The sequence below is a fragment of the Artemia sp. Qi Xiang Cuo genome, chromosome 15 (assembly GCF_049724085.1).
Source record: "Artemia sp. Qi Xiang Cuo chromosome 15, ASM4972408v1, whole genome shotgun sequence".
Taxonomy (NCBI): domain Eukaryota; kingdom Metazoa; phylum Arthropoda; class Branchiopoda; order Anostraca; family Artemiidae; genus Artemia; species Artemia sp. Qi Xiang Cuo.
Genome location: NC_142808.1, coordinates 17,440,230 through 17,503,194, shown reverse-complemented (window position 1 = coordinate 17,503,194; position 62,965 = coordinate 17,440,230). Strand labels below are relative to the sequence as shown.

Here is a 62,965-nt window from a genome sequence, read left to right as displayed (position 1 = left end):
ATCCGTATGTGGACTCCCTCTTGCCCCCACCCCCAATAAAAATGCCGGAGCAACGCTCCTGGTGTTTACTAAACTGGGTTTGCTGTCTAGTTGGAAGATTTTCAAAATAGTAAATATTAATTTTTTTAAAGCTAGAAATTATAGATAACAACTGCAGTGTTTATATTTTTTCTAAATTAAGATTTAAATCTATTTATTATTTTGATTTCAAGATGGTTATTTATAAATTTTGAAGCCAACAGAAAATTGGGCGTTATGGTTAGAACTGCCTCCCAGAAAGTTTCACTATAGAATTTTAATTTGCTGAAGTGGTTTAAAACTGAAATGATATATTTTCATTTGTAATCAGTGCATCACCAACCGGAGACATATTTTTCTTCACCTTAAGGATATTGGAAACAAAATAAAATGTTGACACTGTATTTGTCTTAGCCTAATATGGCAAACCAGGAATCCAAAATACAAAAACAGACCAAAAAAAGTTGCAAACCATTCCTCGACACAAATGTGTTCTGTGCAATTGTTGAATCTCATTTCTTTTCCTTAATTGTGTTGATATTTGTTTCAATTGTTTTATACTTAATAAGCATTGTTTCTTACAATTATTTAGTAAAAATTAAGTTTCTAACACCTTAAACCGTTTTGAAAGATATATCTCATTAAATAGTTCAAGTTTTACTTTATAATCTCATTGAATATAGTTAGTACAACAGAGCTATCCGTTGTTGAGCCAGAAGCGTCTCCTAATGTGTACCCTAATGCTAAAGTTGACAACCCCTCGAAACTTTATATTGTGGTTTGCATTAACTAATTTGTGTAAGAAAAGAAAACTCGATCTGTTATACTTTGATCAGCTCATCAAGAATTATTGATCAGCATTTACAAGAATTTATTGGTCTTGGATTAAAGGAAAATTCTCAGATGTAATAAATATATATTATATGCAACCATCGATTTAGTTTTATTGTGAATTAATTAAAAAAAAACTTACCGAAATAGAAGTTTTTCACAGAAAAGTAATTGTCATTTTAAACTTAAGATCAGCAGATAAAAATACCTTTTAAAATTTAACCTCAACATGACAAGAAATTACTATTAAAGAAGAAATGAAACCCAAAACGAATAGAAATTAAATCAACAATCATAGCAAAAAAACATACAACAAGTAATAATATAAATGAATAAATAAATATTAAAGCGAGTAATGCTTCAATTGAATATGCCAATCAAGCTTAAAACGAAAAAAAATATTTTGCTATATGAAACCCAAACGAACAGAAATTAAATAAACAGTCAATGCAAACAAATATACAATAGATAATAATATAAATGAATCTTAAAAAGAGTGAAACTTAAATTGAATATCCAAATCAAGATTGAAACGAACAAAAATCACTACAAACAAGAGTTCGAGTATCGCCTCCTTCTCTTACAGTAAAAGTCTAAAACTTAATGCGTCATTGGTGCTTTACTGAAAACTATATGCGTCTTGAACAGTATTGGAAAATATAAACAAAATCAAATTTAATATTTGATGTATAATTATATTAATTGTTGGAAGATCTATCAATTCAAGATTTCATTTCAATGAAATTTTCATTTTCAATGATGTAATAACTTGGAAAAAAAGTCTTGGTAATATAATTTGTTTTCTGTGAAGCACCAATGACGCAGTAGGTTTTAGGTCTTTATAGTTAATTAAGGGGGCAGTATCCACACTGTTGTTTGTTGTGAAACCATATTCATCTCTTTAACAATCTTAGAAAGAACTAATAAATTAAACTGAATATTTGATATATAATGATATTAATTGCTGAAAGCACATCAGTTCAAAATTTTACTGTAATTGTAATGTTTATTTTCAATATTAAGTAAAAAAGACAATATTTGTAATATAATTAATTTTCGTATGTAATAGAAGGAGTCAAAGGGGGCTTATTCGTTGGGACATTGAGAGTTCTAGTGCGCTTTTTAAGAGTCAAAAGTGATCGGAGGGTCACTAGCCCCCCCCCCCCAAGCTCTTTTTTCCCCTAAAACATCTGATAGAAATTTTTAGGAAGCCATTTTGTTAAAATTAATTCAAAGATCATATAACAAAACTCCGGGGTCGACACAACGCCCCAGGGCCCGGGGGCAGGAGTTGTAAGTTATGCCTTGGGGGCATAAATGGTTCTTATAGAAGGACTGCTCGTATAAACTTCAGAGAGGCTCATTTGATTGGAAATTAGACTTCGACTCCATACATATGAAGTGCCTCTGGAAAAAAATTGATAAAACATTGGAGCCGTATGGCTCCTTTGCTATGCTATAGCGTTGCCTCTGATCTGAAGACTCCGAATGTCGGTCATTTATTTGGGTTAGTTAATTTGTCATATGAATAAGGGTCATATGACTTTCAATAGCAGTATATTCCTCGTATTTGATTGTTTTAGATATCTTTTAATTTGTATTTTGTTGCAGAAGTTGAAGGTACCTTGACAAGTGAAACCGGTTCATCCAATTTGGAATTAACGCTGGAACATCAACTACCTCTTGGAATTTCGCAAGGTTTTTCTGCATCCCCCTCTGACTCCCAGGAAAGGGATAGCCGTAATGAAGGTACGTTTTGAATATACAGTTATAATTTGGTTTACAAAATAGGCTGTTTCATATTATAATTTTCAAGTCTCTTTCACAGGAAAGTAAAAAGAAATATGAATATGAATCGCAGTAAAGAAATTCTCTTAAGTGGAATAGGAGCAAATCCTCAGACATGTCAATGTGGGTCTAACATTTCCCTTTTTTAGTCGCACCGTCAACAGAATAATAATAATAATAAGGGAATAATAGAATAATAAGGGAATGCAAGTTTTTTATATCTTCTTGCTTCCACAAACAGAAGAAACTAATTTAAAAGATTTTTTTAATGTCACAAATACAACTGAATGAAATATTACAATTATCATTACAGCCTACCGCTTTTGCTATGATCTTTATAAGATAATTTGAAAAAAACTACGTTTTCTAAAGAGTTAAAGAGGCTGAGTTACAAGGTCGAACCTTAAAACGTACAGGGATTAGGAGGCACAGTTGGGGGGCTGCCGCCCCCAAACCCCCATTTTCGCAGCCTTTAAATAAAAAAAAAGTTTTTCAAACTGAAAGTAAGGAGCGACATTAAATCTTAAAACGAACAGAAATTATTCCGTATATGAAAGAGGCTGTGCCCTCCTCAACGCCTCGCTCTTTACGCTAAAGTTTGACTTTCTCACAACTCTTTTTTTTAAACAATAAAAACTTTAGCGTAAAGAGCGAGGCTGATCGTACTTTAGCGTAGCTGATCGTGTCAGGAGTTATTTAAAAAAGAAACTGAGTTTCTATTTCAAAATTTTTAATTCAGTATATAAAAAATTTCCTCTGACGGTGAATCGAACCCGGGTTTTCCGCCTGACAGTCAGGAGTCTTGACCGCTGGACTAAAGAGACACAATTGTAATTGTTTTTTAGTAAGGGTAATCTATTTTGCGGGCTCTTATAGGAACACGAATCTATATTGGTCCGAGCTATCCCAATTATAGCAGGCTCTTAGAGTAACGCGATTTGTGCCATAAATGAACAGTCTGGGGATAATTTTTTCAGTCTGACAGTAAGAAAACACCCTCTAATGTCAATTTTTGCTTTGACTGAGTCATCTTTCACCCGGATCAGTTTCCAACTGTGGCCTGTAGGCGTGGATAAGAAAAAAAAAAGAAGTGATGAATTTTAAGTGGCTATATTTGGTTTTTTGAAAACAGGGAAGGAGTGATCGGATTGAGCTGAAATTTAGAGGATAAGCTCCCGGGCCCTAGGAAAGCTGAACCTCTAAATCTCAGCCCAATCGGACAACGTTAAAGGGGGCTGTGGTGGGAGGGTCGAAACTTCCGGCCCAGTTTACCCCATGAAGATAAAGTCGGAGGAGGATGAAATTTTGCACGTTTCTTAGTTTGAGCTTGGGCTACAAAATGCGATTACCGCCGTCTCTCTGCGACCTCTAGGACCTGAAATCGCTTAACATTGTGGTGGGTCGCCTCTTTATAGAGGCACAAGTGTGCCTCCTTGATATTGGTTTCCTAAACCAGAAGTATCTCAAAGATAATAAAATTGCCAAATTAAGGCAAAGTCATGTATCGTCTTACTGACTGCATTTCAAGCAACTAGCTGAACTAAAAATGTGGTTTAGCCCTGCTTTCCAGGGCAATAGTGAATGAAAGCTTGAGATTGCTAGAACAGGTTTTGTGAATGAAGGATGACAGGCTGCCAACGGCTGGCTTTGTCAGTCTGCTGTGTAGGGCCAAAACGAAAAGTAATCCCATTTTTCCTCGAATGGGGAGGTTGTAAGAAAATATTTAAAGGAATTTGGAACTTCCTGGGAAGTTGTTAAGAGGAAAGTTGTGAATACATTGGGATTGAGCAGGGGCGTTCTTAGCTGTATTTGCCTCAGGTGGCTTGTTACTGTAGTGAGTTGTTAGTAGTAGAAATTGAATGGAAGTATCCTAAAACGATCTTGAACTAAAATGAATCATCGAGTCAAAGCTGAAACTAATAAAAATTACCACAAATAGAATGATTTCTTTCAAGTAGTGGAGATCTTCCCTATCTACTATCCTGATTTTTTTTTTATTCAGAAGTGATGGTGTTTGCCCGTGGTGTCTTTGAGGGGGGGGGGCAGTCGATCACTTCCCCCCACAATAATTTGGACAAAAGATCGTTGAGTAACATAAAAACTGTTGCTCGCTTTAAGCTTCAACTACGTTCTTTACTTTGAGCAGATTATTTTTTTTATTTAATGCATCCTTGTTCCTTATATAAAAATGTAAAAAAAACAACAAAAAACAGGGATTACACTTCCTATTGTCTTCTACTTTAATATTTATTAAAATATACCGCCGTAAAAACCTTATCATCAAGGAAATTGGATAGCCTATTTAATGGCAAAGTTAAAATAATGTACTATACTTTCTGTTTCGCCACGTTTACTCAAATTGATTCCCCAGATAGGAAAGGTTCTTTTACTTCCTAAACTCTTTGATTTAAATATAATATTTCCTTGTTTTACAGTATTAAAAAATGGATATGAGTAAACACTTTACATCTGCAAATATGACAGAAATGGGATCACTTTCAAACAAGAAACCATTGGTAACTAGAATTTTATTCATTGTAAACATAAAAAAAATCTTCAACAAAGAAAATAAGACTTTGAGCTTTTTACAATAATAAATGTACTGTTGCTAGATTGGTCAAATCGGTTGTAGCTTAGTCATAGAAGTTAGTAGGGATGATTGGTCAGCTCGAGAAATCCTTTAATTTTTTACTTCCAATATTTAAATCAAAACTTCAAATTCTTTTATTTGCAATTGAAACGCCTAGTGACAACTGATTACGTCCTATTCCTTGCGTTTTGGATTCATATACTAACCCATAAATGTAAAACTTTCTCTTTTTACAAGGCCATATTAACTTCTTACTATTTTTGCTTTTATAGATATTTATTTTAATCGGCTCCAAAAAAAAAATTGACATTAATGTATTGACGAGTATTATTATTATTTATTGTATTACACGCAATACCTGCGCCATTTGTAGCTTACTGATGCAGCTTAATGACGGAATGGTATTGTGCGTTGGAATAGGACGTAGTTTAAATACGAAATTTTATCTGCTTGGAAATTTTAAACTCGCAAAATTTCTGGGCTTGATAGAGTCTGGTTTGAGTGTAAATTATTGTACCTTAATTTGGGCTTTAAAGGGGCGTATGAAGAATTCAATTTTTCAATATACTGTGGAAAGTTCATCAACGCGCAGTCCCCGGTGGAAAGGGACCAGGGTGAGATAGATACACGGAGCTCAACGAAGACTCATCATCCATATCCAAATATTTCAGTCACACTTACATTTCCAGATTGCGAAATTTCTGAACAGCATTTTATGACCAGCTGTTCATAAGAAATAAGATTTGTCAAATTTGATAAAACCAACAAAACCGTTCAGTGTTTTCGTCTGTCTCCTAGTTTCTGAGGTAGGTTGAGTGATGATTTTTTATGCTTTTGGGAGCATGGATTGGATTCCTTAAATTTGTTCCTTGACCATTGAAACAGGTTTGACAAAAATATTAAATTTACTCTAGAGTTAGAAAAACAAGATAGGCTCCCCTCTTTAGATATTTTATTAATAAAGAGTGATAATGGTTTACTTTTTTCAATTTATAGAAAACCAACTCATAATGACATGTATTTAAATTATCGTTCATCTCACCCAATTTCAGTAAAAAAAAAGGAACAGTCATATCACTGGTTGATAGAGTTTATAGAATTTGTTTCCCGGAGTATATTAATGGCGAAATATTGTATCCGAGATATATTTTATTTTATAATGGATATCCTTTAAAATCTTCAAATGAAATAATACAGGAAAGGCAGATTAATCTTGAAAAAGGTAGTTACAGCGACAGTTCTTAAATTTTGGATAATACATCCGACTGTAGGTATTTTCAAATGCGTTACAATTCGATTCCCTATCAAAAAATCAAACGAACTTTACTCAAACATAATATTTCAACTTGTCTCGAATGAACCAGACGATTAATTAGTTATCTAAATTCTAACAAACATCTAAAACGGACTATTTGATCAAGTGGAATTTACGGCATCGCTTGCTCTTGTGGGAAATTTTTCATTGACCAAACAAACCAGTAACTTACAGAACGATTGATTGAGCACTGGAATTGAATAGATCGTGCTCTAAAATTTACAAGACCTCTGGACAGTTTCACTTCAGCTTTAGCAGAACATACATTTTTTTTATTCGGACCATTTTGTGCAGTTCGAGGAGCCAACAGCCATTTCCAATGGGTTTCACGCAATGGGCTCTTGAAGCATTAGAAATTAAAAAATATATTTTTGCAGGTTTATCAATTAATAGTGATGCTGGGAATATAAATATTGGTCCTATTTATGATAGTATTTAAAAAAAAGGAACTCATATTTAAAAATAAAAATAAAGTCTTGCAAATTGTCCTAGGGGTTTGTTCAAATAATAAACCTAAGTGAACAGCAGCTTCAAAAGCTTTGCATAAAATTATGTCGCAATAATTTACTCCTTGTTAATTTGGTATTTTAAAGGATTTAATCCAGTTACTTTTGTGTGGTAGTTTTACGAAGGTAGCTCCAAATTGTAAATTTTAAGCAATTGTATATTATAATTTTAGATGATTCTATTTTAGTTTTTTGTACATTTTTTTGTTTTTTTTTTGTTTTTTTTTCTACGCTGAAGACGCCTTGTTTGATACGGGCTAAATATTCGTTTTTGTTTTCTTCTTCGTTTTCATTTACTGGCCATAGACCCGTTTGTCGTATTTATATATATTTTTTTTAAACCAGTCCACTGCATATTTGTAGCCCAGGACTACATACTAGCTTTTGGAGTGATGGGGCAAGTTGCAATATGAATTTAAGCTGGAAGTGATTCCGAAAATCATTAAGAGTCAAATGTATGAAAAGAAATTATGTTGATTTAACGAATTAATAATTTTATTATCGAATATAATTTTAATACAGTATTATTTTAGAGGGGAATATAAATTTCAGTCTCATTCACGTATTGGCTCATTCTCAATATATTTCTCTTTTTTTTATAACTTTTAGTAGTATTTTACAATTTTGTTTATTTAAAAATGAGAAAATTGTAGATTTTTTCTTTTCATTTTAGCTTTTACAGGGTCATAATGTCAATATGTAATTGCTATTGAAAACATAACAAAATACTGCCTATGTACTATTTGTTTAAATAATTAATATTCTAATTTTATGAACTGAAGCTAGTTAGAAGCATTTCCCTCCTTCTAATTTAGTTTAGGATCGAACTTGATCCGCATTATATCTGATAGCTTAAAAACTTAAAAAGATTGGGGAGACAATCTAGACTCTAAACATGCATTACTTCTGAAACGCTCACTTTTTATTTATAATTGTTATGCTAGCCTTAATTTATTTGTCTCTTACTTTAGAGATAATGAGTTCTACTCTGAACAATTCTGATGGTATAATTCAGCCGGAACTCTTAGGCCCAAAACTAATCGTTGTCGTGAAAAGGCTGAGAGAGAAGACTATAGAAGAATTAACTGCTGGGATCTGGCGTTGTGACTCCTGTGGGAAAATAGAGAAATCATTTTTGATTCTAGATCTTCATTTTGACACTGGCTGTGAAAAACTTTTCCCGATAGAGTGCGATGTCTGCCCTGCAGTAGTTCGTGACTATAGAGAGTTTGTTCCACATTTTATGGAACACCAAATGGGAGAAACAGGACGATGCCCCATTTGCTTGTGTGAATGTATTGGTGATATGAGACAACATCTACTTATGAAAGGTCATTTTTCACCAAACCTGTCTAAACTAGACCTGCAGGAAAATGCATTGCTAGTGGTTTCACAGGTTCCTTCCACTAGCGGTTTCTCAAGTTCATATGAATCAGAAGCGAAAAGCTTAGACAATCAGGAAATGTTTTCTAATAGTCACTTGCACAGTAAAAACCGCAGAAAATTAGAAAGACATCCAAGAACAAATACGAGGAAAAAACTAAATAAGTGTGATGTAGGCCAGAAGCGCTTTTCTCATTCAAGCAATTTGATTGGGCATCAGAGAGCGCATACTGGTGAAAAACCGTTTAAATGTGACGTATGTAACAAATATTTTTCTGATTACAACAATTTGATCCAACACCAGAGAACGCATACAGGTGAAAAACGATTCAAATGTAACGTATGTAATAAAGACTTTTCTGAAACCAGTCATTTGATCACACATCAGAGAACACATACAGGTGAAAAACCGTACAAATCTGATGTATGTAACAAATGTTTTTCTGAATAAAGCAATTTGATCAAACACCAGAGAACACACACAGGTGAAAAACCGTTCAAATGTGATGTGTGTAACAAATGTTTTTCTGAATACTGCAATTTGATTACACACCAGATAACACATACGGGTGAAAAAACCGTTTAAATGTGCCGTGTGCAACAAATGCTTTTCTAATTCAAACAGTTTGAATGTGCACGCAAGATTGCATACCGGTTACAAACTGTTTAAATGTAACGTATGTAACAAGTGTTTTTCTCGATCCCACCATTTGAACGGGCATCAAAGAGTGCATACGGGTGAAAGACCGTATAAATGTGTTGTATGTAACAAAGGCTTTTCTACTTCAAGCGGTTTGTATATACACAAGGGAATACACTCTGGTAACAAACCGTTTAAATGTAACGTATGTAACAAATGCTTTTCTGAAAAGGGCAGTTTGATTGTGCACCAAAGAGTTCATACGGGTGAAAGACCGTTTAAATGTGAGGTGTGTATGAAATTCTTTTCTCGATCTCACCGTTTGAACGAGCATAAAAAACTACATACAAGGTAAAAACCGTTTAAATGTATGCATGTAACAAGTTTTTTATTGTTTTAAAAAGTTTAGTTGAGAAAAAGAGTCAAACTATAGAGTAAAGAGCGAGGCGTTGAGGAGGTGACAGAACCTTTCATATACAGAATAATTTCTGTTTTTTTTTTAAGTTTTAATGTTGCTCCTTAATTTCAGTTAAAAAACTTCTTTTTTTATTTAATTTCTTAACGTTTTTCAACTAATGAAGGTTAGATTTTGCTCACTGCACATGAAAAATTAAAACATTGAAACTGTGTTTCAATTTTAGTAAACATTCAAACTCTTTCGTAAGAGAGTAAGGTATTGAGGAGGGGGCAATCCTTCATATATGGCATAATTTCTGTTCGTTTTTCAAATAGTACCGGTAATTCTCACTCGCCCTATCTTAAATATACCCCTCCCCCTACCTGCCAATACCTCCTTGCACATGTTCATCCACATTCAAGTGTACCACCGTCCCACCCACCCTGTCCGGCCGCGCTAAGAATCCCCCCCTCTCTTGAAAAGTGGTTGTGAACACGTAACCCCCAAAATTCTCCTTAGCATTTTTTGATTGGACTAAGACTAATTACTCATTGATTTATAGATGACTACAGAATTACCCCGGTCCATGGACATTTTTTTCAAGACAACAAACCGCGCGGGAAAAAGCCCCTGGAACATCTCCATATAAAAAAATTTGGCAATGAGAATGTAAGACAATTAAAAAGCAATTCTGTCAATAGCCCTCAGTGTAACATTTCCCCTAGAATATTCACTCCCCAGAAATTTTCCTCTCCAGGGAAAAATATTCCCTTAGAAATCCCCCCAAGCATAACCGCACCCCCCCCCCCTACCCCGCAAAAAAATGGCTGTATACTTCCCAATAAAACAATGGGCATTCACTCCTCAGAAATTTCTCTCCCCACGGAAAATTATCTCCTTAGACAGCCCCCCAAGCAAAACCGCACCCCCCCTCCCCTTCCAAAACAGGACTATACTTTCTACTAGAAATTAGTGTATCTAAACAATGGGAGATGTTCACAAATTGCAACCCTCGCATAATGGGAGGGCAACTTGCAGTTGCCCTCCAAGTATTTTGGTCTCATAAAAAGGGCACTAGAACTTTTTATTTTCGTTCGGATGACCCCTTTCGCGATATTCTAGAATCACTGGGTCGATACGATCACCCCTGAGAAGAAAAAATTAATAAATTAACACGCATCCGTGATCTTTCTTCTGGTAAAAAACACAAAATATTACATTTTTACATATAGAAGCTTAAAACCTCTACTGTATGATTATCTGATACGTTGAATCTGATGGTGTGCTTTTCATTAAGATTCTATAGCTTTTGGGGGGCGTTTCCCCCTTTTCAAAAATAAAACAAATATTTTCAGGCTCATAACTTTTAATGTGTTACACTAAACTTGATGAAACTTATATATTTTAAATACACATTAAAATTCGATTCTTTTGATGTATCTATTGTTATCCAAATTCCGTTTTTTAGAGTTTCGGTTACTATTGAGCCGGGTCCCTCCTTACTTACAGTTCATTACCACCGACTGTTTTAAATGAAAGTCTTTAATAGATTCCAACATTATTATGATTAAGCTGGTGTAAGGAAAACCGGCTAGTTAAAATAACAAATAGTCATCTCAATCCATTGTGTTTTTTGGCAGAAGTTTTTGTTTTGGACCAAAAAAAAGTAATTGTACATATAATTGATTTTTTTTTTTTTTTTAGTTAGCCATTTTTTTTTGGTTGGTAACACTAAGTAATATTTACTATTGAAATCAAAAAGAATAAAATTAATGTCAATATTGGTTGAATTTAGGTTCTGTATGTTATATTATAGTTATCAGCAAATGACTGAAAGTTTTGAGTTACTGTTGATCTTTTATTTTCAGTTGAAAATCCTTCTCTATTATGCACGGTATTTGGTTTTGGATATTTTAAAGTGAAGAATCTCATAAAAATCATTGTTGCCTACTTCCATAATGGTATCATTGAGCTACACAGCCTACAGAGGTGGATAAAGTCAGCCACGATAATTTACTTCTGTTTAGGCTATAAAACTAAATCCCTTACGGTTGTGCCAGGTGGCATTGGCTGGTGTTTTCTCAATCGGATTTTTAGTTTCAGTTTATTAGTTTCCCCTACTTGGTAGATTATGCCCATAGCCGTAATTTTGTGAGATGTGCTAGAACACAGGTAGGATCAGTAGAAGGTCGTACAAAGGGTACCATCAAAACTGTAATACCTGTGAGAGCATTTTTTAATTAATCTGAAATTTATTTGGATCCAAAATAAAATATTCTTTTAGAAGGTTGGCTCTTTGCTTTGAAACTATTTTAGATTGATTGCAACATAACTTGACATGGGTTATATGCAGAACGTTTAATCACTTACTTAATTCATTCTGTTTTTTTTTTTTTTTTTTTTGGCAGAAGGTTTTTTATTGGACGAAAGTAAAGGAACTGTAAATATAATTTATAATTTTTTTGGTCTCATAGTTTGCCATTTTTTTTCGATAGGTAACACGAAGTAATGTTTACAATGTAATGTAAATGGGAGTAGAGAAAATAAATGTTATTGAGAGATGTATTTAGGTTTTATATTTCTTTTTTATAATTACCATCCCATATCAACAGCTTTTGAATAAGTTTTAGTGTTTCATCGTCACTTGAAAATCCTTATCTATTATGCACAGTATTCAGTTTTGAGTTTTCAAAATGAAAAATCTCACAGAAATAATTGTTTCAAACGTCTATTGGGTTTCATGGGGCTAGAAAACCTGGGGATGGGTTTTTTTTTATTCTGCCATTTTCTACTAAAAATTATTTTCCAGTAATCGTTTTAAATATTTTTTTTTAAACCTCCCATTATTAGATATTTACTTACCTTTCTGGGAGATGTTTTATTTACAATTGATTAGTCAATCATTGATTACTAATTTTTAGTGTTTTAATTTGTTTTGGTAATTTTTAGAAATTATCATAATACTTTTATTTGATATATATAGTTTTCAGGTTAGCTCTTACATAAGGACAGTAAGCAATAAAACTCTATTTGAAAAAGTTTTTTTTGTGTGTGTTTTAACTAATTTTAAGGTACATAAAAGCAAGTTTGAAATAAAGAAATCTTATCAAAAATAATTGAAGGTCGAACTTTTCATACAAAAAACCTCAACTTAAATAAAGGGCTAAGTGCTGCAAAAAAATTCAATTAAAATATAACTAAATATAGTTAATGTTATAAGCAGAAGGATGGACATTTATTATTTTTAAAATTATTAGTTAAAAATCTTTTATTAATTTCTGATATATTCTGGTTCGAGTAAACACGTTCTATGCATTATGTTCGAAAAAAAAGTAAAAAAAAAAAATGCATTTAAAATAATTTAGAATCCCAAACGAGGCTTTTTTCTAACTTTAGAAAAGAAACAACGAAGGGAAATGTGAAAAGAAATTTTTATTTTTTTATAAATTTTTCTTAAAAGTTTAGTTTTGTTTTAAGTATACTTTTTTTCAAATATCTATCTTGGATTTTGTTTCTTCTTTTCGACTGGTTGAAAACCAGCCTCGCTTTGGCTTTTAAAATATTTTAATTGTTTGCTTTTTTTTATTTCAAATTGACAATAAGAACCAAGGACAGTTAAAATGAACTTTTATTATTTAAGTTGGTGAGTGGAAACTTCATAACCCATTTATGAATTCAATTTTTAATGGGAAAAACCTCACGTTAGAATATAACGTTTAGATAAAGCAAAATAATATATGAACCTAGGGTGGCGAAATCAGCAGAAAATAAGTAAAAACATATTGTCTTGGGCTCCTTAAAACAAACAAAAATGGGATATTTTCCTGCAAATATTATTATTCTGAATAAAAGAAAAATCTTCCTTTCATTTTCGGAAACTGCTGAAAAAGCTGTTTTCAGGAATACATGGACTGAAGATATGTCCTTTGCACAGCTTTCTTATTTGGGTTGCAGCTACTGCAAGCAAAAAAATTAAGAGAAAACAACGTAAATTTAAAATAAAAACATATCGGTATTTTTTTTTTTCTCATTCTTAATTTTATATTAACTAATTTCCCTAAAAAAAGCTTAACCGTGTCAAAGACAAAATCTTCTTAAGGTGGCTCGATATCTCTGAATCTTGTTTTGAAACGTTGGTAAATATTGATAAACCTTTGACCGCTCATAATTGTAAAAACTGTCAGAATCTTCAAAGTAATACCTCGGGGAAAAGGGATGTTGGGAAACTTATGAACCAACGGGAAAATGTGCTTGGTTATGTGTTATGCACAATTTCACCTTTGTTTGCTATCCAGGGTATATTCTCAAAAAGAAGCATTTTCGAATTTGTTGTATCATTAAGATATTTTTTTTTTACTTCAGGTTTGAAATAGTAGTCTAGATCATTCTTATAATCAAATCTCCAGCAGAGGTTGTCATGTTTTCAAAATTTTGAAAATAGTACAGTACTTTTTTTCATTACCAATGTCAAACATAGTTGCTGAACGCCCTTTTAACGTTTAAAAGCAAATTGAAACTGTCAGTTAAAAGTGATTTAATTCAATAACTCTTTCGTCGCCATTAAAAGATAAAGATATCCTTGAACGTTAATAAGCAGATCTGAAACCGAAAACAAAGTTACTCTCGCTAATATGGTCCAACCAAAGCCCAAAAATTCTTTCTCTACCAATTTGAATAGAGGTGTCGCATATTTGGATCGACTAAAAAATCTTTATAAATATAGTTTGCCATGAGACTTAACCATCCTAACACATGAAAATCTATTGTAGGTAGACCAGCTATCAAAATGACGTATCTCTAATATGCTGGTAGCCGTCTAAGGCATGGCTTCCTAAACTTTTTTTATTCACGACCCCATTTATCATTGCAAGTTTCTTGGAAACCCCATATAAATATAAAAGACAAATAAATACTTTTTGATGATTCATTTATTAGGTAACAATATACATATACGCATGAAAATGTATAGTTTTAGAATTCGTCTATTTTTCATCAAAATTGCATTTTTTGCAACACATAAATAAAACAGAATTCTGACCGGCTTAGTTCAGTGCAAAATGCAAACAGCAAAATGCATTGTACTATTTTTTTTTTTACTAAAAGTATTATACTTAAATTGGCCGGATTAATGCAGCATATATCTAATATAAAAACTAAGATTTTTGGGACCAAGGGTACACTAAACGACTCGCCGGGAAAACCCCTGTCCGTTTTATTTTAGAAATACCTTGGAATATTGCTGGAATATCGTAAGTGTTCAAGTATTTTATTGTATTGTTCTTTATCATAGATTACCTAGAAATTTTGTCTATCTAGAACCCTTAGTCCCCATGACGAAATGAATGTCCACTGTCCATGTCGTAGTAAGTGGCGAAGAAGTAGAATCGGTGACCAAGTTCGTGTACTTAGGTAGCCTAACATCATCAGACAACAACTGATCCAACGCAATGAAACAAAGACTTACCCTAGGGAGTACACCCTTCAACAGGCTACTCCCCCTCTTTAAAAATAAACACCTATCTATGCAACTGAAACTTCGACTTTTCGACTCTCTAATCATACCTGTTGCCATGTACGCCTGCGAAACACGGACACTGAAAGTCGAAGATGAACGCAGAATTTCGGCTTTCGAGACAAAATACCTCCGACGCATTGCCGGAATCACATACTGAGACGGAGTCTCGAACGAAGACCTTCGGAAGCAGCTGAAGCGGGAAATTATTAGTCTCTAAAAAGTGCGCCTGCAGCAACTTAAGTGGCTGAGCCACATACAGCGAATGGAAAACTCGCGCCTGCCAAAAGTTGTCTTCGAAGGAAGGGTCCACGGTAGCCGCCCACCTGGAAGACCTAGGAAGAGATGGCGTGACAACTTTGGAGATGACCTCTTATGCCTTCTGAGACAAGCTGATGACCGGGCTTTGTACAGGAAACTGATCCAGGAACGTGTGAAGGAGATGGCCCCAACGCGACCCTTGAGGACGTCCGGGACATAAGTAAGTAAGCAAGACTCCAGGACATTATTTTTGAACGAGAGCCATGCGTCCTCACAACTTTCAAATGGCAGGAGTGCGTCGAAGCGGTTCGAGACATCAATGGCATACTTCGACAGTATCTTCTGATCGCAGAGGCGAGAGACATCGATCTTGACTGGTCTTGGTTCTGAGCGCTGGGCTTTGAACCTTAGTTGCATGTTAGCGGTGACGAGGCGATGGTCAGTGTTGCCAATCTCAGCTGCCCTACACGTCCTGCAGTCACTGATCGAAGACCTCCATCTCTCTGACACGAGGATGTAGTCGAACATTCTTTTGGTATGGCCATCGTTACTGTACCGTGTCCCTCCTTGCAAACATAGTATTCGTAATCATAAGGTTGTGCATGCTGCAGAGTTGTAGAAGCCTTAGACCATTGTCATTTAGGGGATTTATAACTGGTCCAAGACTTGTCGCCATAAGTTGTGGTTGTCGCTCACAGTTGCATTGAGGTCACCCAGGAATGACACTATCATGCGGGGATATCTTAGACAATTCATTCGTCAGGACAGAGCAGAAAGTGTCCTTTGTTTTTGTGTCGGCTTCGTCTGTCGGGGCAAAAACTGGTATATATACGCACTTTTTTCTAATTATACCGCATACAGAAATTATTCCGTGAAATAACTTTGATCAGCGTATATATACCGCAAAATGACTTTGATCAGCGTATTTATACTGCGATATGACTTATCACTGAATTAATACTAAGTAGTGTTACCGTACGGGAAAAGGGACAAATATTTGCACTCTACTTCTAATGATATATGGATGGATAGGTCACTGCGGAACTCACGAGAATTCGAACTAGTAATTAACGTGCTTCCAAGAGGAACTTAATACTGTATTCAAATATTGGCTAACACTCATTTCCTTTAGAACATACATTCCAAAATTTAGAAAATTAACTGTTGTTTAATTTTTTAACTGATTTCTTATTGCATATTACTCATTCAAATCAAATGTGAATGCAAAGTTGAAGAGGTGCTGTCTAGAGGAAGCAAGTTATAAGCCACTTATTCCTTCATGTAGCCTAGGCTGTTTCATGGTTCAGTTGGGCAGCCAATCTGTAACCTTTATTGTCACGGGTTAATCAAAATACATGAATTGCTTCATCTTCTCCGACTCTGCCAGTTGTTCACCACTTTTTTCAAAAACGAAAAGGTGACTACTATTTAAACAAGGCTTTTCTCATTTCTAGTTGAACATGATGTACCCAATTCGATCACTGGCAACTTACTGAAGTTCGTGAAAAGTATGCCATGGCCAGATTTACTGAGCCATGCTAGTCTGATTAGAATAAAAGCAAAAAACATTGCTCAACAGGCTCTGGCATTTCATTTTCATGAAAAGCTTCATGTCAACGTAAAAACTAGCCTTTTCTCAATGAATTATTTGAAAAAAACTACGTTTTCTAAAGAGTTAAAGAGGCTGAGTTACAAGGTCGAACCTTAAAACGTACAGGGATTAGGAGGCACAGTTGGGGGGCTGCCGCCCCCAAACCCCCACTTTCGCAGCCTTTAAATAAAAAAAGTTTTTTAAACTGAAAGTAAGGAGCGACATTACATCTTAAAATGAACAGAAATTATTCCGTATATGAAAGGGGCTGTGCCCTCCTCAACGCCTCGCTCTTTACGCTAAAGTTTGACTTTCTCACAACTCTTTTTTTTAAACAGTAAAAACTTTAGCGTAAAGAGCGAGGCGTTGAGGAGGGCACAGCCCCTTTCATATACGGAATAATTTCTGTTCGTTATAAGATTTAATGTCGCTCCTTACTTTCAGTTTAAAAATTTTTTTTTTATTTAAAGGCTGCGAAACCGGGGGGTTGGGGGCAGCAGCCCCCCAACTGTGCCTCCTAATCCCTGTAAGTTTTAAGGTTCGACCTTGTAACTCAGCCTCTTTAACTCTTTAGAAAACATAGTTTTTTCAAACAATTTCTGCACGTTTTTGTACAGTTTATTACTTATTATTGCTTGACTAACTGTTAGATGATTGTGTATTATTCCTTTCTTTCTCGACAGGGTGTTTTAAGGGTCGACCTTATAACTCAGCCTCTTTAACTCTTTAGAAAACTTAAATTTTTTCAAATAATACAAAAAATAAGATTTGTTTTTTTTTTAAAATTTAAATTAAGTATATAAAAAATCTTTTCGAATTATGAATCGAACTCGTACGGTGCGCGCAACAGTTATGAGTCCTGGACGCTGGACTCATCAGACGCAACTATATTTGTTTTTTGGTAAGTGGAATCTATTTTTGACGCAGCAAAACTTGATATTTGGTTTTCGGGAAACAAAGAAGGAGTAATCAGATTGAGCTGAAATTTCGAGGGTAAGCTCCCAGGCCCCAGGAAAGCTTATCCTCTTAATTTCAGCCCGATCAGACAACGTTAAAGGGGGGTTGTGGTGGGAAAAATTAACATGGGGTATTATAGGAAAACGAGGTTTTTCGTAAATGTAAATTCGGGGGATAATTTTTTCGGTCTGAAAATATCAAAAGACCCTAACAGGTCGATTTATGCTTTGAATGAGTCCTCATTCACCCTGATCCGGTGCCAACTGTGGCCTGTAGGCGTGGCTAAGAAAAAAAAAAGAAATGAATTTTAAGTGGCTATATTTGGTTTTTTGAAAACACGTAAGGAATGATCGGAGGACTGAAATTTCGAAGATAAGCTCCCGGGCCCTAGGGAAGCTCAACGACTAAATTTCAGCTGATTCAGACAACGCTAACGGGAGGTTGTGGTGGGAGGGTCGAAAATTCCGGCCCAGTTTACTCCATGAAGATAAAGTCGGAGGAGGATGAAATTTTGCAAGTTTCTTAGTTTGAGCTTGGGCTACAAAATGCAATTACCGCCGTCTCTCTGCGACCTCTAGGACCTGAAATCGCTTAACATTGTGGTGGGTCGCCTCTAGAGGCACAAGTGTGCCTCCTTGATCTTGACTAGACAATAAATAATTCTTTAGCCAAACAACTCTGTTTGTGTAAGTTTCTGTAATGTCATAATGGATTTACTGGTAGATTTACTTGCTCTGTTAAGGTGTAATCATGGATCAGTATCTGTTACTTTCAGTCAGTTGGTTGGAGGGACGGACTATGTTAAGAAGACAGACAAATGAAACTCAGAGAGGAAAGGAAATAACAAAATGAAAAATAAAATCAAAAAAGGTGAAAAAACGAGTATTTTGTCAGCCAGTGGTGAACCATGAAGAAGAAGAAATCAGCAAATATTTCGACAAGGACCTCCGCCAAGTCGTCCCCAGTGCTAATTAAAAAAGAAGGAAAAGAAAAAGAAACCAACAAAAATCGAACTTTTCGAAGTTTACTTGTCAACGACAGAACAGAAACTAAATAAGAACCAGGTTGGAATTATTGAAAAAGAAATCTACCAAGATGATTGGGCAATAATCCTTTGTTTTGCTATAGCTTTGGCTGGCCTACAAATTCGTTCATCATTTGATTTGCAAATAGGTTTTTTCAAGTTATACCGGGTGAAAATATTGATTGAGTGCTTCAAAATCAAACTGTCGTAAATCGGGCTTAATGAAATATCTCCAGTATCTCTATTGCTAAATTTTGGTTTATGTATTTTTTTTTATCTCAATTACTTCTTTAAAAGTTTGTGGTAGGCCATTTATAGTAGATATTAAGGTTACTTCGTCAAAAAGAACCAGATGGGTCGGATTTACGAAAATATGCGAAGCCAATGCCGAATCAAAGTTGTCATTGTTATTTTTTAATCTCAAGGACTTATCTATCGAAATTGTGTGTTCATGAAAACGTTCACCTAGTTGTTGATGGGTCCTACCAATGTAAAATTTCCCACATGAACATGGGGTTCTGTGGACACCACTACCCAGTACAGGGTCAGTTTTATTCTTTCCTGGGTTGAAAAAATGTTCAACTTTTGTTCATTTTGAAAGAAACAGAGAGATTATGTTCTTTTTAAAATTTGTCCAAGTTTATCACCAAGTTTCGGGATGTATGGTAAAGTGATGAAAGTTTTTTCTCATTTGCCGGGGTAACTGAATCAAGGGGGACGGGCTCTCTATTATTTTTTTTTTTTTAATCGTCTATCTATGATATTTTCAATAAGTTTGATTGGGTAACCATTGCAGAAAAGAATATCCTTGACATAGTTTAATTCAGAATTTATATGATTACGGGAACAGATTTTTAAAACTATGTCGACTAAAGAGATTACTACACCTCTTTTCACAGAAGGAGGGTGATGGGAAGAGAAATGTAGATATCGATCATTATGAGACGGCTTTCTATATATAGAAAATTCAAGGCTAGGAGCAGTTTTATAATCAAAACATCTAAGAAAGGCAGCTTACCTGAATCTTCGAGTTCCATTGTGAAACGGAGATTCGAATCAAAAGAGTTCAAATGTGCCAAAAAATCTCTCAGAGAGTCTTGTCCATGTTCCCAAACAGATAGGATATCATCAACGAAATGAAACCAGATAGTGTTTTAAGTGGAAACTATTCAAAGCAGACTGTTCTATGAAATCCATGTAAAAATTTGCCAAATAAGGAGACAAGACAGTGCGCATGGATAGGCCCATGAATTGAAGGAAATATTTTTTCGGAATTTAAAATACGAGGAGAACTTATTACAAAGACGAACAAGGGTCATTATTGTATCAATTTCCAAAGTTTTTTAATCCGATCAAGCTGAAATTTCCTCTAATTTTCATTGTAAGGCCTGCTGACATTTATGGACATCGCATGAAGTGTACATAGAAACTGCATCAAAACTAGATAAAATAGTTTTTTCTGTTGTACTTTGATTTTTTAACTTCTCAACAAGATCTATGGAGTTTTTTTATATAGGATTTCTGTGTGCTTAAAAGAGGCTTAAAAATGGTGGCTAAGAAACTTCCTATACCCGTAGCTGGAGAACTGGCTGGCTGAACAACCTTTGGGGTAAAATTTTCTGAACATTTGAGGGGTAATTAGTCTACTGTCTTTTAAAATTCCTAGTTCTTTTCTCAACTGCTGTGTGTATTTATCCATGGGATCAATTTTTATTTCTTTGTAAGTATTTTTATCCATTAAAAGGGTGTTAACTTTTATTTCATAATCTGCAGAGTTCATAATTACAATTGTGTTTCCCTTGTCCGGTCTCTTAGTCACTGTGTTTTTGTCTTTTTTCAAGTTTCAGAGGATTTTAATTTCTTCCTTTGATTAAGTTGAAAGTGACAAAGATGGCCTATAATCAAGAATACTCTTTGCAATTTCACTTTTGAGTAGGTCTGGATTTTTGACTTCACCATGAGAGCTAAAAATAGCAGACTCCACGCCCGTAATAATTTCTGATGTATTTACGTGTGTTTGAGCCATTGCAAATTTTGGTCCTTTTGAAAATATACTTAGCTCGATATGATTGATATCTACATTTATCTTCCCATCACCCTCCTTCTGTGAAAAGAGGGGTAATAATCTCTTTAGTCGACAGAGTTTTAAAAATCTGTTCCCGTAATCATATAAATTCTGAATTAAGCCGTTTCAAGGATATTCTTCTCTGCAATGGTTACCCAATCAAACTTGTTGAAAATATCATAGATAGACGATTAAAAAAGATAAAAAAAATAAAATAAGGAACCCGTCCCCCTTGATTCAGTTACCCCAGCAAATGAGAAAAAACTTTCATCACTTTACCATACATCCTAAAACTTGGCGATAAACTTGGAAAAATTTTAAAAAGAACATAATCTCTGTTTCTTTCAAAATGAACAAAAGTTGAACATTTTTTCAACTCAGGAAAGAATAAAACTGACCCTGTACTGGGCAGTGGTGTCTACAGAATCACGGTGTTCATGTGGGAAATTTTCCATTGGTAGGACCCATCAATAACTAGGTGAACGTTTGCATGAACTCAAAATTTCAATAGATAAGTCCCTGAGATTAAAAAATAACAATTACAACTTTGATTCGGTATTGGCTTCGAATATTTTCGTAAATCCGACACATCTGGTTCATTTTGAATAAACAACCTTAATATCTACTGTAAATGGCCTACCACAAACTTAAAGAGGTAATTGAGATAACAAATACATGGACCGAAATTTAGAAATAAATAGAGATACTGGAGATATTTCATTAAGCCCAATTTACGCAAGTTTAATTTTGAAGGACTCAATCAATATTTTTACCCGGTATAACTTGAAAGAACCTATTTTGCAAATCAAATGACGAACGAATTTGTAGGCCAGCCAAAGCTATAGCAAAACAAAGGATTATTGCCTATTCATCTTGGTAAATTTCTTTTTCATTGATTCCAACCTGGTTCTTATTTAGTATCTGTTCTGTCGTTGGCAACTAAACTTCGAAACGTTCGATTTTCGTTTGTTTCGTTTTCTTTTCTTTCTTTTTTGTTTAGAAATGAGGACGACTTGGTGGAGGTCCTTGTCGAAATATTTGCTTGTTTCTTCGTCTTCATGGTTCGCCACTGACTGACAAAGTCTTCGTTTTTTCACCTTCTTTTATTTTGTTTTTCATTTTGTTATTTTCTTTTCTCTCTTAGTTTTATATTTTAGATATAGCCAGTGCGGTCTTAGAAAATACTTAGGTCAAGCTTACGGGGAGCATTGGGGCAATATTGTTTCATATTTATCATATTGTGTTAAAAAACTTTCAATTCTTATTTGTCAGTTCAATTTTTTAGAAACTTGCAAAAGACATCGAATTCTTCCACCTCCTTTACGTTTCAACCTACATTTATTTAATTTGTAGTACATTTATTTAATTTAATTTATTTAATTTCACCATGAGAGCTAAAAATAGCAGACTCCACGCCCGTAATAATTTCTGATGTATTTACGTGTGTTTGAGCCATTGCAAATTTTGGTCCTTTTGAAAAAAATACTTAGCTCGATATGATTGATATCTTCATTTCTCTTCCCATCACCCTCCTTCTGTGAAAAGAGGGGTAATAATCTCTTTAGTCGACAGAGTTTTAAAAGTATGTTCCCGTAATCATATAAATTCTGAATTAAATATGTCAAGGATATTCTTTTCTGCAATGGTTACCCAATCAAACTTATTGAAAATATCATAGATAGACGATTAAAAAAGATAAAAAAAACAAAATAGGGAGCCCATCCCCCTTGATTCATTTACCCCGGCAAATGAGAAAAAACTTTCATCACTTCACCATACATCCCGAAACTTGGCGATAAACTTGGAACAAAATTTTTTAATTTTTTAAAATTCTTCACGTTTCTTCACGTTTCAACCTACATTTATTTAATTTGTAGTACATTTATTTAATTTAATTTATTTATTTTCACCATGAGAGCTAAAAATAACAGACTCCATGCCCGTAATAATTCCTGATGTATTTACGTATGTTTGAGCCATTGCAAATTTTGGTCCTTTTGAAAGAATACTTAGCTCGATATGATTGATATCTACATTTCTCTTCCCATCACCCTCCTTCTGTGGATTCTTCCACCTTCTTTACGTTTCAACCTAAATTTATTTAATTTGTAGTACATTTATTTAATTTAATTTATTTAATTTCACCATGAGAGCTAAAAATAGCAGACTCCACGCCCGTAATAATTTCTGTATTTACGTGTGTTTAAGCCATTGCATTTAGGCACATTTAGGCACACAATCTGAACGCCCGTTTATTCAGAGAATGGGTTTCAAAAATTTAACACATATCTTAAAAGACCATAGATCCAAAAGATACGTCCTTAGTAACAAAATTCTAAATTTCAAATCCTTATTATATCAGATTTTGTCCCCTCAAGGTTTTTACCAGATTTTACAACTCTCACATAGGTCTTTCCGACACATATTCCATTTAGCAAAAACTCGAAAACAAAAATTCAAAACAAAAAAACTTTCATCACTTTACCATACATCCCGAAACTTGGCGATAAACTTTGGAAAAATTTTAAAAAAAACATTAATCTCTCTGTTTCTTTCAAAACTGAACAAAAGTTTGAACATTTTTTCAACCCAGGAAAGCATAAAACTGACCCTGTACTGGGTAGTGGTGTCTACAGAATCCCGTGTTCAAGTGGGAAATTTTACATTTTTAGGACCCATCAACAACTAGGTGAACGTTTGCATGATCAAAAAATTTCAATAAATAAGTCCCTGAGATTAAAAAATAACAATGACAACTTTGATTCGGCATTGGCTTCGCATATTTTCGTAAATCCGACCCATCTGGTTCTTTTTGACAAAGCAACTTTAATATCTACTGTAAATGGCCTACTACAAACTTTTAAAGAGGTAATTGAGATAAAAAAATACATTAACCAAAATTTAGCAATAAATAGAGATACTGGAGATATTTCATTAAGCCCCATTTACGACAGTTTAATTTTGAAGGACTCAATCAATATTTTCATCCGGTATAACTTGATAGCACCTATTTGGACATTGAATGATGAACGAATTTGTAGGCCAGCCAAAGCTATAGCAAAACAAAGGATTACTGTCCAATCATCTTGGTAAATTTATTTTTCATTGATTCCAACCTGGTTCTTATTTAGTTTCTGTTTTTCGTTGGCAAGTATACTTCGAAAGGTTCGATTTTCGTTGGTTTCTCTTTCTTTTCTTTTTTTTCTGTCTAGCACTGAGGAAGACTCGGCGGAGGTCCTTGTCGAAATATTTGCTTATTTCTCCTTCTTCATGGTTCGCCACTGGCCGACAAAATCCTGGTTTTTTCACCTTTTTTGATTTTCACCTTTTTTGAGCTAGCAGTTCCTAGTCATCAGTAAGTCTTTTAGTGCTATACCTCCGGCATATGGAATAAGGCAAATATGGACAAGGAATGGCAGTTCATATCGAGTGTAACTTTATCTGAAGGTTTGCATCTTGAAAATTTGGACGACTCTGACACAGTGGTGTATTGATGAAATATCCTTACACTAAAATCTGCAACTGGAGCAGTAATGTTTCCAAACGTTTCAAAATTGATACAATATTTTTTTTTTGCCAATGTCGAATGTCATTACTGAGCGCCTTTTTTTTTTTTTAGAGGAAGTCAAAACTGATATGAAAAATCATCTTAGTTCAATAAAACGTAAGCAAAATCATTTTAGTTCAATAAAACGTCAGTAAATTCATTTTCCAACTCTTTCGTTGACATTAAAAGTGGAATGTAGTCTGAGCCGTCAGTGAAAAGATAGGTCAAGCCACGAAAAGGGGGAGCTAGAACTGGGACTTGTTAAATGTGTACTTCAAGTGAACGATAAACTAACCTCAAGCGACAGCACTGCTATGAATCAAAATATTTTGCATAGTGCGGCTATTGTAGGTCTTGACGAGCATGACCACGCTGTCTGATACCAAGTGACCTTTGTCTGCCTATGCAAATGATTCCTTTTAACGTTTTAGTATCTTTAATATGATAATTATCATTAAAATATAGTCGTGACCATTGTAACGCTCTTTTGCTAGCCATTTCGTTTTTTCTTTTTCCTTCTCTTTTTTCAAACAATGCCACATCTTAGTGACAGTATGCATTATTTTCCCCATAAAAGCCACAAGAGTTACTTTTGGTATAAAAAAATGGCCTTAGGGTAACCACAAATCCAGTAGGTGCACATGAAGCTAGATACAATTTTTTCAAGCATAGTTATTATGTCCTCAAATACCAATTGATTTCGATCAGTTATTTTAACTAGGATCTTTCCCGGTGATAAAGTCAAGCTTCGGTAAACAGGGTTGCCACCAGACCAAAAAATTTCGTAACGTCCAACTCTTAAAAACGTAACTTTTGATAGGAAAGTCTCTTTTCAAGGCAGGGTGCCTTAATTTCGCTATCAAGAGCGGTACTTAAAGAGGGGAGGAGACATTTGTTGCCTTATAATTTTAAAAATATATTTTACGTAATCTCATTAAAAATCCTCCCTCCGACTTTTAAAAGATGCCTAAGAATTATACAATAATACAAATTCATGCTTCTTTACCTTCAGGAAATTCCTATTTATTCAGCTATAAGTGCTGCTTCCAGTTTTCCTGTAAAATAGAAAGACAGCCCCCCCCCCTGATGCGTGTATAAAACTCCAGGCTACTATTTTGCTTATCTTGCTGTTTTTAATTGCCATTATTGGTGTTTTAAACCAAAAGTTGATGAGTAATACGTACAAAATAAAAGGCAACTCAATAAACACATTAAAGTTTTGTAGATAATAAGAAAGCAACCTATATATTTTTTTATTTATTGTTAAATTTCAATAAAAACGATCTTAATAAATCCAGCTTCTTAAAAAGACCCAAAAAATCATTTTAATCTCTCCCTTCCCGTCTAATATTTTAGATTGGCTCGGTCTCATTCTCCCCTCCTCTAGCTTCAAATTTGCATCGCTCCAACATGATAACTGAAGCAATTCCGTGTGACAGAGTTTTTGTTTTGTTTTAATTTTATCGAACAAAAAATATTTCAATCGTTGTCTTTAGTTCCTATGCGAAACAACAGTTATTTTGCATAATATGCATTTTTCGGCTTGTAATTAGAATCGTAACTCCCAACTAAAAGAACGTAAGAAATAAAAGAAAATTTTACACAATTCAATCCCAGGAATGTTACCCTAAAGCTTTGCTGTTTTGATGAGTCTCACAAGTCTACGAACATACATAGAATTTTTAGAGGAGGAGGTCAAACAAAAAAAAAAAAAAATTACTCATTTTCAAAATGAACCAAAAAGTAGAGAATTTTTTTTTATCAAGAATATATGAATATAAGCGAACATGACGGGCACAAAAGCATTGGGTTTTACATAACATTAACACCAAATTTATCTAGATTTTAAATGCATAAACAGAAAAAGTCGATGAGTTGAGGAAAACAAATATAAAAGATCAAATTATGCAATAACGAATCGATTTTTTGCCCCCAATTTTCACTTATATTTAATATTTTCAAATTTAAAAAAATATAATGTCTCATCCAAGATTACAACCTAAGTTAACACAGCCTCGGGATGTGCTTTTACCGTTGTGCTATACTGATAAAAGTGGGAAGTAACTGAACATTCGGAAGTGGTTGAAAAATAGTTCACAAATTAAAAAAAAAAAAATTGTGTGACAAAGAAACAAAAGGAAGATGGAACAAAAAGATCAGTGAGTTAATAAAAATGAACTGGAAATGATTTAATTAATAAAATTAAGGGGGATAATAAAAAACCTATAATTTAATAAGTAAATGCCAAGAAATTTACATTTTCAGAGTTTAGGGGCCTCAGTCCAGCCTGTGCGGTCCCTATGAATCGTTTCTTAATTGGACTGGAAGCTTACTATACGAATATGCAAGACTGTTTATATTCTTCATAAAAATAGGAAATAGCCAAATTGTCGCTGTCTAAATCAAAATATTTACTGATTGTCCTTTTCTGAAGAAAACATGCTAAACACGCAAACAGTACCATTAAATTTTTTATTGTATAGTATTTGCAAATATCATGGCCCTTATTTTGAAAATACACCCATCCCCCTGATGGTCCGGGATATAGCCCTGGGAATATATTAAAAAAAATCAACCAATAAGATTCTTACTTTACAATATGAAAGAACACGAAAGAATGTAACAAGGTTGAATGTCACCACAATTTATAGTTATACAGTTATATATGGGACCGCAGATGGGGATGGGGGTATAATGTCAAAAAAGTGACCATGATATTTGGAAAAAGTTTAGCATAAAATTGAAAATTGCGGCTCAACTAACCCACCCCCCTCCTCAATGCTTAGATATAACCGTAAAACGGCTCATTTTTACAGTTTCATATATTTTGTCAATACCAGCTGTTCATAGTCCCATATATAAAAAGAAACTTTTGTATATCACCTGATATTATGTCAAACCAATCAGAAGGGGGGGGTGAGGTTGTTACGGAAAGAATAATACCTATGTCATTGGTACTTGTCAATTAGATGATACACACGCAAGATAGATTCTAAAGGAAACTAGTTAAACATGTATCAGTCAGTAGAGAATCGGATCGCAAAGCATGGTTTGTCATTGCGTTTACAATATTTGAACTATTGTTTTTAGGAGTTAAGGGGGAAAAAGTACCTAGATTAGGTTACGTATTTAATATATACTATGCTTTACCCCCCCTAATTTGCAAATATATAGCCCAAATTTGGTTCTAAACTTTTATATTTTCATCATATTTTTTTTTATTTAAAAAGCATTAACTAATGAAACTAGCTCCTTCTCCATATAATTTTAGTATGACTGTTGACAGAACAAGATTCAAAGTCAACTGATGAAATTGAAAGTTGGTGAGGTGACTAACCGACTATTGTCACTTTTCACTATTAAATAAAAAAAAAAAAATTTTAACTGAAAGTAAGGAGCAGTAGTAAGTACATATGGAATTCTAAGGGGCCCCCGTACCGGACCGGTTTCTGGTGGGTATAGTCTGGTTTGGTAGGTACAATCTGGTTAGGTGGGTATAATCTGGTTTGGTTCAAGTTTTTCTGACACAATTTACCGGATTTATAATTCACGGTATACATGCTTTTTTAGGGTAAGCCCGTATCAGAAAACCTGCGTGTCTTGTTTCGCTGTTAATATATTCAATTATTTTTTGTATATATTCAGGTTTCAACTTAGGATTTTCAACAGTTTGAATAGTTCATTCAACTTATCAGTATTGGTATTTTTGCGATCATTTACATAGATATGGAATATTCTAAGCAGCTTCTGGTGAGTAAAATTTTCTCATTATTATAATAAAAAGAAATTGTCTCGCCATTAAGTTAAGGAAGAAATTCCTTCCTTACGCTTTTGTTTTCACCATGTTGTTACCTCTTTTAAAAAGCTTCCTTCTTATAAATATTAAACAGTCCATGTGTTTCAATTTTAGTAAATATTCAAAAAAGAGAGAGGCAGATTCACTTTGATTTTGGCTCATTGTATATGAAAAATTAAAATAGAATTTGCATATTAGTTTCGGCAGATATGAAAGGTCGCCCTTCTCCTCAATATCTTGCTCTTTACGCTAAAGCTGTTAGCGCTTTCACAAAAGCTTCCTATTCTAATTAAAAAGTCCCTGTTTTTTTTTCATCAAATTTCGGTAAATATTCAAAAACAGGGCCAGTCAGTTTCGCTATAAAAATAATCAAATCGTTTTTCATCCTTTCCACCTGAAAAAAGGTGTTAATATTCAAACAGGACGGGTAGTTTCACCAATAAAATAATCAAATCACTACGTTCTTCTACCTGTAAAGGGATGTTTTCTTACTATCTGATTAAGAAGAGCATGTTTACAAATTTGTTGGCTAAAAATGGCTTTTTCAAAATTGAGGTATGAATTAACTTACGAATTAACTTACATAACGAAACTTCTATATTTATATGTTTTTATCACATTTAATAAGGGGTTTACCCCCCTAGAAAATACCTCGTTCTTTACGCTAAAGTTCGAATTTTGTTCAAATCACGAACTCTTGAATCACAAAGGCCGGTTAATTAGAATAGATACCTCTTTTGAAAGTGCTAAAAAAAAAAAATAAGCATATAGGGTGAGATATATTGCTAGAGGGTGAATTCCTTATATACTTAATACTTTTTTAGTTTAGGCTATGTCCAGGAATCCTTTTCTTCCTTTTTTTTCTGTGATTTTAAGTATTTCGTAATTTAGGTATATAACTTTTAAAAAACTTTGCATATAATTGTCAACTTTTTTTTGTGTTTGATACTATGGAATTGAGGGTCCAATGCCCTCCGTTAATATTCTGAATAAGTAAGAATTGAGCTAGCTAATTAAATTTTGTCATTTTTTTTTATTTCAAATTTTGGAGGTTTAGTACCATGATATTCGTATGTACGTGAAGGAACATTTGAGCAGAAAAATATTGATTTGTAAAAAGTAGCAGACATTCTAAAGCACTAATAGATTGAGCGCTACAAGTTTCAGAATCGACTTTATAGGTCAAATTATATGACGGGAAGAGGGTTTTAAAATCCCCCGTCCCTCCAAACTCAAAATTTTCCAAAACTCTACTTCAGAAGCTTTTTTAAATATTTGTAAAGCTTTAAGACATAGAGCACTACAAACATCAGAATTGACTTTATAGGTCAAATTATATTATGGGGAGATGTTTTTGAAATCACCCTTCCCTCCTTCCCTTCCCTCCAAACTCAAAGTTTTCAAAAATTTTATTTTAAAAGCTTTTTAAATATTTCTAAAGTGCTACAAACATCAGAATAAACTTTAGAGGGCAATTTATCTGTAAAAGAGGGCTTATTACTAATTTTTTTTTCTTTTTTAAGGATGTTGAGGTGGATTCATGCAATTACCCTCCCCCCGAAAAGAGACCAAGATGGAGTGATAACACATCCATTATAAGGTCTCTGGACCAACCAGGGCCCTCTCCTGACATTTTCAACTCTGCACAGAATTCGAAGAGAGAAAGTGTTATCCGCTATGCACCACGGTCACTTTGTAACGAGCTAACTGCAACTTCTATGGTAAGCGCCATTTATCAGATAGCTTTCAACTTTATAGCGCACTCACAATTTCGTTTTACAAATTCCCTTTTTAAACAAGTTGCTGATAATTTAACGTTTACATTCGACTCAGAGATTGCGTTCATGTACTAAAGTTAAGAAAAAACCGGGTCAGCACGTGCCTCTTAGCCTAATCAAATGCAGATTCCTTCAAGGTGTAACAAAACTTAGCATATGAAAAACCCGCCTTTGCTCCGTGTATTCTTCAAAGGTCTATGTTTGTCAAGACGGTGTGACCACCCTCCCCCTTGGGCACTATTTAACTTCAGACCGGGCTGAATTTGTTATCCATAGGGAAAGTCTCGGTTTGAATAAAGTCCTGTAAATTATTTCCTAAAACCTTTGGGGGAGGGGCCTCGTGGCCCGGGGGGGCCTCGCAGCCCCAGGGGGCGGCCGCCAGCGGGGGCGCACCGCCACTATCAAAGTTATCTTTTTTTTTACTTAGAGCAGATTTTTTTTGTAACTGTTTCATTAAAAAAAGTGATATTTTTTTTCAAGTGCTTTAATCTAATGTTGAATTTTTTCTCTATAAATAAATAAAAAAATGTTGGATAAATGTTGGATTTTTTTATAAATAAATTAAAAAAAAAGTGTATTTTTTAATTTTTAATGTGTTTTTTTTCAATGTATTGTTACTTTTTTTTATGTATATAATAAAAGAAAATATGATTCTTTATTTGTCTTCTTCTTCTTCTTCTTCTTCTTGAACGGAGTAGTAGTAGTAGTAGTAGTAGTAGTAGTAGTAATAGTAGTAGTAGTAGTAGTAGTAGTAGGGAAATTATTTAGTCATTAGACAATCATGGTCTACAGTTAGTTGTCCAGGTGAACTATTGAAAGGAACATGTATCAATTTAAAAAACCATTCAGCTATTTTCTGTTCGGACCGTCAATGTCAGGTTAAACAGCACTCTTAACTAAAATAATTAAAAATTGTGATAAAATGTTTGCGGAAAAGCCGAAAAAATCTACTATTGTTACAGTATTTGGCAGGAGTCATATGATAAAATAAAAGCAATTGCTGCCACCATCTTGGGATTGGTGCAGATACAATTCATACAGGGACTTGATGTTTTCAAATTGAACCAAACTCTTGGTTGATCATTGACGATCTGGCTGAATCTATTGAACAATGGTCCCAGCAAATGTTGCAATTGTTCACTGTTCGCTCTCATCATGAACAAATTTCCGTTACTCTGGTTCTACACAATCTCTTTCATCAGAGCAAATGTATGCGAACGCTTGCTTTGAACTGCACCTACTATATCATCTACAGAGTTGTTCGTGATTCTAGTTCCTTAATAACTCTCAATAAACCAATCTATCCAGGTACCCCCAAATTTCTGCTATCAGCATGCAATCAGGAAAATAATAAACCCCACGGTTATATCCTATTGGATATTATTCAAAATACACCCTAGGATCTGTGTGTAGTCACAGATATTTTCAAAGATGAAATTACAGTATATCTCCCCGTGAACACTAAAAAGACCTATTAGTCGCTATCATGACACTGAAGAAACTACATGAAAATAGACATTTGTTTTCAGTTCTAAGCACTTCAAAACCTCAGCTTAGGAAGGCAATACTCAAACACGGTATTGACAACGATTTCATTAATCTAATATCCAAACTTTGTTTAAATTTGACCGAGGGTAATGTTCAACTGCCAGAAGTAGTTAAGCAGCAGGCAAAGCAACATCGTTCCATTGTACGTACATTGGCCTCTAAAAAGAAAGGAAAGAATTTTAAAAGGAAATGACTTCTTCAGGCCGGTGGTAGCTTTTTCACGATTTTGCTGCTAATAATTGCAGGACTTGTAAATATTTCTCTCTAGTGAGAATGGCAAAACCCTCTAAATTGACTCCAATAGAACTCGCTATCTCACCCGTCGAACACTTTTAGGACAATCTGAGTAAATTCCTTTACAATGAAAATATTGAGGATGATAAAAAACTGCTTTTACTTCAAGACGCACTTTGCCGAGTGGACAAACACAGATCCTATCGGTCAAAGCCCACTGCTGCTGCTGCTGATCCAAAAAAATAATCATCTTCTAAAGAGTCTGATTCCGTAACAAATTTAAATAAGTTTTATTGGGTTAAAATTTTTTTGAAATTGTGAATGATAAGCCCCAAAAATTATGTTTAAAACATAACGCGACTCCTAGCCCATCTCATGGAAAGTGGTCAAGATCATATTCAAGTTGAGAGTAATGGGAAAAGGATTATAATTCGGGGTAAGAGCTGTAATCTACTTGATTTAACCTATGACATGGTTACAAATCGTAAAGGACTATTATCATTTGACGCTCATCTATACAATTTTCTAAATACATTAAACTTCCCCAAAAGTCTTATTAGCAATAGACAAATTCTAAAAAAATTAAATGAGCATGCATCATCATCATCATCAACAACATTGACAGCAATAAAATATGAAGAAGATTTTAAATTAATTTTGGAAAATACTAGCACACCACTGATAGCTAGACAAAAGCGAAGACGTATCAAGTCAACGTCACCATTACCACCACCACCATCACCACCAACAGCCAGTATACAAAAGGGTAGCGGACGCTACACAACGTGTTTACGTTCAAAATGGTTGAAGTTCTGAAAGGTGTTTATGAAAATATTGGTGAGGCGGGGAGTTTAAGTTCCCCAACCACTCTTTCCAAAGTTACTGGTGTTCACACTAAAAGTGTAAAATACTATCTACAAAATGAATCAAGTTACACTCTGCATAGAAATCATAAACTTCGTGCTAATCAATATAAAAAAACTAAAGCCTTTTACCCATTGCATATAATCCAAGCAGATCTTCTGACTCTAGATGAGCTTCAAATACGTCACAATACAACGTACAAGTACATTCTACTTGCAATCAGTGTTTTTAGTCGCTATGCATATGCGATTCCATTGTGATCAAAGAGAGGTGTTGAAGTTGCTCAGCCCATTGAAAGTATTCCCGAACGGGATTCGTATAAAAAAATTCAAACGGATCGCGGTAGTGAATTTCCTAATCCCCATGTTACAAAATTAATATAGAAATATAATAAACTGTTCTATCATAGTAAGAGTCCTATAAAGGGTGCATTGGTCGAACGATTGATACGAACTATTCGACTTTTAATTTCAAAATATTGTATATTGAAAAATACATCGGCTTTTATTCATGATTTAGATAAAATCATGTTGATTTATAATCAACGACCTCATTGGTCATTGTCCAACTCTACGCCAACGGAAGTTCATCATTCTGATCATGATACAATTGACATCTTTCTTAAACAGTATTCCATTGAAACGATTATCAAGAAGAAAAATAAATTCAATGTTGGTGATACTGTTCGAATTAATAGAACAACTAATGTTTTTGAGAAGGGGAATTACTTGTGGTCCACCGAACTTATTAAAGTGGCAAACATCCTAGACACTAAACCATAACTTATCGCCTGCGTGATTGCAAACATGAATAGATTCTCGGTGGCTTTTATGACTATGAATTGCGAAAAGATAAAAATGCTAGTGAAATCTATCAAATTGAAAAGATATTAAAGACACGTACTCGCAGGGGTAAGAAACAGTTACTTGTCCAGTGGCTAGGATACAACTCTGATTTTGATTCTTGGATCGGTGTTGAAGATATTGACAATGCCCCATGATTTCTATGTAACTTTCATGTCCAACGTTTCCGATCCTCTCTACAATGACTTGAATACGACAAGTGATTTTTGGACAAAACTCTCCCCCGCCATCAAATTTGACGGTGCATATGAAGTGGCTCTTGTTGACTGTATTTTCAAAATGCCTAAGACATCCTTAGAAACGAATGTGTGTATGATATAAAAGTTATACCATTAGATTGGACTACGAATGGGTTGGGCTAAGTCCACTATGAATGGGTTGAAGCAATTAAATCTTGTGACTATCCACATGTCAGATTAAAATATATTGAATAAGATAATTCGGGAGATTTGTGTCGTATAATCAATATGAAAATCTCATATCGTAGGAATGGTAAATTATATTTTAATTATTCATCGAAACATGGTAGGATTTACATTAGCTCACCTGTTGACACTGAAACAATTATTCTCAATGATAATCTGAGAGATTTCCTTGGCTTTACACAGAATATGATCCATGGGGAAAATGCTGGCACCGTTTACGGGATGGGTCAAGTTATTTTGCTAATTATCCACCTGGTTTTGCCTCGGACTCTTGCATATTTCTCTATGCATCCTTTGTGGAAACGTCGAGAGTCGGTAATTCAAATGTCCCCCTCCTACGTGTTCTTGAACGAAAAACAAACAATGAACTTGTTCATCACTATAATATAAAGCATCTCCAATATATTCCTGTATACACTTCATATTTGGAACTCTGTAAGTTAACACTAAGAAGTGAATTGGGTGATCATCTAGCAATAGCAAAAGGCTTAGCAGTAATTACATATCATTTTTGACCCATTGTCAACGACAGTATAATCAACTACAATCAAAACGCGAAGACGTCCATTTGTCTGCTCCGCGATTGATTGTCATGTTGATGCTCTGAGTCCTCGTCAAATACGCATCGGATTGGCCTACTACCAGGGTCGTTCAAAAATGTCTGCTATGGACTTTTTATCTTGATTGCTAGGCTATTTTGTTAAGAACTGCCCCTTGACAAAATATATCTTGTGCATGCTGCATCAAATTTTTCTGCCTCCCCAATACAGGACTGGGGTTTGGGCAAGAATTTCAAGTAGAGTGTTAAGGAAAATATTAGATCTTCAGCAAGAGCCGTTGGTGAGCAACTAAAATCTCGACAAAATGGGGAGGGATTGAAAAGGATGCGTTCGCGTCATTGACTCATCAGTCTCCACCCAGGCAGGAAGCAAAGGACATCAACAAGGACTTTGAGGAATAATACAACGAAGGCTAATAAGAAGAAAAAGAAAAAGATTGTTTGATCAAAGAAGGATTTCTTCTCTTAAGATGACTTATCTCCCCCACAAGGAATCATATCCATCAATTAGTTCCTCATTGAATCTATTCAATGCTGAAAATGTTGATGTCAGTGTCAAGTATGGCTACTATGAACAATTTCACCCCCAACCCCACCTCGCGGAGAATATACCCATTCAAATATTTTCCAATGAAGACTATTTCATTGATTTGTCGTCAACATTTATTGATTTAAAGGTTGTGGTGAAGAAAAAGTCAGATAATACAACTCCAAATGCCGGCGATGGTCTCTCCTATGAAAACTGTATTCTACACAACCTATTCAAACAAATTAATGTATTTATTAATGGAACATTGGTGAGCACTAGCAATAATTTATCAAATTATGCAAGCTATATACAATTTATGATGATGACGCCATAGGCATACAATGAGTTGAGAGGACAATCATTAGGCTATGAATATCGATCAGGTGTTGATACTGACGGTGAGTTGACTACTGCAGTGACCCAAGAGTATCATCTAGTTGGAAAATTAAATCATGAGATATTCAACATATCCCAAAGGCTACCCCCCAATGTCAAGATTGACATAAAGTTACAGATAGCACAACAGATAATACATCGAATTTCATTTTGAGAAAAACACTTCCTGCAGCACCCGATGCAAATGTCATTATCACATCGGCAATTCTCCACGTCCGAAAACAACAAGTTGTGAACTCTGTCGCATTGGCATTAAAAAAGCTAAGAACCAATGGTAAAAACATTAAACTTCTTGGCCCCCACGCGATAACCAATCAACGTTACATTGTCACCGACTCTCGTATCTATAGCGATTCATCATTTATCAATGGAGAAATCCCATCAAAATTGGCTTTGGCCTTTGTGAAGAGTGGCAGTGCCGTTGGATCCTGGACCGGATTCCCACATGATTTTATTTTTTTTAGTCTATCCAGCGTCGTTTGCAAAGTATATGGTATTCCGCTCAATACTTCATCACTCAATAAAAATTCCTACAGAACTCTGTACGAGTTGACTAAGCAATCCCTTGATCATGATTCTCAACTATTTGAAAATGGAATAACCGATTCAATGTTTTCAAAAAATCATGGAGCTATTGTTTTGGACTTGTCAGGCACACAGGATATGAGCATAGTACGAACAGGGAATGTACGTTTAGAGTGTACATTTGCTAATGCTCTGACCGAGAGTAGCACGCTAGTAACACTATGTCAATTTGAAACGTATTGGGAAATCATGCCCGACGGCAGTGTTGCTCTAGACCTAACACCATGAACACTAACCAAATAATCAACGTATTTAGTATGCATCCATACATGTCCCAGTACAAGTCAGTCCTATTGCATACCTTCGGACTTCATTGAAAAAATTCCAAGTGTTAACAATACCCTAATCATTGTTAATAGCAGGCCATCGACTTTGAAGACCGGCCATTGGCTATGCATCTTTCAAACAGCGAAGAATATTGAATTTTTTGATCCTCTTGGCCTATCGTATAAATTCTACACTCCATACATCAGCAACTTTATTGAAAGCAGTGGAAAAACTATTATTCAAAATCAACGAAGAGTACAGGATTTAACGACTAAGACATGTGGCTTTCATGCACTACTCTTTTTCATGTTCAGATGTCGTGGCTATACCTACAAGCAGTTTTTCAACATCTACGTTGACTTAACTCAATTGAACGACTTTCTAGTGGAGAATATACTTACAATTTTATTTAATATTGATTTTAGTGCCCTAAGAATAAAATGTACTAAAGATTTATGTTAAATTGTTTATTAATAAAAAAAAAATATATACAAGATAGAACGACTTTTCCAATCTTTAGATTTCATCCACTACTAGGTATTTGTCGACAATAACTAGTGCCAGTAGATTATCTGAATTCACAGTGTACTGATCCGGATGTACTGCAATGTCAAGGTCACATTTACTACAGTAGAGTGTAACTTTATTCTTGTCATATCTCTTTGTATAGTCAATGATACTATTCTCATTCATTCTATAGAATTCACATGTTTCAATTTGCTTATTTGAAACAATTTCACAAACATTGTCCTCAAGTGTCGCATCAAATTCCATCACAGCTAAATAAAAATCAGTGGGCTTATAATCATAACACCCAGTGTCTTCACAACAATGACGTAGAAACCTTATTCTCTTGTTGTTCCAACAGTTGAATCGTTGACCTGGTTCCTCCTCCCAGAACAATCTAAAACCACGACGATACCAATCTCGTAGCAATAAACTAAAATCACGGTTAGGATTCTTTCCAATCATACCGGGATATGTACTTTCCCACTGCTTACATTTATCATAATGACAATTGGAGCATAGGTGGCCTCTAGGATGAGAGTTACACACCTCTTCAAGACAGGAATTACAACCTTTAATTTGTACAGCATATCCTCTCTGCAATTTACAGGTGTTGTATAATCTACACTTTTCATCGTACTCATCAATCATGGTACGATTCTCACATGATGATGACCAGCTGCCCAGCATGTACATACATAACGGACATTAATGGAAAATCTTTTCAAGTGTTGACACTCTCACTACCACAATGAAACTGAGCTAGCAACAAGAAAAATTGTCTGAGATAGAGAGAGAGAGAGAGGAGTAAATCATCCTTGAGCACCATCTTTTTCATGAAAAAAAGTCCTCAATTTCAAAACTAATGTTTAAAATCATATCCACAATATCATTTTGCCTTGTCGTGATCAATATATCAATAAATTGTGTAAATGCATTTGGACCACGACGTAGAAGCTTCATACAATAGTCTAATGATGGAGAATCAGTTTTCATTATATCAACAAGCATTCTCCGAGAAAATATCTTCCTTTGAATAGATAGTTCTAGAAAATTACCATCTAGAACCAAAAGTTTTCCAATAAGAACTAGATTCATCATGATTCGATCTTTCTTGAATCTATCCATTTTTTAGAGGCCTAACTCTTTCGCAACCAGCTTTAGACTAACCATAATTTCTTTTTGTACTCTACAAAATATACGCTAGTCTATTATAGAAAGAAAATATATCACTGATTTAGAAACAGTTTTATTGAACATAATTGCAAAGATAATATTCACTGATGCATTTTGTTCTAATCAATATATTTCGATAGGATATATAATGCTGACCGAAGTTTATTTGTATGGGGAATATTCACTTTTCCAGCAAAACATAGCTGCTGCTCCTGCTTAAATTTGCTTAATGATATCACATATCTAGCATACATAGTGTCCCATTCAAGACATAGTCTACAATCAGCAGTTATTTCCAAAGCCACAGTGGGTACTCGTATATCGTTGCTGCAGCTGCTGTCGGTTCCATCATTAAGCTCCAATAATGTAAATGCACCACTAATTTTTTTCTCCACTAATATCCTCGCAAATAAACTATTCTCTCTAAATTCAATTCTCTTACAAATATGAATTGTAAAGAAAACTATTCCTTTTATTCAAATCCCAATCACCAATCAAGTTATACTCACTCTCTTTGGAAAGGTGTAATGCCCTGTAGAAATGTTTACCTCAATGCATGGGGATAGTCACTCTCTTTGAAAAACCAGACCAGACTATACCCATCAAACCAGATTATACCCACCTAACCAGATTGTACCTACCAAACCAGACCATACCCACCAGAAACCGGTCTGGTACGGGGGCCCCTTAGAATACCGTATGTTCTTACTACTAGGAGCGACATTAAAACTTAAAACGAACAGAAATTATTCCGTATATGAAAGGGGATGTCCCCTCCTCAACGCCTTGCTCTTTACGCTAACGTTTTTTATTGTTTTAAAAAATAAAGTTGTGAGACAGAGTCAAACTTTAGCGTAAAGAGCAAGGCGTTGAGGAGGGGACAGCCCCTTTCATATACGGAATAATTTCTGTTCGTTTTAAGTTTTAATGTCGCTCCTTACTTTCAGTTTTAAAAAAATGTTTTTTTTTGTTTAATTTCTGATCGTTTTTTAGTTAATTCAGCTTTTATTTTGGTTCACCGTCATTGAATAAGTAAACAAAATTTTGTTCCAATTCTTTAAAAATGACCCTTAATCCCAAAGGCCGTTAATTAGAATAAATAGCTCTTATGAAAGTACTAAGAAATCTTTGGCTTAAAGAGCGAGGCATTGACTAGAAGGTGAACCCAATCAAATAGCTAATATTTTTTTGTTCGCTAATATTTTGATGTTGCTCCTTACTTTCAGTTGAAAAACTTGTTTTTTTATATTTAATTTCTGATTTTTTTTTTTTTTAAATAATGATAGGAAATCCGGCGCCCCCTTCATAGTAATGTCCCTTCCCCATGCAAACTTCCTTCATGAAAAGATCCTCCCATATAACCCCCGACCCACCCCCACCCCCCACTACCAGAAAAATTTCCCCTGAAAACGTCTGTATACTTCCCAATAACCAATACTATATGTTAACATTGGGTAAAGTTCAGTAGAGAGGGAGGGGCTACTCCCACGAGAACACATGTGCTGCCACCTACAACTTTTTTTAACACCAAATATGTGCATAGAGTCCCTAGGGGAAATGGATTTCTGAGAAATTGATTGCGTAATCAAAGTGTGTCAATGACCTAAATTTCCAAAGGTGTTGATGTTGTTGTTGTTGATGCTCTCAGCGAATGTCATGTCGATGTTGTTGTTGTTGTAAGTGCATGCTCGAGGCGAATGTTATGCCGTCCAGGAATTTGGAACACCAGTGCTGTCGACCTCAATTCACCTATCGTGAATCAATAATTCCCCTTAGAAACAACAAATTAATTCCCCTTTCTTGACAGATCAATCAACCAATGACATCATCTGTCAGACTTTAAAAATTTTCGCCTAGAAACGATTCTCCAGGATTAGATCCAAGTCATTAATGTCTTTTCCTCGGAAACAACTCTACTGGTCGAACCCCAAAAGATATTAATAACCAAACGCCATGGAAACAATTCTCCAAGAAACATCTTAGCGATGAATTGTTTTAGCGCGGGAATCAGATTTCTTAGTAATTTGAAATGTGTCAGCGCAGAGATGCCAAACAAAAGGAACACGATGAAATTACGTTTAGGGATTATTTGGGCGAAGCCATTTTAGCTATTTTATGGAATTATTTCGGCGAAACAGTCAGAGACATTTTAGAAGATGAATTAAAAGATGATTTTAGAAGGGAATTTAAGGGTGAAACTCTGTGGTCGTTATAATACACAAGTTGTATTTTAACAGTGTCGTGAGGTCCCCTACCCCAATTCAAAGGGTTCCGATCCCCCTACCCCAACCCCAAAGGGTTCCAATCCCCCTAACCCAACCCCGAAGGAAGCCCCCGCTACTCAAAGGTCCCCCAAGCTCCCAACGGGCCCCCGGATCCCCAAATGCCCTCCCCGGGTCCCCAAAGGTCCTCCTCGGGTCCTCAAAGGTCCCCCAGGCTCCCAATGGGCCCCCGGACCCCCAAAGGCCCTCACCCGGTCCCCAAAGGTCCACAGGACCCCCAAAGGCCCTCCCCCGGTCCGCAAAGGTCCCCCAGGCTCCCAACGGGCCCCCGGACCCCCAAAGGCCCTCCCACAGTCCCCCAAGGTCCCCAGGGCTCCCAAAGGGCCATCCGGTCCTGAAGGGCCCCCCCAGACCCCCAAAGGCCCTCACCCGGTCCCCAAAGGTCCACTGGGCTCCCAAAGGACCAATCGGCCCTAAAGGGCCCCCCCCGACCCCGAAAGGCCCCCCGGGGCCCCCAAGGCCCCGGAGCCCCCATTTTTTAATACTATTTTATGGCTTTATTATATATTTTCAGAACAAGTTATTTTCTTAATGTCCATCTTAAACCCATTTTACAAGTTGAAGTACCCATCCTTTTCACCCACAACTTTACTATACTGATTTTTGAATGCTCCAACACCAAGCAATACTTTTCAATAGCATTTCAGAACAAGTTATTTTCTAAATGTCCATCCTAAACCCATTTTACAAGTTGAAGTACCCATCCTTTACACACACAACTTTACTCTACAGCTTTTTAAATGCGCCAACACCAAACAATACTTTTCAAAGGGCATTTCAGAACAAGTTCTTTTCATAATGTCCATCCTAAACCCATTTTACAAGTTGAAGTACCCATCCTTTTTACACACAACTTTACTTTAAAGCTTTTTGAATGCACAACACCAAGCAATACTTTTCAAAATGCATTTCAGAACAAGTTCTTTTCTTAGTGACCGTCCTAAATCCATTTTATAAATTGAAGTACCCATCCTTTACACCCACAACTTTACTTTAGAGCTTTTTGGATACCTCAACACCGGGCAATACATTTCAACAGACATTTCATACCAAGTTACTTTCTTAATGTCCCTCCTAAACCCATTTTTCAAATTGAAGCAACCATCCTTTTCATCCCCAACTTTACTTTATAGCTTTTTGGATACCTCAACACCAAGAAATACTATACAAAAGACATTTCAGAGCAAGTTCCTTTCTTAATGTTCCTCCTAAACCCTTTTTACAAGTTAAAGCATCCTTCCTTTTCACCCACAACTTTACATTACAGCCTTTTGGATACCCCAACACCTAAGAAATACTTTTCAAAAGACATTTCAGAGCAAGTTCGTTTCTTAATGTTCCTCCTAAACTCATTTTACAAGTTGAAGCATCCTTCCTTCTCCCTCACAACTTTACTTTACAGCTTTTTGGATACCACAACACCCAATAACTAGTTTTAAAAGGGTATTTCAGAACCAGTTCCTTTCTTATTGTCCATCCTAAGCCCATTTTACAAATTAAAGCATCCTTCCTTTTCACCCACAACTTTACATTACAGCTTTTTGGATACCTCAACACTAAGAAATACTTTTCAAAAGACATTTCAGAGCAAGTTCCTTTCTTAATATCCCTCCTAAACCCATTTTACAATTTGAAGCATCCTTCTTTTTCACCCGCAACTTTACTTTACAGCTTTTTGGATACCTCAACACCAAGAAATACTTTTCAAAAGACATTTCAGAGCAAGTTCCTTTATTAATGTCCCTCCTAAACCCATTTTACAATTTGAAGCATCCTTCCTTTTCACCCACAACTTTACTTTACAGCTTTTTGGATACCTCAACACCAAGAAATACTTTTCAAAAGACATTTCAGAGCAAGTTCCTTTCTCAATGTACATTCTAAACCCATTTTACAAGTTGAAGCATCCTTCCTTTTCACCCACAACTTTATTTTACAGCTTTTTGTATACCTCAACCCTAAGAAATACTTTTCAAAAGACATTTCAGAGCAAGTTTCTTTCTTAATGTACATTCTAAACCCATTTTACAAGTTGAAGCATCCTTCGATTTCATACACAACTTTACAACTTTTTGGATACCTTAACACCAAGAATTAGTTTTAAAAAGACATTTCAGAGCAAGTTACTTTCTGAATGTTACTACTAAACCCATTTTCCAACTTGAAGAACTTATCTTTTTCACCCACAACTATACTTTACAGATTTTGGTTACCTCAACACCAAGAAATACTTTTCAAAAGTCATTTCAGAGCAAGTTCCTTTCTTAATGTCCCTTCTAAACCCATTTTCCAACTTGAAGTACCCATCCTTTTCACCCACAACTTTACTTTACAGCTTTTTGGATACCTCAACACCAAGAAATACTTTTCAAAAGACATTTCAGAGCAAGTTTCTTTCTTAATGTCCGTCCTAAACCCATTTTCCAACATCATGTATCCATCCTTTTCACCCACAACTTTACTTTACAGCTTTTTGGATACCTCAACACCAAGAAATACCTTTCAAAAGACATTTCAGAGCAAGTTTCTTTCTTAGTGACCGTTCTAAACCCATTTTACAAGTTGAAGCATCCTTCCTTTTCACCCACAACTTTACTTTACAGCTTTTTGGATACCCCAACACCAAGAAATACCTTTCAAAAGACATTTCAGAGCAAGTTTCTTTCTTAGTGTACATTCTAGACCCATTTTACAAGTTGAAGCATCCATCCTTTTCACCCGCAACTATACTTTTCAGCTTTTTGGATACCTCAACATCAAGAAATACCTTTCAAAGACCATTTCAGAGCAATTTCCTTTCTTAATGTCCTTCCTAAACCTATTTTCCAACTTGAAGCACCAATCCTTTCACCCCCAACTTTACTTTACAGCTTTTTGGATACCTCAACACCAAGAAATATTTTTCAAAAGTCATTTCAGAGCAAGTTCCTTTCTTAATGTTCATTCTAAACCCATTTTACAAGTTGAAGTACTCATCCTTTTCACCCACAACTTTACTTTACAGCTTTTTGGATACCTCAACACCCAAGAAATAATTTTCAAAAGACATTTCAGAGCAAGTTCCTTTCTTAATGTCCCTCCTAAACCCATTTTCCAACTTGAAGCATACATTTCAGAGCAAGTTCATTTCTTAATGTCCCTCCTAAACCCATTTTCCAACTTGAAGCATCCTTCCTTTTTACCCACAACTTTATTTTACAGTTTTTTGGATACCTCAACACCAAGCAATACTTTTCAAAAGACATTTCAGAACAAGTTATTTTCTTAATGTCCTTCCTAAACCCATTTTACAAGTTGAAGTACCAATCCATTTCACCCACAACTTTACTTTACAGCTTTTTGGATACCTCAACACCAAGAAATACTTTTCAAAAGACATTTCAGAGCAAGTTCTTTTCTTAGTGACCGTCCTAAACCCATTTTACAAATTGAAGTACCCATCCTTTTCACCCACAGCTTTACTTTACAGCTTTTTGAATGCACAACACCAAGCAGTACTTTTCAAAAGGCATTTCAGAGCAAGTTTCTTTCTTAATGTACATTCTAAACCCATTTTACAAGTTGAAGCATCCTTCCTTTTCACCCACAACTTTACTTTACAGCTTTTTGGATACCCCAACACCAAGCAATACTTTTCAAAGGGTACTTCACAACAAGTTCTTTTCTTAATGTCCTTCCTAAACCCATTTTACAAGTTGAAGCATCTATCCTTTTCACCCAAAACTATACTTTTCAGCTTTTTGGATACCTCAATACCAAGAAATACCTTTCAATAAGCGTTTCAGAGCAAGTTCCTTTCTTAATGTCCCTCCTAAACACATTTTACAAGTTGAAGCATCCATCCTTTTCACCCACAACTTCACGTTACAGCTTTTTGGATTTCTCAACACCAAGCAATACTTTTCAAAGGTAATCTAAGATCAAGTTCCTTTCTTAATGTCCATTCTAAACCCATTTTCCAACTTGAAGTACCTATCCTTTTCACCCACAACTATACTTTACAGCTTTTTGGATACCTCAACACCAAGAAATACTTTTCAAAAGACATTTCAGAGCACGTTCCTTTCTTAATGTCCCTCCTAAACCCATTTTCCAACTTGAAACACTCATCCTTTTTACCCACAACTTTATTTTACAGCTTTTTGGATACCTCAACACCAAACAATACTTTTCAAAAGACATTTCAGAAAAAGTTATTTTCTTAATGTCCATCCTAAACCCATTTTACAAGTTGAAGTACCCATCCATTTCACCCACAACTTTACTTTACAGCTTTTTGAATGCACAACACCAAGCAATACTTTTCAAAAGGCATTTCAGAACAATTTCTTTTCTTAATGTCCTTCCTAAACTCATTTTACAATTTGAAGTATCCATTCAATTTGTTAAGTTAAGTGTTCATTATTTTTAGGGTATGCTAGAACGTCAAACGTTTAGAATATCTATTAAAAAGGTCAGAGATGTAAGAAAAAGAATTTTTAGAGATAAAAGATACTACTAGCAGGCTTAATTTTTCATAGAAGATAGAAAAGTTCAAGATCTCTTCTGAATTTTACCAAAGAACACAATTCATTTCTAATTTCACCAGAGAAAATAAAAGTGGAAGAAAAGTTAAATTTTTCCGTAGAAAATAGGAAAAGTTATACTATGATTGTGATTATTTTCTATGAAGATAAAAAGTTTCACTTTAATTCTAAATTTTTATAAATTCAATTCCGACCTTTCTCAAAGAGTCGAATTTAAAGTTCTGTTCCAAATATTTTCCCGGAAGAAAAAAAGTTAGCTCAATTCTGAAATTTACCAACGAAAATGAAAAAGCTTTCATTTCAGTTCTGACCTTTCTCAAAGAGAAGGAAAATTTTAAAGTTCTGTTCCAAATATTTCCCCGGAAGCTGTAAAGTAAAGTTGTGGATGAAAAGGATGGATGCTTCAACTTGTAAAATGGGTTTAGGAAGGACATTAAGAAAAGAACTTGTTGTGAAGTACCTTTTGAAAAGTATTGCTTGGTGTTGGTGCATTCAAAAAGGTAGTATAGTAAAGTTGTGGGTGAAATGGATGGATACTTCAATTTGTAAAATGGGTTTAGGAAGGACATTAAGAAAAGAAATTGTTCTGAAATGCCTTTTGAAAAGTATTGCTTGGTGTTGTGCTTTCAAAAAGCTGTAAAGTAAAGTTGTGGGTGAAAAGGATGGGTACTTAAATTTGTAAAATAGGTTTAGGACGGTCACTAAGAAAAGAACTTGTTCTGAAATACCTCTTGAAAAGTATTGCTTGGTGTTGTGCATTCAAAAAGCTGTAAAGTAAAGTTGTGGGTGAAAAGGATGGGTACTTCAATTTGTAAAATGGGTTTAGGAGGGACATTAAGAAAATAACTTGTTCTGAAATGTCTTTTGAAAAGTATTGCTTGGTGTTGAGGTATCCAAAAAGCTGTAAAATAAAGTTGTGGGTAAAAAGGATGAGTACTTCAAGTTGGAAAATGGGTTTAGGAGGGACATTAAGAAAGGAACTTGCTCTGAAATGACTTTTGAAAAGTATTTCTTGGTGTTGAGGTATCCAAAAAGCTGTAAAGTAAAGTTGTGGGTGAAAAGGATGAGTACTTCAAGTTGGAAAATGGGTTTAGGAGGAACATTAAGAAAGGAACTTGCTCTGAAGTGCCTTTTGAAAAGTATTTCTTGGTGTTGAGGTATCCAAAAAGCTGTAAAGTAAAGTTGTGGGTGAAAAGGAAGGATGCTTCAACTTGTAAAATGGGTTTAGGAGGGACATTAAGAAAGGAACTTGTTCTGAAACGCTTATTGAAAGGTATTTCTTGGTATTGAGGTATCCAAAAAGCTGAAAAGTATAGTTGTGGGTGAAAAGGATAGATGCTTCAACTTGTAAAATGGGTTTAGGAAGGACATTAAGAAAAGAACTTGTTGTGAAGTACCCTTTGAAAAGTATTGCTTGGTGTTGGGGTATCCAAAAAGCTGTAAAGTAAAGTTGTGGGTGAAAAGGAAGGATGCTTCAACTTGTAAAATGGGTTTAGAATGTACATTAAGAAAGAAACTTGCTCTGAAATGCCTTTTGAAAAGTATTGCTTGGTGTTGTGCTTTCAAAAAGCTGTGAAGTAAAGCTGTGGGTGAAAAGGATGGGTACTTCAATTTGTAAAATGGGTTTAGGACGGTCACTAAGAAAAGAACTTGTTCTGAAATGTCTTTTGAAAAGTATTTCTTGGTGTTGAGGTATCCAAAAAGCTGTAAAGTAAAGTTGTGGGTGAAATGGATTGGTACTTCAACTTGTAAAATGGGTTTAGGAAGGACATTAAGAAAATAACTTGTTCTGAAATGTCTTTTGAAAAGTATTGCTTGGTGTTGAGGTATCCAAAAAGCTGTAAAATAAAGTTGTGGGTAAAAAGGAAGGATGCTTCAACTTGTAAAATGGGTTTAGGTGGGACATTAAGAAAGGAACTTGCTTTGAAATGTCCTTTGAAAAGTATTTCTTGGGTGTTGAGGTATCCAAAAAGCTGTAAAGTAAAGTTGTGGGTGTAAAGGATGGGTACTTCAATTTGTAAAATGGTTTTAGGATGAACATTAAGAAAGGAACTTGCTCTGAAATGACTTTTGAAAAATATTTCTTGGTGTTGAGGTATCCAAAAAGCTGTAAAGTAAAGTTGGGGGTGAAAGGATTGGTGCTTCAAGTTGGAAAATGGGTTTAGGAATGACATTATGAAAGGAACTTGTTCTGAATTGCTTTTTGAAAGGTATTTCTTGGTGTTGAGGTATCCAAAAAGCTGAAAAGTATAATTGCGGGTTAAAAGGATGGATGCTTCAACTTGTAAAATGGGTCTAGAATGTATATTAAGAAATAAACTTGCTCTGAAATGTCTTTTGAAAGTTATTTCTTGGGGTTGAGGTATCCAAAAAGCTGTAAAGTAAAGTTGTGGGTGAAAAGGAAGGATGCTTCAACTTGTAAAATGGGTTTAGAACGGACACTAAGAAAGAAACTTGCTCTGAAATATCTTTTGAAAGGTATTTCTTGGTGTTGAGGTATCCAAAAAGCTGTAAAGCAAAGTTGTGGGTGAAAAGGAAGGATGCTTCAAGCTGGAAAATGGGTTTAGGAGGGGCATTAAGAAAGGAACTTGATCTGAAATGTCTTTTGAAAAGTATTTCTTGGTGTTGAGGTATCCAAAAAGCTGTAAAGTAAAGTTGTGGGTGAAAAGGATGAGTACTTCAAGTTGGAAAATGGGTTTAGAAGGGACATTAAGAAAGGAAGTTGCTCTGAAATGACTTTTGAAAAGTATTTCTTGGTGTTGAGGTAACCAAAATCTGTAAAGTATAGTTGTGGGTGAAAAGGATTGGTACTTCAAGTTGGAAAATGGGTTTATGAGTGACATTAAGAAAGGAAGTTGCTCTGAAATGTCTTTTGAAAAGTATTTCTTGGTGTTGAGGTATCCAAAAAGCTGTAAAGTAAAGTTGTGGGTGAAAATGAAGGATGTTTCAACTTGTAAAATGGGTATAGAAGGGATATTAAGAAAGGAACTTGCTCTGAAATGTCTTTTGAAAAGTATTTCTTGGTGTTGGGGTATCCAAAAAGCTGTAAAGTAAAGTTGTGGGTGAAAAGGAAGGATGCTTCAACTTGTAAAATGGGGTTAGCATGGACATTAAGAAAGGAACTTGCTCTGAAATGTCTTTTGAAAAGTATTTCTTGGTGTTGAGGTATCCAAAAAGCTGTAAAGTAAAGTTGTGGGTAAAAAGGAAGGATGCTTCAACTTGTAAAATGGGTTTAGGAGGGACATTAAGACAGGAACTTGCTCTGAAATGTCTTTTGAAAAGTATTTCTTGGTGTTGGGGTATCCAAAAAGCTGTAAAGTAAAGTTGTGGGTGAAAAGGAAGGATGCTTCAACTTGTAAAATGGGTTTAGGAGGGATATTAAGAGAGGAACTTGCTCTGAAATATCTTTTGATAATTATTGCTTGGTGTTGACGTATCCAAACAGCTGTAAAATAAAGTTGTGTGTAAAAAGGAATGATGCTTCAACTTGTAAAATGGGTTTAGGAGGGACATTAAGAAAGGAATTTGCGCTGAAATGTCTTTTTAAAACTATTTCTTGGGTGTTGAGGTATCCAAAAAGCTGTAAAGTAAAGTTGTGGGTGAAAAGGAAGGATGCTTCAACTTGTAAAAGGGGTTAAGGAGGGACATTAAGAAAGGAACTTGCTCAGAAATGTCTTTTGAAAAGTAATTCTTGGTGTTGAGGTATCCAAAAAGCTGTAAAGTAAAGTTGTTGGTGAAAAGGAAGGATGCTTCAACTTGTAAAATGGGTCTAGAATGTACATTAAGAAAGAAACTTGCTCTGAAATGTCTTTTGAAAAGTATTTCTTAGTGTTGGGGTATCCAAAAAGCTGTAAAATAAAGTTGTGGGTGAAAAGGAAGGATGCTTCAACTTGTAAAATGGGTTTAGAATGTACATTAAGAAAGTAACTTGCTCTGAAATGTCTTTTGAAAAGTATTTCTTCGTGTTGTGGTATCCAAAAAGCTGTAAAGTGAAATTTTTGTTGAAATCGAAGGATAATTCAAGTTTTAAAATGGATTTAGGAGGGACATTAAGAAAGGAGGTTTCTATGAAGAGTCTTTTAAAAAGTATTTATATGTGTTGTGTTATAAAAAATGCTTTATAGTAAAGTTTTGGGTGAAAAGGATGGATGCTTCAACTTGTAAAATGGGTTTAGGATGGACATTAAGGAAGGAACATGCTCTGAAATGTCTTTTGAAAAGTATTTCTTGGTGTTGAGGTATCCAAGAAGCTGTAAAATAAAGTTGTGGGTGAAAAGGAAGGATGCTTCAAGTTGGAAAATGGGTTTAGGAGGGACATTAAGAAAGGAACTTGCGCTGAAATGTCTTTTGAAAAGTATTTCTTGGTGTTGAGGTATCCAAAAAGCTGTAAAGTTTTGGGTGAAAAGGAAGGATGCTTCAACTTGTAAAACGGGTTTAGGAGGGACATTAAGAAAGGAACTTGCACTGAAATTTCTTTTGAAAAGTATATCTTGGTGGTGAGGTATCCAAAAAGCTGTAAAGTAAAGTTTGGGGTGAAAAGGAAGGATGCTTCAAATTGGAAAATAGGTTTAGAAGGGACATTAAGAAAGGAACTTTCTCTGAACTGTCTTATGAAATGTATTTATTGGTGTTGAGTTATCCAAAAAACTGTTATGTAAAGTTGTGGGTAAAAAGGAAGGATGCTTCATGTTGGAAAATGGGTTTAGGAGGGACATTAAGAAAGGAACTTGCTCTGAAATGTCTTTTGAAAAGTATTTCTTGGTGTTGAGGTATCCAAAAAGCTGTAAAGTAAAGTTGTGGGTGAAAAGGATGGGTACTTCAATTTGTAAAATGGGTTTAGAACGGTCACTAAGAAATGAACTTGTTCTGAAATGCATTTTGAAAAGTATTGCTTGGTGTTGTGCATTCAAAAAGCTTTAAAGTAAAGTTGTGGTGAAAAGGATGGGAACTTCAACTTGTAAAATGGGTTTAGGATGGACATTAAGAAAAGAACTTGTTCTGAAATGCCCTTTGAAAAGTATTGCTTGGTGTTGGAGCATTCAAAAAGCTGTAAAGTAAAGTTGTTGGTGTAAAGGATGGGTATTTCAATTTGTAAAATGGGTTTAGGATGGACATTAAGAATATAGATTGTTCTGAAATGCCATTGAAAAGTATTGCTTGGTGTTGGAGCATTCAAAAATCGGTATAGTAAAGTTGTGGGTGAAAAGAATAGGTACTTCAACTTGTAAAATGGGTTCAGGATGGACATTAGGAAAATAACTTGTTCTGAAAAGATATAATAAAGCCATAAAATAGTATTAAAAAATGGGGGCTCAGGGGCCTTTGGGGCCCCGGGGGGCCTTTGGGGGTCTGGGGGGGCCCTTTAGGGCCGATTGGTCCTTTGGGAGCCCTGTGGACCTTTGGGGACTGGGTGCGGGCCTTTGGGGGTCTGGGGGGCCCTTCAGGGCCGGGTGGGTCTTTGGGAGCCCTGTGGACCTTTGGGGACTGTGGGAGGGCCTTTGGGGGTCCGGGGGCCCATTGGGAGCCTGGGGGACCTTTGAGGACCGGGGGAGGGCCTTAGGGGGTCCGGTGGACCTTTGGGGACCGGGGGAGGGCCTTTGGGGGTCCGGGGGCCCTTTGGGAGCCTGGGGGACCTTTGAGGACCCGGGGAGGACCTTTGGAGACCCGGGGAGGGCATTTGGGGATCCGGGGGCCTTTTGGGAGCTTGGGGGACCTTTGAGTAGCGGGGCTTCCTTCGGGGTTGGGGTAGGGGGATTGGAACCCTTTGGGGTTGGGGTAGGGGGATCGGAACCCTTTGGGGTTGGGGTAGGGGACCTCACGACACTGTTAAAATACAACTTGTGTATTATAACGACCACAGAGTTTCACCCTAAAATTCTCTTCTAAAATCATCTTTTAAATCATCCTTTAAAATGTCTCTAACTGTTTCGCCGAAATAATTCCATAAAATGGCTAAAACGGCTTCGTCCAAATAATCCCTAAACGTAATTTCATCGTGTTCCTTTTGTTTGGCATCTCTGCGCTGACACATTTCAAATTACTAAGAAATCTGATTCCCGCGCTAAAACAATTCATCGCTAAGATGTTTCTTGGAGAATTGTTTCCATCGCGCTTGGTTATTAATATCTTTTGGAGTTCGACCAGTAGAGTTGTTTCCGAGGCAAAGACATTAATGACTTGGATCTATTCCTGGAGAATCGTTTCTAGGCGAAAATTTTTAAAGTCTGACAGATGATGTCATTGGCTGATTGATCTGTCAAGAAAGGGGAATTAATTTGTTGTTTCTAAGGGGAAATATTGATTCACGATAGGTGAATTGAGGTCGACAGCACAGGTGTTCCAAATTCCTGGACGGCATAACATTCGCCTCGAGCATGCACTTACAACAACAACAACATCGACCTTGACATTCGCTGAGAGCAACAACAACAACAACATCAACACCTTTGGAAATTTAGGTCATTGACACACTTTGATTACGCAATCAGTTTCTCAGAAATCCATTTCCCCTAGGGACTCTATGCACATATTTGGTGTTAAAAAAAAGTTGTAGGTGGCAGCACATGTGTTCTCGTGGGAGTAGCACCTCCCTCTCTACTAAGTTCATAACTTTTAGCCCTCCCCCTGGGGGCTTCGAGGGATTAAGTCATCCTAAAAGACATAGTTATAATATTTTCGACCATGCTGAACAAAATGGCTATCTCGAAATTTTGATAGGTTGACTTTGGTAAAAAAATGAGCTTGGGAGGGGGCCTAGTTGCCCTCCATTTTTTTTGGTCACTTAAAAAGGGCACTAGAACTTTTAATTTCCGTTCCAATGAGCCCTCCTACGATATTCTAGGACCACTGGGTCAATACGATCACCCCTGGGAAAAAGAAAAAAAAACAAAACAAATAAACACGCATCCGTGATCTTTCTTTGTAGATAGATCACATTTTTGTAGATAGGAGCTTGAAACCTCTACAGTAGGGTTCTTTGATACACTGAATATGATGGTGTGATTTTCATTAAGTTTCTATAACTTTTAGGGGGTCTTCCCCCCTTTTTCGAAAAGCAGCCAAATTTTCTCAGGCGCGTAACTTTCGATAGGTAAGATTAAACTTGATGAAACTTATATATTTGAAATCAAAATTAAAATCTGATTCTTTTGATGTATCTATTGGTATCAAAATTCCGTTTTTAGAGTTTCGGTTACCATTGAGCCGGGTCGCTCCTTACTTACAGTTCGTTACCACGAACTGTTTGATGAGGATCAAGTAAAACATAATATGAACTCTGGAAATCTGTTTGTTTCTCTCTATACAACAGTGAATTTCAAGCTGTGATACAAATTCTAAAGCTAGTCTATAGTTCTAATTCTATCAAGATGGTTTTACTTCGAACTTGTCTACAAACTAATCATGACCTTTTCAGAACGAAAACCAGAGCCAGTCATTGAATTGAACCATTGTGCAGAAGTGATACGATATTAAACGAAAAAAAAACAAAAAAACAACGATCCCAAAATTGTTGCTTTATCTTAAAAAAGATTGATCCTAAATAGGATTGATAATATTTTTATTCTGTAAAAACTGTCTTTAATTGGTTTGCTTTTACTGTATCAAAACTCCTATGTTATTTTGTGTTTTCCGTAAACCGCTAGTTTTCTATAATCCTAGAAACATAGGGAAACATAATTAGTTTGTTTATCTGTATTAGTTTTATTGATATATATTAGATAGGCTGTGAAGTAATAATTTTTGTCCGTTTTAAGTTTGAACTTCACTCTTTACTTCCCTCTGAAAAACTTTGTTTTTAAATTAATCTTTGTTCGTTTTTTATTACAATTTAATGTAGAAACAATGCTGCCATGATCTTTTTATTTATACGGAGTAATGTATATTCGTTTTAAGTTTTAATGTCTCTCTTAATTTCAGTTGAAAACTTATTTTCAATATAATTTCTAATTTACCGATCTAGGAAAGATAAGACACCTCGAGAAAACACTGCAGACAACCTTGACAGCTACGAAAAACTTTCAATCTATAACATAAAGTTAATTATCCATACTTCACAAAACATTACATGTTTTTGAGGAACGTTTGTTTTACGATGAACAAAAAGCTGCTTTTACTCGGCCGACTTCGCCTGAAATAGCCATAATGAAGAGAGGGCTTTATGAATCGCCTACTGGCTAGCAGAAACTAGAAGACTACTGTAACAAAAGAGAGCTGTTTGAGGGCTCATTTAAGAGCTTATATTTATACCTAATCACTTTTTATAATTTGACTTGATAGCACATTCCCACAAAGTGCCCTTTCGGTCGTTTCCCCCATTTTGTTCAAATGAAAAACGTGCCTTTTCTAATGAAGTGACCAAAAAAAGGGGTATTTTTCAAAACTTAGGCAGGAGCAAAAAACTAAGGGGGCAAGGACGTCCTTTCCCCTCAATTACCGCCATTAAAACTAGCACACAGGCTTCATCGCAGAGTGAAGTTTGAAGGTTCAATTCAAAACTGTTGATCATTCAAGCTAAATTTTTGGCAGATTTCTATTTGAAAAATTTTAGTTTTAGTTATTTTTTTTTTGCAATAATCTTTTACTTTTAAGATGATTTGGCGATTTATAAAACTTACTATGAGGGTCCGAAGGGGAAGTATATGTGATGTTTCTTATAAACCTCCAGTTAAGGGCTTTAGACCAAAATTCTTGCAGTGGTACCATTTTATGCTTCCAACCTCTTCCACTTAAGATGTTGCACCAAAAGTGCCATTATTAGTGCTATATGGCACTTACAGATGGTAAAACTGATGAAAAACTCTTAGATATGAGTAATATGTTTAAACTAAGCTTTCCTGGGATATGCTTTAACATATGACTACATCAGATTTGCAAAAATAGTGGATTATCTGAAAGTTAATCAAAAGAAGGGACAAACCATGATTGAAAGAAAACGAAATCTAGGCTAGAATCGAACGCATGATAATCTAATTTGAAGTCCAGCGCTGTACTAACAGATCCACGCCTCAAATAATGTAATTTAATATATTGGTGTTTGTAAGACTTTAATTGCGTAAGCTAGCTTATTAAGGGGGCCTGGAGGAGGAACATGCTGGAGGTGTTCTTGCAAACCTCCTTTTTAGGGTTTTGGGCCATAATTATTAAAGTGATGCCGTTTTTTACTATCAAGATTTCCATTTAATAAACAGTACCAAATGTGTTGTTGTGAGTGTTCACTTACGAATGGTAGAATCGATAAACAACACGTAGATATGAACAAATGCTTTTAAATCAACAATTAAACATCACTCTAAAAAGTTCTAGTAGGCCACTAGCCCTTGTTGGTAGCCACTTGCACTTGAGACATAGGACGATAAGTGTCATTTGAAACTTGCAGATAGTGGAATTTAAAGGAAGAGCGTGGATATGAGCAATATTTTTTATATGAGCTATCAAAAATTTATCTAAAATGTTCTGGTAACCCCGCATCCCTTGAGAAATGGCATAAAAAGTGCCTTTTTTCGTGCCATACGGCACTTGCAGATGGTAGAATTTATATAAACCACGTACATATGAGAAATAGATTTTGAATAAGCTCTTAAACATCTCTCTATGATGTTCTAGTAACCCGCTAGGCCTGGAAAAAAGAAGAAGAAAAAAAAGGACCGTTTTAATGTTTTTTAACTTTTAGTTACTATGGGCTGTGGTTCGCTCTTTACTAGGTTGAAGCTAATGCTTTAACCATGAAAAAGAGTTCATTGCGAAAAAGGGGGAAAATTAAAAAAAAAAAACTAAATTAGCAGTGAATAAAATTGGAATTCAAAACGGGATAGAGCATGCAGTTGCCAAATTTCAAGCCTACGAGGCTCACTTACGAGCAAATAGAAAGAGTAATGTAAAGGGGAGCATGGTATGTGGATGGTTACCCACCGTTAGTGGTGTTTTGGATCTAATATATAAATAAAGCTAGCCTATTCATGTAAGTAGCGTAGAAAAAATGAGAATTGTTCTAGGAGATAGTCTGCCTCTCAAAAATATAAGATCTGAAAAAGGCCAAAAATTCTTTTAGAATGAAAATAAAGATTGGTTTTCCCCAAAATACTAAGAAGGGTCGAAGAACTTTCTCCCTTGCTGCTGGTCATAGAAACCAAGGAATCCGCTCATTTGACTCAAATTATATGGCTCTTTTTTAAGGCTTCAAACTGATAAGGGCAACCAACCTTCCTCCCATTTTCTTCTCTTTTATCTGGCCCTCAAATGTTCGTAGATTGCCATTTTTGTTCTTAGATAGCAAAAGGTCTAATAAGTACGTCTCCATGATCGAAATCACCCCAACATCTGCATGAATAATGTCCCGAAATTCTTACATTCTTACAGATAGATTTTAATGGAATAATTCTTAAGAATCATTTTTCATGGTCAAATAAATCAATATAACCAATTATAGGGCTATAACAACAAATAAATGAAACAAGGTATTATAATTCTATATATTTGTATCGGATTTCTTTTGTTTGTGCCAAAACTAAGAATGCTGGAACCGTGCTGGTTTCTGCATTATTATTTCTAGTACTGTATATGCACTTCATAGGCATTAAACCCATTCTGAAGATTTATTTTGTAATCAAACGTTATTAAGAACATTCATAATAACTGATAATACTTTTAAATATTTAAAAAAATAATTGTCAACATCATTGTTTTTAAATTAAAATTTTAAATTGATCATTAGTTAAGCTGACATTGACTATAAATAATCCTGCTCAAATTAAAATGCATTCTTTTGTCGCAATTTGATTTTGCACAATTTTTGAAAAGCTGTCATGCCAATGAGGATGGTAACTCTGATTCTATGGCTCAGCTTATATGAACAGGGTTGCCATCGCCATGGATTTATCCATGTTTACATGGATTTTAGATCCCTGCATTGGATATTGAGAATGTCATGGATTTACGTTCAACAAGCATGGATTTTTTGTGAAATCATGGTTGTTACTTTGGACTCAAGAGTTTTACTTTTTTTTATGTGGGATACAATTACTGTCACGCTGAAACAGCAAAACTATTCTTGTGCAGTCAAAAATAGGTTCACATGGCTCAAAGATGGCTTCACTTCCTCACTGAAGAAGCGCTGGGAACTCCAAAGATTCATTAAAATTCTAGTATTAACGCCTTTTCGTCCTAAGTAAGATTCAAAACCCTCTTTACTTATCATGAGCCCTATTCATTTCCTATAGGAGATGAAAACCGAAACCTTTGGAGACGAAAAGTATAAGAGACGAAAACCTTCTAACATAGCTTTAAAATCCTAATCTTGTTTGCTTCAGAAACTGCATCAAATGACTTTGATTGAATAATTAGGTGTACTAGCCATGCCAAACTATTTTTGCTTTTTATTCAAAAAATTTAGGAAGTTTATACCGTACTTAAAAAAACTTCGAAAGCAGGATTAGTAATTTTTTCTAAGGGTTCTAATGGTAATAAGACTTCTAAAGCTGGATTGGTAAGGCAAGAGTTGACAGTTTATAAACTTTCCGTTCAGTTTAGCAAAACGGTATTTAAATTGACAAATAAATCAAGAGTGTATTTATAACGAAGAAAATATTGGAGGTAATTTTTAGTGGAAGTAGATTCAATGTTTAAAGCATATAGGTATGAAGGGCAACCCAATAACGTCGACTTAGTTAAGGGTTATATGGTTCCCACAGATAATTATTTTCAGAGACCCCTCCGCATGAAATTCATGGAAACTGTGGACGGGCTCAATCGATCAACTGAATGTTCAAGTAACCTTTCTAAAAGCCAAGTGTGATTCGAGGATAACCAGCCCCTTTTTGCCCCCCTGCACTCCTGCATCAAATCATGGTATCACATCAAAATACCCATGTTGTTAAAAATAGTCAGAAGGTCTAATATGTATGTCTCTAGAGAGGACATGAGTTCACAGCACCAGTGATATTCGCCCTAGGTTGTATAAATTACGCACTTTTGACTCATAGAATTTAGGGGATAAGTTTGGGATGTCTGGACTTGGTTGTCAAATTAACCTTGCCCTCTCAGGGATTGTTCGTAAGGCCATTATGTTCTAGAGATTCTCTAGGGTATACTCTGTAAACAATACGCATACTTACGAAAATCAAATGATGTCAAGTGCAGCCAAACTATCAAATTGCGTTATCTACCATACCTCGAGAAAGACCAGGAGGACCAAATTGAAACCCTCACTGAGAACTAGGTAGAAAACAAAGTGGACCTCAAGTTTTAACCTGGGGCAGGGGCGTAGATACAAATCGAAAGACATTATATGCATTCATGTTATCACCATAGCACTAAGATCACTTCAAATGTTTGTTGAGGGAGGGGGGGATGTTTTGTCTCCGATCAACATAAACATTTCTGCACTATAAGCGCCCATGATATCATAGCTATGATATAACTTTAAATGAGTGCTGGGGGGGGCGTTCAAGTATTGTCAAATTTTCAATTGAGGGGGTAAGAGAGGGGAGGGGACTACAGCAGTCTTAAAGTTTTTTTATATCTAGCTAGCAGGATTTTCATTCTGAGTCCCTTTGGGACCTGGAAATTACTTAGGGATTCAATTTAAAATTTTCTGGGATTGCTAAGGGGTCAGACGGACCCCTAGTTTCCACAGATCCAAGTAGGTCTACAGATCCAAGTTATCAAAACTCCCCATCAGAAAAATATCTGAAACAGCTTGGGGGGGAATCAAGCTAAAATTTAATCTGCTATTTTGATTTGTGGAAGAAGCCAGGTGGAGTAGGGCGGATTAAAAAAATGTGGAAAAAAACAACAAACCAATTTAACTGGCAAGGAAAATGCCAGAAAGCTCCCCAGAGAAATAAGAGCTTATTCAGGCGTTTCTTGGCAGCCAGCCTCTTCCTTAGCTGGTTACAAACCTGGAGTATTGTCCTCCAGACTATTTAGTAATCCCCTTAGGATGTTTAAAACTACCCCATCTTCACTATTTAGGTTCATCACTCTGGGTAAAACTCAGATAAATATGCCACTGTTATGTCCAATACCCAAAGTTTCCATCTGCATTTGAGAGTTTTTCCTCCTCCATAAGGTTCTAATTCCTCGTCTAAGTTCTAGTTTTCTATTGTTTTGCAACGTCATTTACAAGAGTATTGCTATGGTTTGGCATTTCATGCCCTTATGACGAAGCTGTTTATTTAATCTTCAGCCCAATGTAAAGCGAAAATAAATGAATTAAAAAAAAGTCGGACAGAATGTAAATCTTTGTTGATTTTGCTAAGAATAAGTTACCAGTTCAGGGAATAAAGTTTGGGGAAGAAATTTTTCCCCAAAAACATGAAAACTCTTTTTTATTAGTTTCCCGTAGGCTACTAGTTGGTTGAAGGATTAAATATTCTCCTTAATATTTCATATAAATACCAGCAGTATATTGTTTATTGTCATAAATATTTTTTAATATAATGACATCTATTTTTATTGGTATTCAAAGCGTACCGAAATTAGCAAGCTGCTATTGATTTTGGATGCCTTTCAAACCTGAGATCAGTTAGCACAGTAGACAGAATATACAGTATCGACAAAGGCTATACTCTCTGTTCAAAAATGTGAAACAGATTTAAAACCACACAAGATTCATACTTCGCCTTCGGGCATGCGCGATTCCGATGTACACATCATGGTATGCCTATGGAATAACCTATTTTTTGCCGAGTAAAAACTGAACTAGGCTGTCATGACACGACTCAGAGTCTTTAGACGCGGTATCAAATGTTTTTCACGTTTGGAAAGAGAAGACGCTACAGTCAACAGTGAGACAGAATATACAGTATCGACCGTGTTACAAAATGTGAAACAGATTTAAAACCACACAAGATTCATACTCCGCCTTCACACACGCGCAATGATAATTGTTTCCGATCTACAGATCACGATGAGCTTATGGAAACTGAACTAAGGTTATGACGTATGTTGCCAGGGACGATACGCGCGGTATCTACAGTGTCAGTTATATACTAACCTTACTTTAGATCCTAAAGAGTACGAGCACAGTTAGTGGAAACCTGACTTTACTGAGAGCCTTGCAAAAGTGACAATATCAACTTCTAGTTCGCATGTCCCGAAAAACTCCTGTCAGTGCTTTTTAAAGCAAAACCTAGCATCTTAAAATCATACGAAGGGTTAGTTTATTAAGGTTTAAAGCTGATATAAAACATGTAAAGACAAATGAAACAGAAGTATCCTCACAATATCGAAACGGAATATGGAGCTTATTTTAATCGTACACAGACATGTCCTATTTTTAAAAAAAATAGTTACGTTCGGCAGCTGGTAACCTCTCGGATTATTTTGCTGCTGGCTCTTTTCTATCAAAAAAGCCAATAATCTCTCGGACCATTCCTTTTCGTGGTTATTTTTTTCCCTTGACAGTGACAACACTGGTTTTGGTGGCCAGCCATTTAAGCTGGGCTGTCGAGATGTTCTTACAGGCTCTTAACGGTGAAAAAGACTATATAAAGAAAATAACTAGATGTAAAATTAATAATAATTTATTTTTATGTATTGCATTAAATTAGGCATGTTTTCTTCTTTTAAGACAATTAACTGTTTCGATTTCTCAGAATTTCTGATTAGTAAAGATCCCTTTTTGTATCTCCTCTCAATATAAAAGCAAAGAATTAGCATTTGTTGCATATAACCAGGAGTTGAAGTTTTTGTTAACAGTCAGTAGAAAATTCACAAAAATGTAACTAGACTGTCACTAATCAAGTGACCTTGACAGATCACCAGCAATTGAAAAAAATCAAGGCGAATACAAAATTATGGATTTATCACAGAAATAATTTAGTCAAAATATTTTAGTCAAATTTTATGTGAACAAATATGGACGCTGCCAAGATCTCTCGTCCACTCTTATCAAATAACGGTATGTGTCTGTAGCCTGAAATAAAAGACAAGTATAAATAATACATAAATATTTATGCAAAACCCATTAAAGCAATGAAAATTGACAACTGGTATTCTTTAGGATTTCAAACAGTGTCACCACTGTTCCAAGGTAAAAACCATTATCAGAATTGTCCAAAAAATCATCAACTGATGATATACAGCTTTCTAGGTTAAGGATTTTGATTATTTGTTGGTTGATGACTTATAAAAGCGAATGCTCTTTTAGGTTGAAGTTTGAACAAGGCTTTTTGTTTTTATTTGTTTCTTTTTTTTCTTTAGTACTAAAATTTCCCAACAAAAATCCTTTGTTTTCTTGTCATTGATTAAAACATAAAATTGTTATATTTTGCTTTGTTTTAACATTTAACTACTCCACTGTCTTTAAAATCTCCATTTGCAACATTGTTTCTTCTTTTCTATATGATAGAAATGTGTAAGGGTCAAATAGTTGTTTTTGTTTTGTCTTTTTTTTAATGCATTTACCAACAAAGGAATATACACTAAGCTATAGCGTGGATTCAGCATAACATTTATAACTGACGCTTGCATTCAGTGGCGGATCCAGGGGAGGGGCGAGGGGGGCGCCCCCCTAGCGTAGTCTAAAGTAGTGTAATTTACTTGATTAACTCAAGTTTGTGTTATATAACTTACTACTAACGCAAGTTAATCAGATCAACCTACTTTGCACCCCCCTCCCTTAATGTTTTTATCGGATCAACCTATTTTGACCCCCCCCCCTAAAAAAAATCCTGGATCCGCCCCTGCTTGCATTTTAAACGGAGTTACCTACTCTCTTGCACCTAGTAGGCATTTCACGCTACGAATTGTTCTACCACACAGTGCACTGGATGGTAGACTGAAATGAATTGAAATGAATGAATGAATGAAAGGAATTTCAAAAATGAACCAGTCACTATTGTCTAGCTCAGAGAGTTAAATATTATTTACCTCATAATCTTAATATTGCTTTTCTATTTTTAACTTTTTGAACAATCTTAACGACAAAACAATTTTGATCTGAGATATTTTTTTTATCTTTGAGTCTTACATATGACTCGTCATAAGTCCCTAGTCCCTTCTAGAACTAAGTTTTCAGCGATGCGATTAGTTGTTATGTTTAAAGCTTTTAATGTAAGCTCTAAACTTTTAAGTTCATAACAAGCACAGAAAAATTATCCCTCTTATTCCAATTTATTTTTTGCAAAATTCGTAGTGATTTCTCCAGTTTCTAAAGTGGCCTCATTTAGGCACTAAAACTGACCTCAATTTAGGGTTATTTTGATGGTATCTAATTATACTAGGCAATGCTGCACTATCAGTGGGGCTAATAATTTGAATGACTATTACGCCCAGCTGGAGTACTGAATTCCAAATCTATTAAGTTTCTTATTTCCTCTGAACAAGGCCCCTGTACATAAAATGTTGTGAAATTTGCAAAGATGCAAGATGCAAATGTTTAACGAGAAACTTATCATCTAAAACTCTGAGAAGCAGCAAGTTCGAAATGTCAGCACAGCAAAGAGTTGAAGCACGGCATTTATTTATAGAAAGATTTGCATGAGGAATAAATTAAGATATTTGTTTCAAAAATTAAGCCCAGAAAGGCACTAAATTCTTATTTAAGAATGAAATCCAAAAGGGGAAAAGGTCAAAAATATTTAAAGACAACAATACTCAAAGACAACAAGACAACTTTTAAAAATATTTAAAGAGTTTAATAAAAATATTAAAGACTAGACCCCGGCGCCGCGCCGGCGGATCGACCAAACGCCGTCAACGAGAAGCCCGGTTGACCGCAACCAAAGTGTCACTACGCCGCTGGCACGCCACATGCGCACCGCCGCCGGCAGAGGTGGTGGCGTTCGGCTGACTTTGAATTGATTTTACGGCAATTCTTTATTGAGTCAACCGTAAAGTCGGAGCTTTTCTTTCTCGTGTGGTTTAGTATTTTGATTTTCCTGATTAGAAATCAAGCAGGGCTGGTACCATCCCTGAAATTTCGGGTATTCCCCCGAAAATCTATGGATCACCCCGAAAAAAAATTGGTTCCCCGAATCCTCGAAAATCCCGCAATCACGGTGCCACCCCTAGCGATTTATCACCAGTGAATTTCGCTGCCAAATATTACTTTGCATACCATAATTCTTCACTACTCTCTTGTTGGTTAATTTTCGTCTCTTTTGTTACTTTGCATAAAAACCAGACAGATGCAATATGCAATTGCAAATATTGCTGTATACACAGTTCTTCATATGTTGACAAAAAAGTATCGGCTTTATGAAATGAGTTTAAATCATTTCGTATGCAGTTTCCCAATCACTATTTCCTACATCATTCTTAGTCAAGAATTTTATTTTCAAGTTGAATAGAATTATAGAACGCATTCACTACTATACAGCTTCAGCCTTCAATTGGATTTTGAAATTGATAGCCGATATATTGTTTCTACAGCTGAATTGTAAGTTTGCAGAATTTTTATTTTCTTTTGCTGTTTTTTAGATAAGATTTTCTTATTGTTTAATACTCAATTGTTGAACGCCTGATAGATTAAAGAAAATACAATCTTCTCTCTGAAAAATTTTTAACCCCTCCCCCCCCCCAAAGAAAAAAGGAAAACCCTTCTATTGAGACAAAATTAAGCTATAGACTAATCTATGTACAAGGTTAGGGAATTAAAGATTGAAACGGAAGTTACCCCAAAAATCTGATTCATAAAAAATTGTAAATATTGCCTATATGGGGGGGGATAGGGGGCTATCATTTTTAAATGATAATACCTGATGGAATGGAAATAATCGGTTCTTATGATAGCTATTAAAGAAAGGATAATTTCTTGCCAAATTTATGTTTAAAAAATTCTTCGGATGTTGGTAAAAGTTTGAAGACTCTGCAACCGGAAAAATGTTGCATTCTAATAATTTGGTTTAAAGTTTTCGTTGCTATTTAAAAATTATTGCTCTAATTTCAGATGTAGAGAATTTTCAATATTCAAAAGTATAAAATTACCGTTAAAAAAATTGATGATTCGTTTTTAATGCTAGGAATTTTTTTCCTTCATGACAGTAGTAAGAACGAACACCTTACCAGGAGAGATGGCTGTAGCCCAGATATAATAAGCCCCAATCAGGTCATTGAATCCTCTTTTGTCATAATCTTTCACTTCAAAAGCAATGACGTCTAGCTCAGACCTCTTTAAATGGAATGTGAAGTCTTCGTTCCAGGACGGGTTGAATCCTAGGATAAAAAGGAGTTATGCAAAATCAGTTTAAAATTTAGTTCATAT

General features: G+C 35.3%; 1 protein-coding gene and 1 pseudogene across 2 annotated transcripts in view; one reads left to right on the top strand and one right to left on the bottom strand.

Annotated features, from left to right (window-relative positions):
• Positions 1-2,269: 2,269 nt before the first annotated feature.
• LOC148943400 (uncharacterized) lies at positions 2,270-9,633 on the top strand (annotated as a pseudogene). The gene is made up of 2 exons (XR_016142943.1): positions 2,270-2,598; positions 8,022-9,633. The product of XR_016142943.1 is annotated as an uncharacterized LOC148943400 (transcript).
• Positions 9,634-58,902: 49,269 nt separating this feature from the next.
• LOC148943399 (1-phosphatidylinositol 4,5-bisphosphate phosphodiesterase delta-1-like) overlaps positions 58,903-62,965 on the bottom strand; it is a 104,579-nt gene continuing 100,516 nt past the window's right edge. The window contains exons 15-16 of the mRNA XM_089101125.1: positions 62,767-62,916; positions 58,903-59,674 (exon numbers count right to left, since the gene is read on the bottom strand). Coding sequence (XP_088957251.1) covers positions 59,592-59,674; positions 62,767-62,916 — 233 coding nt within the window. The 3' untranslated portion in view covers positions 58,903-59,591. The remainder of the gene's footprint in view (positions 59,675-62,766; positions 62,917-62,965) is intronic.